Raw genomic sequence first — 72,089 nt, 5'->3', positions numbered from 1 at the left:
TAGCAGCAGCATAAAATGCATGCTTTGTCAGGTGTTACGAGGCTAAATATGAATTCTACACCCTTTATAAGTAAGTATCTGAGGTGGGTACTCCATACTGGCCTCTGTCAGGTCTACAGCCGGTTATGGTGGCCCCTAAAGTTAAGTGCCTGTGTCCTCGAAGACTGGGAGGCTGGGAGACTGCAGTGAAGTGGCCTGAGTCTGCTGTACCATGGAGGATCCCCTGGGGCTGATATCACTTTATATTACTATGGGGGTAGAAGGGGGGTGCTATCTCCCAGGAAGGCTATCTTCACCTAACAGATAAAAGGGTGCTGAGGCCCAGGATGGAGGCAGAGTGTCTGTCTACCCACATGAAGAAAATACTAGTTTACTATAGAATATACCAGTACTTACTATAGAATTCTCTAGTAATCTGTAGTATACTGTAGAATACTATACTACACATCACTCAAGCATGTGTAGTACTTACTATAGAATGTTGTAGTATACTGTAGAATACTATAGTAAACACTACAGTATTTTCCGCAAACAACACTGTAGTAAATGTCCGCAAAAACACTATAGTCTGCCAATTTTTTTTTTTAAACTATAGTAAATACTACAGAATTTCATTTGCATATACCCTACCCATTCCCCTCCCCATATCCCAATTTGCGCCACCCATAAGTGAGAAACCTACATGTATAGAGCATATTGTGTTCCATACAGATTATAGGGACCAATACTGGCGTCTGATGGCTTGAGTTTGAAGTGGAGGGAGTGCAGGGCTTAGCATGTCTCTCTCTCTAAGCTAAAAAGAGATTTTGGCTTGGAAAGTTGGGTAATTGGTTAAGGGAGGAGGATTGGAGGGAAAGAGAGAAGAGGTTAAGAAGACTGAGGAAGGCAAAGGATGGGTTTGAATCTGTTGAAGCTAGTAATAACAAGGGAGAGGGTATGTCAAGGAAGATTGGTATCAAGTTCAAACAGATTGAGCCTGATGCCAGTTCGAGTTCTGGGGTCAAATGGAAGGCTTTGTGAGGAGCTTGGAGCCCAAGCCATGCATTGATGGACATGGTTATGATAAAGATACGTTTGGTCCACTTGGAGTTAGATTTTTGAATAGGGTGGAACCAGGAATTTTGGCTGATCCATGGGTGGTTTCAGGTTGGGTGGAAAATATGTAACCCGACGTGGACTTGTGATGTTTGTGTTTCTTCAGGTCAGAGGGAGCATGAGCTCCGTGAGATGCAACTTTGGGAAAGACCTGCTTTGCGCATAGGTACAGGGCACCACTGAAGGGAGTGATTTCTGGACTAGTGTTTCTTAGGTACAGGGCACCATTGAAGGGAGTGATTTCTGGAGTAGTATTTCTTAGGTACAGGACACCATTGAAGGGAGTGATTTCTGGACTAGTGTTTCTCAGGTACAGGGCACCACTGAATGGGGTGATTTCTGGAGTAGTGTTTCTTAGGTACAGGGCACCACTGAAGGGAGTGATTTCTGGGGTAGTGTTTCTTAGGTACAGAGCACCACTGAAGGGAGTGATTTCTGGAGTAGTGTTAAGTGTGGAGGTGGAGCGATTTAAGTTGAATATTCCTGGTGTTTGAGACGTCCGTTGTTTGGTGCGACACAGATCTGGTGGGGAGCGTGGTGGCACAGTCTGTTTTTTTTTTAGGTTTGATTCAGAGTTTTTACCTGACAAAGTTATGTTAGGATATATGAGTTATGCTGTTAGTGCTTTTGTTCCAAATCCACTGCTGTGTGTCACGTTTATGGGCATGTTGCAGCAGTGTGTAGGAGTGAGAATTCAAGATGTGGGAAGTGTTCATGAGGACATGGGACAGAGGAATGTTTCGGTGGAAAATATTGTGTGTCAACTATAGCTCATGTTGCTGGGAATTGACATTTGTTTGGTAAAAACAGTAGGATAAATACACATGTAGGTAGAGTCCATTCTCCTTTTTTTCTCTTTTTCTTTTAAGAGCTTTGTCCCAAAGGACCAGTCAATCAATGCCCCCTCAGAGGTTATGGAGTATGCAGTGCTACTTAAAAATAGCATTCTAATAGAAAATGGTAGCTAGTAGCGATTGTACGTAAAGGAGTGCCATACATTCATACCCATAACCACCTCAACCTGCTTTATTTATCTTTTTCCACGTTTTGTTTGCGTTGCAGCCTTGTTCTAAAGTGGATAAAATGGCAGGTTGAGGTGGCCAGGGTCATAGTAGTGCAGAGTAGTTATTCACTGCTGAGGCAGTGCAGAAAGTAGATGGAGGGTGGATCAAGTCTGAGGGATTCATCCCTGTGAAGAGTAGATCTGTGCCAGAACAGAGGGACAGGCCAATGAGTGATATACAGGTACTGTATGTTTCAGTAAGTGTGGCTTCTTAGCGGTCATAGCAATGGTTATCAACTGTACCGCACAGATGGATCGTAACTCACAGAAAATAGAGGTTGTGGTGGCAGCTGCAGAGAGGTGTTATGGGGTACGAGACTTGACTTCAGAAGAGTTACAGGGTGTGTAGTGTTCCATCCGTTCAGGTTGTTGGCCTGATGCAGGATCAGATAGAATTGGAAGTGGAATAAGTTGGTGGGTATTAATGAGTTAGTGAGTTAGTATGTAGGGCAATTAAAATGTAACTAAATAGTAAGACATGTATTTATAACATAGTACTTGCATGTGATTACTATGTAAATACTATGTAATTACACTGTAATTAGGGTTTAGCGATATAGGTTAGTACATAAGTGGAACAAGGATATGTAATTACAAATCAATTTGCCGGAGGTTATTCCACATGTGTAATTACTAATTTATGTATATGTAATTACAAGATGTTTTGTTCCAAATGTTACTAATATGTTCTGTTATTACACTTTTGCAGTATCCTGTGTAGCACCATGTTAATAATGCATCCTATTATGTAACCTTGTAACATGTGACTACATAAGTCACTACCACCTAAATAAACTAGGCTAGGACTCCGTAAGCTGCTGTAACAATGCATCCTATTATGTAACCTTGTAACATGTGACTACATAAGTCACTACCACCTAAATAAACTAGGCTAGGACTCCATCAGCTGCTGTAATAATGCATCCTATTATGTAACCTTGTAACATGTGACTACATAAGTCACTACCACCTAAATAAGCTAGGCTAGGACTCCATCAGCTGCTGTAACAATGCACACCCTATCATTAACTACAGCTTCAGTTATCTTAGTTCCATATTATTTGGCTTAAAGAATGTACTGAATTAAATGTAAGAGCAGTGTATTTACAACAGATATGCATGTAACTATAATGTACCTACCCAGGAGCAAGCAACTTAATGTAAAGTGAAACATAATGGTATAACCTTTGTAAATACTGTGCCTTTGAAAAGGGATGTTGGGTTTGTTTCTCTGGCTTCGAAGGTGTAATGTAAGTGAAATGTTGTTCAAAATAATATAATGTATAATGTTAATGTAGGTACTCCTGAGCAAGCAGCTTCAAGTAAAGGAAAACACAGTAGGGTGAACCTTTTTATTACAATCATTGGGAAAATACACTTCAATGTAGATTAAATGTTGTTACAGCACCTATAAGTCTAATTACAATGTACTTTCAATGCAATTACATATCTCACAGAATATATCAAAATGTCAGTTACTATAATGTTGTTATGAAGAAAAGTATCATAACTACAATGTTTCTACACAGGAACAAGCAGCTAATGTAAAGTGAAACACATCATGAATTACTCATGTAATTACAGTACTATGTAACGATGACAAACACCCAGTACAGTACTTGCAGTTGTGATCAATGGGAATCCATCTCAATCTAGGAAGAATGTTGTTAGAGGACCTTAAAGTGTAATTGCAATGCACTTTCAATATTATTCAATATTTTGCAGGGTATATCAAAAGTTAAGTTATTACAATGTCATTATAAAGGAAAGTATTGTAAATACAATGCTTCTACACAGGAACAAGCAACTTAACGTAAAGGAAAACACATTTGTTACAACGTGTTTTTGATTATAGAAAGTGAAGTTTGGTAATACACTTTGAGAGTTGGTGCATAGCCTGTTGATCAGACATTTATATGTTTGGAAGCAAAGGAATCCAGAGTCTCCCGTTTCATGTAATATCAAACATATTTATGTGGTGTGACCCAAAAAACACTGTTAGCAACAAACATGCTTAAAACCCTGTCAAAAGAATGAAACACATTCATTTGCTGTGGGATCGTAGTTCCAAAGACATCGTATTGGTTGATATAAATGAAATGTTGAGATTCTGTTGTTTTCATCAAAATAGAGCCTGCAGGGGTTGCGTGTATTTAAAGGGCCGGTATGGACCGCTATTTAAATTGAGGCAGCAAAGTACCCGGCACCGGGTACTCCCGGCTCCATTTCCTCTAGGGGGTGCATGTTGAGAGTGAAAATCTCACAGCTACTATACTAATCGGATGTCTTTGAAGAGTGGAGAGTACTCCTTTTTTTTACCCAACCAGTACATCACTTAATAAAATGGAGATGCTTCTTTAAACTTTTTTTGGTCTGATTGCCCCTTAGCCTCCAGACCTGCCCCTTTATTGTCTGGCACCCTCTTTCAACATGTTGTGTGTGACATCCTGTGTGAGGATCCACAAAGTTGTTTGTGTGGTTGACTGTCTGGTGATTGTAACCCACCCTATTCATAGACCTGACATACGCTCTCCAGCAGTCACTTTGGGTGGTGGAACCTCTTCGCAAATGTCGTCTGATGATAGGGATTAAGGTTTCCTGTGAACGGTTTTCCACCATTTTAAGAACTGGGCACCGTCTGTTGTGTTTGACCTCCATCACCCCAAACACCCAACCCTGTCTTCTCCATGTTGGCACCATCCTTCGACGATTGTACTGAAAGATAGGAACAATTGCATATCGTTTTTTTGTGACATGCCTTGAAATGGCAGGGATCAACAAATCCATGGGAACTACAGTAATGTCACTTATGACACAAGCTAAGTTCTGATAGGTTAAGTTGTATAATGTTGAAAGACCAGAAACATGATCCTAGGAAACATCACTGATGATGTGTCCAAGAGCACAGAGATGTATTTATCAAATAATTCTGTATATGAAATGGGCAAGCCCTCTATTTTTTATCCAAATCAGTACATCTACTGAGGAGTACCTTAAAATGAAAATGATTACCATAAGTGAAATATATCAACAAATTATCTCTCAGTTCCCAAACCAAGATAATGAATGTTAGTACATCAAAATGGATAATGCTATACCTTTCTCTTGTGCGAGAACTTGGATTCATCTATCACCACCAATCTCCATAGAGAACTTGACCCAATTTGGAATCCCTTCCTCCTCTTTAGGGCTTTGTTGCAGACCTTCAATAACGAGAGGTAAGACAAATGTTAGTGATATGAGAAGACTTGAGTGTCCCAGGGAAGCATGACCATCAACTTCTATAGGAGGGACACCGAAATCAAATTTCACTTCGGGTCCCAAATCGTCTTGAGCTGACACTGCTCCTGTCTCATGTGGAAATACACTAATGGAAGTTCTCACAAAATAACTGACTTTGAGTTTGTCTGTTGTTGCTATTTGCACTGTAATGCACTGTACATGTCTGATTAAACGTTCAACCTATATTCAGTCAGCAAAACAGGCTTTTTAAATGTCAAACAAATTGAGTAATCAAAGTAATAACTGACAGATTGATTATCAAAATAGTTGTTAGTTGCAGCTCTAAAAACAGTACTCAAAACACATTTGTCACAGGTTTAATTTAATTTGCCTGAATAGTGTAGGCTCACAAGAATAATAAATTAGGTCAGTAGCAGCGGTGCAAGCCTCCCCAGTCACGCCATGCTGCTCTTCTCGGCATGCCACCATGACAAGTAACCCAAATGCCTGTGGGAAACACTGGTCGGGATGGGTGGCAAAGCAAGCTAAATGTTGTTGAAAATCTTGGAGAGCCCCTTTAAGCTGTCCAGTAAATAATGCATGAAATAGTTTGTAAGTGAACAAAAATGTCCTCAGAGTGAATATAGGTAATAATGTAATTACTTAGTAGAGAGCCCCACACTCACCAGTGCCTTGTGTATGGTTGTTATGCTTAATTTTATTGGGGGCTGAAAGAGCATGAACTTTCTGTGGGTGACAGCTATTAACAACCAACGTGGTCAAAATGATGTTTTTTTCTGACCTTTGCAGGTCTACCAATAGCCCAACTATTTAATCATCAATGAAGCATGCCATCCCAATGGAAAAACAAAACAAAAAAACGTGTTAGGGATTCTTGGAAGCCCTTTTGGGTAATTGTGAACCACTTTCTAAAGATGGAATTATCCCAAACATTCTTAGTGTATCAAATTCATTAACCAACCGATGAAGAAATGTTAACCAATCTGTAAGTGGAACCCGAGAATGGCTAAACATTGAATCCTTCCGGATGGAGCAGGAGGGAGTCTGATGGTGCCTCCACTTGTTTGGACAAATCCTGCAAGGGAACATGCACGTTTAACTCAGGCACAGGTGCGTGTTTTAGAGACTGACACTAAGTGATATTTGAAATGGAACGTAAGCTAAGTAATTCTATTACATTCAATTCCATTATACTATGATTATCAATGAACTTTTTCAGTAACAGTAGGAATACACACACATTGTTGGAAATAGGAGAGCAAAAGCTTTCCAGACAGATATGAAACATCTTGAGTGGTAGGCTGCAGGCCAAAGGTAGACTAGAAAAGAGGGTGTCTCTTAAGCTTTTCACTCACTCTACATGGGCTTGCAGTCCATAGTGTCCGGAGTTGGAATGCAGCCTGGACACAGAGGAGCTCGAGCCCTTGTAGAAAGACCAGAAATCAAATTTCTCAAGCAGCACAGACACAATTATGAAGGACACTGGCCACTGGAAAGCTTAGATTATTCTCTTCAATGCGTGTTCATAGCAACATTTAAAAAAATGTGTTCCGGCTGGTGAAATAATATATGGGTCAATGTCAGAGGAGGATGGTGGGAGGAGCTATAGGAGGATGGGTTAATTGTAACGGATCCAATGGAATTAATGGAACGGTATCAAACACATATAAATCTGTTCCATTTATTCCATTCCAGCCATTACAATGAGCCCATCCTCCTATAGCTCCTCCCACCAGCCTCCACTGGTCAATGTCAGCCCGGCCTGGCTGTGTACACGCTTAGAACCTATGAGACTAGGCTACATACCAGCTCAAGACTAAAGTTAGATTCACTGTACATTTATATCATCAAACATTTGTTACAGTACTCTTTTAAAACTTTCCCAAAGTTCTCTAGGCCAATCAATATCAGTTGTAACATTAACTTACCATATGTATCCATCTTTGCATGCATGCTGGATAATTTTCGTTTTTGTGGCAACAGATAGGCCACCTCACAGATTTCTTGAGCAGGCTTTTCTTCTGGAGGTTTTTGATAACCTTCTGTTTTGTTTTTCTGCTGTTTTTTTTTCCGACAATAAATCACTTAGCACACGAGCCACGTTCAATAAAAAATCCTTGTGTCAGGTAAAAACCATATTGGATTTGGATGTGCACTTTAAGAGTTTAAATTTGTATTTAGCTGGAAATTGTTGTCAATTACTCACGTTGAGTTCCACATCTTTATTAAAAGTGAAACTTCTCAACAAAAACAATAAACAAGCAACGAAACGTGAAGTAACGTAGTGCAACAAGCACATACACAAACAATATCCCACAAACGCAGGTGAGAAAAGGACCACATTAAATATGATCCCCAATTAGAGGCAACGATAATCATCTGCCTCCAATTGGGAACCATACTCACACCAACATAGAAATATAATACTAGAACGCCCCCTAGTCACGCTCTGACCTACTGCACCATAGAGAACCCCAAGGGCTCTCTATGGTCAGGGCATGACACATTAGCTAAGGACTAAGTGACACAGCTGGAATTTAGCTGGTTAACACAAACAGTAGCTAGCTACTTGTATTTTGAGAATGATACTATCGTCACTTGGTTTATTATCTAGCTTACAATGTAACAGACGCAAAAGGCATGTTAATTACCCATTCCAACACTGACTGTAACTCCTTGCCAAGAGTCTCAGGGAGCTCACTGGCTGTAGCTACTGATTTGTAGACTGTGCAATCATCAGCATACATAGTAATTTTAGCTTTTTGTAAGACAAGTGGCAAATCATTTGTAAAAATAGAGAAGAGTAACGGACCATGGCAACTGCCCTGATGGATACCACGCTGTACATATCTGATGTTATCCGATTCTTCCATTGAAGAATACTCTCAGAGTTCTATCGGACAAGTAACTCTCCAACAGTTATGGCAGGTGATGTAAAACCAACAAGTGAGTTTTTTGTTCAAACACAATCCTCTCCATCAGTTTACTAAGAACAGGCAGCAAACTGATTGGGCGGCTGTTAGAGCCAGCAAAGATTTGAACAAATATTTTTAGGGAGTGGAATTGCTTTTGCTTCCTTCAACGCCTGTCGACACACACACTCCTTTAGGCTTTGGTTAAAGACATGGCAAATAGAGGTGGCAATACAGTCTGCTACCATTCTCAATAGTTTCCCAACTAGCGTGTCTAAACCCGGTGGCTTAATAAAAAGCCTGTGCTAACGCACACCCAACAAAGTTTGTAGAGGTGCTGACTAACAGTGAGTAAACTGTAGGCTATAGAAATAAATATAAAGAGTTACACACTCTATATACAAGCTCCCAGTAATTTATTGGGTACATTACTAGAGAGTGCGACTCTTTTTATACCTGGTGGCTTATCATTGGTGATGGATAACAACCATTTTTCCACGTCTTCCACACATCCTTGACCAAATTCAAAACAGCAACCCTTCTCTTTCATTATTAGATCTCCAATACACAAATACAATATGATGCTTCGCTGTTCAATGTTGACATTTCACTTCTCAGTTTATCTACTTTACCGGTCAAATAGTCATTGAAATCAGCGGCCCCCAACCTTTTTTGGGCCACGGACCGGTTTAATGTCAGACAATATTTTCACGGACCAGCCTTTAAGGTGTGGCTGATAAATACACGAAATAAAATGATACGACCGGCATAAAAACTGTGGTATTTTTTTAATATAATAATAAACGTGAATCCACTGTGTACTCGTTACTTTATTAGCAGCGTCCTCGTAACATCGCACCAACAACATAACATGAGTAACATCCTCTCTGCCCCCTAACACTCTCTGGTCGCTATGGTAACGTTTAAACATGCCTTCAAAATAAGATACAACACAAAAACAAATATAAAGTGCATGAAAAATACAACTCACCATAACACTAAATCAGTGGGAGCCCTGAGCTTGTTTCTCTTCAACGAGACGGTCCCATCTAGGGGTAATGGGAGACAATGACACCCGAAGTGTGTTGCTTATGTCCAGTCTACTCTGTAATTTTGTTTTGGTTGCTGTCACTGCAGAAAATCCCGCTTCACACAAATAGGATGTCGGAAATGGCAACAATGTTTTCAGTGCTGTTGTGGCGATCTCAGGGTATTCTGCCGTGACTTTAATCCAGAACACCGGCAGAGTTGTTGTCTCGAACATACTTTTAAGGCTGCCGTCATTTGCGATCTCCAGCAGTTGATCTTCTTCTTGCATATACATGCTGGATTCACCTGGTTTGTTGACAAATGGGTCGCGGATCTATTCCTTGGCAGTTCGTGGGTCTTTTGTGGTTGGGAAGTAGCGCTCAAACTCTTTTAAAAGCAAAGACAGGTGATCGTGCATCAGCTGGGACAATGAAGGCTCAGGCTCAGTCTCTTCCAAAATCCCCGCGAATGTTTGAAACATGTCAAATATACCTCTGTTCACGCACCGTCCCCACAAATCCAGTTTGGCTTTAAATGCAGCTACTTTATCTGCCAACTTGAAGACAGTTGTCATTTTCCCCTGAAGTGACCGATTGAATTCATTGAGCAGGTTGAATATGTCGCACCAGTAAGCCAGTTTTGCGACCCATTCCTCGTCACTGAAATGTGCTGCCAGCGGTGACTTTTTTTCTGAGAGAAATCTCTGCAGCGGCTCTCGTAATTCAAACACTCTGGCCAGCGATCTCCCTCGGGATAACCATCTTATTTCTGTGTATAAGAGAAGCTGTCTGTGCTCAGCATTAATTTTTCAAAATAAAACATCGTTCAGACTCAGATAATAAATAAAACGGAAATAATGTAAGTTATTTATTCTTTCTCTGCGGCCCGGTACCAAATGACCCACGGACCGGTACCGGTCCACGGCCCGGGGGTTGGGGACCGCTGATTGAAATGATTGGCTATATCAAAAGGTTGTGTTATAAATGACTCATCAACTTCAATGAATGATGGATATGAATTGGGTTTTCTGCCCACAATATCATTTAAGGTGCTCCAAAGTCTTTTCCCATTGTCATTTGTCTTGTTTTGGTAATACAATTTATATTTTCTTTGTTAAGTTTAGTCACAAAATTTCTCAATTGACAGTATGTCATCCAATCAACTGAGTAGCCTGACATGTTCGCCACCTTTTTTGCATAATTTCTTTGACTCATACAATTGTTTAGTTCCGCATTGACCCAGTGGGCTCTAACAGTTATGACAGTTAGTTTCTGAACAGGTGCATGTTTGTAAACAACTGGCAAGTATAATTGTACAAATACTCCAGGTACTGCTTCTGGATTCACCTCCTTATACACATCAGACCAACATACATTTTTCTTATATATATATATATATATATATAAACTTTAGGCCCTACCTTTGGTACTTTGGCTTTCCTTGTTATTGTCACAATGTTATGGTCACTACAGCCAATGGGAACTGATAAGTGGATTTCACAAATCCAACACTATATTGGTATATATTCTAGTTGGTTGAGTGATAACCTGGGTCATGTTCCAGGCAATCAGGGCCGGCTCTAGCCTTTTGAGGGAGAGATTTGGTTGGGGGGCCCCCCAATTCGCGGCAAAACATTTTAGTGGCCCCTCTCTTGACATCGGAGAGAACATTTTGGGTTTTAAAGTTTATTTCCTACAATTCTACCCATTTTGCCATGGGGTGGAGAGACATTTGTGCAGTTTTAAACTCCCACAAGGAAGTTCTGTTTTTTCAGCTGAAAGACGATGCCCATGATGTTGCACAATGATTTAAGTCAATAAGTCATCGTTTTAGTCAAAGTATTATATATTTGGTGTTGAAGTGGGAAATCCGAAGTGGTAACTTTCCCCTATGATATGACATGCTAATACTTTGCAGTCTACGTTTTCTTGTCAGGGCTGGGTTTAATTTGAATGTTACCACCCACCAGCATGCCATTGTTTATTAATCAGAAACACCTGCAAAGTTATTCCTCGCGACTGAGCTGAGCAATATAATAGATCATCTTTGGCTACAAACAGATTTTCGCCGTAGCAATAAGGGGTGCAAACTTATGTTTTTGCACCTCCACTTTTTTAACGGCAAATTATCAGAATCCATTGGATAATTTATCAAGTGTCACTTATTTTTGAGTTAGTCTGTATTAAAAATATATCACCATTTTATAAATGGTAAATTTGCATATGATATGATTCCTTTTTTCTTTACCCAGCTCCCCCTTAGCCTCAAGATGAATGGTTTGGACCACGCTCCACTGCTTTGATTGGTGCAGCACCAGTGAAAGAAATTTCCACAAACTAGTTTGTTACGGAGTCTAGTTGATAGGTAATCGACTAGCCGGACTGTTCCCCGGACTCCGCGTGTAGGGATTTGTACAATGCATGAACAAGGCTATTGAACTAGACATTGGTGTCTGTCTTTATTACTTTATCCAATATATCATACTGAAACATGGCATCAGAAGTGGCTCGAAAACCACACGTTTGTTATTTTTGTAGCTAAGTACAGTATAGGCACAGTTACGTTCCATATGCGAACACACGCCGTTTCCTACTCCTAGTCACAACACTGATCAACTAGTTGTTAGCTGGTTAGCTAGCATCACTACCTACCTCGATGACTGAAGGCAAAGAAATCTCCTATTCCATCGCTATGGCAGCGAACATTCCGCCACCAAATCCAGGGGACTGGAATACTAATTGGGACAATTTCAGGGATGAATTCGAGGACTATGCGCTGGCGACCGGTCTACATGAGAAACCCAACGAGGTACAAGCGGCAACTCTGAGGAGTTTAATGGGCAGCGAATGCAGGCATATCTACCAGCACAATCTCACCCTCACAGCACGACAATAGTGTGATGCAAAGGCTATATTGGTGCATTGGAGAATTACTTCAAACCCGCCAGAAACGTCATTTACGAGCGGTTCGTTTTCGAAAGCTGCAAACAGGAAGAGGGTGAGTCAGTACACAACTTTGTAACCCGTTTGAGAGAAAAATCCGCCACTTGTGAATACGGGGGATTGAAAGATGAATTGATTCGTGACAAAATAGTACTGGGAATTGCAAATGAGGATACGCGCCGGCGTCTACTGAGAGAGAGGCTTAACATTAGTAACTGCCATCGAAATGTGCCGCACTGCCGAAGTCACTGACATGAGAATGAGAGCAATGGAAATCGATACCCCACGCTCCGACGTTGATACTGTTCACGCTGTTGCTAGGCAGACATTCAGGCAAAACCAATCGAGGCAGAGTAATTCACCACGAACGGTGAACACAGAGAGCCCCGTAGCATGTAAATACTGTGGGAATACACACACACGTGGTAAAGAGCACTGCCCTGCCTACGGAAAACCATGCAGAGCTTGTGGAACTAATAATCACTTTGCAAAAGTGTGTCTCAAAAGCAAAAGCAAACACAAGCTGGAGTTTGAGATTGTGAAAACCAGTCAACATCCTCTCCTCTCAGGCTGTACATGCGAACGCCTGGGACTGATGCAGTTCACTGTACCAAATGACCTGCACATTGTGGATCATGTCCAGCATGGACCCCTGTCCAAAGAACAACTACTCAGCGGATATGACGATGTATTCAACATGCCCGTTGAATCAGTGCCTGGGGAGGTACACTTTGAAGTGGATGAGAGCATCACTCCAGTCCAGTGTGCTCCTCGCAATGTGCCCATTGCAATGAAAGTGGCTGTGAAGGCCCAGCTGGACAAGTATGAGGCCCATGGCCACATGACATCTGTGACCAAACCAACTGACTGGATCAGCAATATGGTCATAGTGAAAAAAACAGAGAAGCTGAGGGTCTGCATCAACCCAAAGCATCTGAACCAAGCACTGAAACGATCCCACTACATCATGCCGACACTAGAGGATGTCCTCTACAAGCTTCCCAAGGCCAGGATTTTCACCTTGGTGGATGCCCGAGATGCATTCCTTCAATGCACGCTGGACGAAGAAAGCAGCTTCATGACTACCTTCTGGACCCCCTGGGGTCAGAAACGCTGGTTCAAGCTCCCGTTTGGTGTCTCAGTGGCACCTGAGGTATACCAACGCAAGCAGCACGAGTTACTGGCTGGGCTCAAGGGCATTGAACCCATCGCCGATGATGTCCTGATCGTAGGCTGTGGTGACAGACGAAGAAGTAGAACGCGACCACGATGTGAAGCTCCTGGCACTGATGGAGCGCTGTCGATCAGTTAAGCTTCATTTTGGCCTGAAGAAGCTACAGTTCAAGGTGAAAGACGTCCACTTCCATGGCCACATTCTCTCGGCAAAAGGCCTGAAGCCGGACCCAGACAAGGTCCGAGCGATCCTCGACATGCCAAACCCGTCTGATGCAAAAGGAGTACAGCATCTCATCGGTTTTGCAAACTATCTTGCAAAGTTCATGCCACACCTATCAGCAGTCTGTGAGCCTCTGCGCCGGTTGCTGGACAAAGACACACTATGGCACTGGCTACCCAAGCACGAGGCCGCGGTGCAGGAGATGAAATATCTGGCTTCATCCATGCCAGTGTTGCGCTACTACGACGTCACGAAGCCTGTCACAATCCAGAGTGACTCCAGCCAAAGGGAACTTGGATGCTGCCTTATGCAGAAAGGCCAGCCCGTTGCGTTTGCCTCGAGAGCGCTCACCCCCACCGAACAGAACTATGCACAAATTGAGAAAGAGTGCCTCAGCATTGTCTTCTCCTGCCAGCGATTCCATCACTACTTATATGGTCGAGAGCTGGTCACCGCTGAAACTGACCACAAACCACTCATTGCCATATTCAGTAAACCTCTCCATTTACAAGCCAGGACCAGAGATGTACAACAGCGACACACTGAGCAGGGCAACGGCACAATGTATAGGCAGAGGCACTGCCTATCAGCGGCAGGCCATCTGTTCGCTACAGCAGGAACAACAAGATGTTCAACAGATCAATCAGGCAGACTACTTAAACGTCACAGATCACCGCCTAGCCCAGATCAGGCAACACACTGACAAGGACGAACACCTACAATCACTGAAGTCCATGGCTCTCGCAGGTTGGCCATACCTGAAAGAGGAGACACCTTTCACAGTGAGAGAATACTGGACCTTTCGAGATGAGATCAGCTTGCAAAATGGCATCTTGTTCAGAGGTCAGAAGGTCATTATTCCCAAATCACTACATCCAGAGATGCTTACCCGCATACACTCCAGTCACGTTGGAGGTGACGCATGCTACCGCCAGGCTCGTGAAACATTATACTGGCCAAACATGCAAGCAGAAATTAAAGACTTTGTCAGCAACTGTACCACGTGCAATGAGTACGCTCATGAACAGCAAAAGGAAACCCTGATGTCACACGAACTGCCCACAAGGGCCTGGCAAATCGTCAGCATGGACTTATACAGCCACAGACAAAAGGACTATCTTCTCATTGTTGATCACTACTCTGACTTTTGGGAAATTGAACTGCTCCCTGACTTGTCTGCAGAGACGGTCATAAAGCGCTGCAAGGCGCAGTTTGCCAGGCAAGGTCAGCCTGACAAGGTAATCACGGACAATGGCCCACAATTTACTGCACAGTTCAAGCGTTTCGCCTCAGAATGGGAGTTTGACTACGTGACCTCCTCTCCAAGACACCCAAAAGCAAATGGCAAGGCAGAGTCAGCTGTCAAGATTGCAAAAAACCTGTTAAAACCTCTTACATCTAGACGTTCCGCTAGCGGAACACCTGCTCCAATATCCAATGATAGGCGTGGCGCGAATTACAAATTCCTCAAAAATCCAAAAACTTCAATTTTTCAAACATATGACTATTTTACACCATTTTAAAGACAAGACTCTCATTTATCTAACCACACTGTCTGATTTCAAAAAGGCTTTACAACGAAAGCAAAACATTAGATTATGTCAGCAGAGTACCCAGCCAGAAATAATCACACACCCATTTTTCAAGCTAGCATATAATGTCACAAAAACCAAAACCACAGCTAAATGCAGCACTAACCTTTGATGATCTTCATCAGATGACACGCCTAGAACATTATGTTATACAATACATGCATGTTTTGTTCAATCAAGTTCATATTTATATCAAAAAACAACTTTTTACATTAGCATGTAACGTTCAGAACTAGCATTCCCACCGAACACGTCCGGTGAATTTACTAAATTACTCACGATAAACGTTCATAAAAAACAAAATGATTTTAAGAATTATAGATACAGAACTCCTTTATGCAATCGAGGTGTCCGATTTTAAAATAGCTTTTCGGTGAAAGCACATTTTGCAATATTCTGAGTAGATAGCTCGTCATCACAGGCTAGCTATTTTGACACCCACCAAGTTTGACCCTCACCAAACTCAGATTTACTATAAGAAAAATTGGATTACCTTTCCTGTTCTTCGTCAGAATGCACTCCCAGGACTTCTACTTCAATAACAAATGTTGGTTTGGTTCCAAATAATCCATAGTTATATCCAAATAGCGGCGTTTTGTTCGTGCGTTCAAGACACTATCCAAGGGTGACGAAGGGTTACGCGCCCGACGCGTTTCGTGACAAAAAAAATTCTAAATATTCCATTACCGTACTTCGAAGCATGTCAACCGCTGTTTAAAATCAATTTTTATGCTATTTTTCTCGTAAAAAAGCGATAATATTCCGACCGGGAGTCGTTGTTTTCGTTCAAAGACGAAAAAATAAAAACATGGAGTCGGCTCGTGCACGCGCCTCCAGTCTCTGTTCTCTGATCGACCACTATCAAAATGCGCTAGTGTTTTTCAGCCAGGGCCTGCAAAGCCACGATTCAGCTTTTTGCCGCCTTCTGAGAGCCTATGGGAGCCGTAGGAAGTGTCACGTTACAGCAGAGATCCCCTGTTTTGGATAGAGAGGATCAAGAAGGCCAAGAAATGGTCAGACAGGGTACTTCCTGTACAGAATCTTCTCAGGTTTTGGCCTGCCAAATGAGTTCTGTTATAGTCATAGACACCATTCAAACAGTTTTAGAAACTTTGGAGTGTTTTATATCCAACGCTAATAATTATATGCATATTCTAGTTTCTGGGCAGGAGTAATAATCAGATTAAATCGGGTACGTTTTTTATCCGGCCGTGAAAATACTGCCCCCTATCCATAACAGGTTAAGCAGGGCCGTGCGCGACAGCAACGACTCATGGAAAGCGATCTTACAGTGGAGGAACACACCCACCCGAAAACATGGACAGCAGCCCAGCACAACGCCTTCTGTCCAGACGTCTGAAGACTACCATCCCCGTAGCTAACAAGCAACTTGAGCCCTTCGTCATGGTTGGCGTCACAGACAAACTGCGTCGCAGAAAGCAGCTTGCTAAGTGCTTCTACGACCGGACTGCTCGAGACCTACCAGAGCTGGAGGTGGGTGAAACGATAAGGATGAAACCGCTGCCGGGAGACCACACAGGACTTTGGAGGCTGGGCACGTGCCTACAGAGAGTTGCACCACGCTCTTACCTGGTTGATGTTGGTGGCTCCCTCTATCGTCGCAATCGGGTGGATTTGCGCGTAGCAGAGCAGACAAACCAGAACACGCCATACACTCACCTAGATGAGCTGGATCACAGTCCAGGCCTAAGGGTAAGAGGCGCAGAATTGAGACATGAGCCAACTGAAGGTGAGGCTTCTACCCCACCAAGCTCTCCAGCTCGTGGCCCTAATCCTACCCCTGTCAGAGCCCATATTTACTCACGGGTGGGTCGGCTGTGCAAGCCACTGGACAGGCTTACTCTGTAAGCAAGAGACTGTGTTAACTTGTCCTCCTGTTTATAAAAAAAAGAAAGGAAGATGACATCTGAAGTAAAAAGAAAATGTCATGCTTTTTCAATTGTTATGACTTGATTGTTAAGAATTGAATGTTATGCTGTTATGTTTGCACTTTCTATTGAAAGGATGATGTTACAGAGTCTAGTTGATAGGTAATCGACTAGCCGGACTGTTCCCCGGACTCCGCGTGTAGGGATTTGTACAATGCATGAACGGCTATTGAACTAGACATTGGTGTCTGTCTTTATTACTTTATCGAATATATCATACTGAAACATAGTTTGTCTGTATTGTGCTGTTGTTCCAAGCATTGGTGTTTCATTTCATGATGCACTTAGGATGTTGATACATATTATGTGCACAGTGCATCATGAGCAAAGTTGTTGTAGCCTATCATTTCACTTCCTCTAGCTGTGAGAACCATGGCATGAGCACAGCCTGACTTGGCATTGCTGTAGCATAGCCAAAAAGCCTGCCAGCAGCCTACCAAAGGTTGCACTGTGTCCATTACAATGTAGATAAACGCAGCTCTAGTCCTAACCAATAGTTAGGCTACCCATATTGCCAAAGCTAGGAAGCCTAGTGGTTAGGAGCATTGGGCCAGTAACCAAAGGTTGCTGGTCCAAATCCCCGAGCAGACTAGGTAAAAAATCTGTCCATGTGCCTTTGAGCAAGGCACTTAACCCTAATTGCTCCAGGGTTGCCATCAATAATGGCTGATCCCTGGCTCAGACCCCACTCTACAATTCACACATGCACTTGTACATAGGACAAATGTAAGCATCCAGCTGATTATTGTTTCTATAGAGCATTCACGGCCGCAATTTATGTAACATGCCAAAACTTTTGAGATAACAAAAGACATTGGTTTCCCCTATCCATCAGTAGCAAAGTTTTGCCTAAATGCTTATGACAAATCCAGAATAGAAATGAGAATTTCCGCTACAGGACAGGAATTACGTCAAAATAGGGGTGGCATTGCCTTCTGGTGGGGGCCTTTAAAGCTAAATTCATACAATTCTAAACATTTTGCCTTGACATGCCATGATAATATGATATTTGAGTGAGAATGACAAACAAAATCAATGGGTCCCTTGAGGACAGGGCCCATGCGTGCCCTGTCAGTATTTGAGTGATTACTACAAGATTAGATAGCTGGCTTGACAAACTACCAATCTAAAAATGTACATAGCAAATAGTCAGCTAATTGAGTGACCTACATAACAAGAGAAAAACTGCTGATGGACAACCAAATTTCGAAATTGAACCTGGTGTATTTTACTATTCTTACTCTCAATAATAAGTTGAGACCCCGACATATGCGGTTGCTTATGTCGCTTAGGCCTGGAGCCGGCCCTGCAGGCATTAGTCACCGTAAGAAGCTTGCAAGAAGCTTGAGAGGACACCAAGAAAAAACATTTCTCCATTAGCATTAGAAACCTTATCTAACATCACACACATATTCTTCAGATACTGACAGTTTGCACTTTGTGGCCTATAGCAGCATCCTAAAAGATGAGGCTTCAGAAGAAGTAGGTGAACCTGCAACCAAAGCACTTCTACTTCATTTGTCATGAGATCCTCTCTGAGCTTTACAGGAATATTACTCTGAATATATACAGCAACACCTCCCCTAGACATTCCTGTCTTTTCTATAGATGTTACATCCTTGTATTCCTACTGCTGTATCATCAAAGGTGCTGTCTAAGTGAGTCTCAGAAATGGCAAATATATAAATATTATCTAAGATTAGGAAATTACTAATCTCATGAATTTTGTTTCTGAGGCTTCATATATTTAAATGAGCTACCTTTAACCCTTTCCTGGATAGCTTATATAAAACTGAACTCATAATGATAATAGGTTGTATTTCTATTTTTAATATAACAAAGAAGGATTTAATGGATTTTTGAGCAGATTATGTTCAGCAGATGCCTTATCTGGTTTAGCTCGGCTGCAGCAGGGTGCTCTATTCTTCGTGCCACTTCTGCATAGCTGTCTTGCTGGAATGTTGGTCTCTTTTGATTGGGGTGTTGTCCTGTTAGCATGGGGGGTAGTGGGGTGCTGTCCACTCTGGAAGTGGCCTGAGGTTGCAGGGTGGAGCTGGCCTCTCTGGATGGGGCCTGATGGTGTAGAGTTGAGCTGGCCTCTCTGGAAGGGGCCCAATGGTGCAGAGTCATGTTGGCTGTTCTGGATGGGGCCCAATGTTGTAGGGTGGAGCTGGCCTCTCTGGCAGGAAACCGATGGTGTATGGTGGCGCTGGCCTCTCTGGATGGGGCCTAGTGGTGTAAGGTCTAGCTGGCCTCTCTGGAAGGGGCCCGATGGTGCAGGGTGGTGTTGGCTGTTCTGGATGGGGCCCAATGTTGTAAGGTGGAGCTGGCCTCTCTGGCAGGAAACCGATGGTGTATGGTTGAGCTGGCCACTCTTGAAGGGGCCCGATGGTACAGGGTGGTGTTGGCTGTTCTGGATGGGGCCCAATGTTGTATGGAGGAGCTGACCTCTCTGGCAGGAAACCAATGGTGTATGGTGGAGCTAGCCTCTCTTGATGGGGCCTGGTGGTGTAAGGTCTAGCTGGCCTCTCTGGTAGAGGCCCGATTGTGTATGGTGGAGCTGGCCTCTCTGGTAGGGGCCCGATGGTGCAGGGTCATGTTGGCTGTTCTGGATGGCGCCCAATGGTGTAGGGTGGAGCTTGCCTCTTTGGCTGGGGCCTCTTGGTGTAGGGTAGAGCTGTCCTCTCTAGAGGTGGCCTGGTGGTGTAGGGTGATACTGGTCTCTCTGGGTGGGGGCTGGTGGTCATGATCTTGCAGGATGTATGGCAGAGTTCCTCTTATTTTGTTTTTTTCCTTTGTCCCAGAGCAGTTTCTCTCCGTTTCCTAGCAAACACCTTGACAACCTGTTGGTTCAAGTGTACTACGTAGTACATCAGCTATGTGAATGGTGGTTTGCTAAGTAAACATTGTCCAAGAGAGCACAGCCTCTACACAGCTCAGTGTTGTTTCTCTGAATAATGTGGAAGGGAACATCTCCACATGGCAACAGAGTGGACATAGTGATTTTGGTGTTAGGAAATCTCTCTGCAGCTCTAGCTGCCACTTGCTGCATTGCAGGAGCTACATGTCCTCTCATTGCCATCAAATCATTAGTACCTGTGTGAATTATAGTTTGGTCCCATTTAATTTGTTGCTTGACAAACTTTTCAAGGCACTTGCTGTTGTTGGGCACCATAGCTTTCTGACTGACATGCCAGGGAATAGCAGTTTCTGTAATAAATTTCCCATTGGAGTCACATAAAATGAAGACCATAGGGTGCTCTGCCTGTGCGCTGCTCTTGTGGGCTGTGGTGTCTGGAGTTATGTTCTTTGGATAGAGTGGTGTGGGGACCACAGGTGACCTTTCTGTCTTCCTCTCTCCTGAGGGTCCCAGCAGAGCACTGGTGTGAGTATCTTGGGGAGGTTTGATCTTTAACTGACAAGGGGAATGTGCTGGTGTGGGAGGAGGAGTTGTTCTGGTTTTGATTACTTGTGCTGAGTCTGTGTTCCAGAGGTTCCCTATGAGAAGCAGTGGTATTGCCAATGAGGTGATGTGAGGGTGTGGTAGTGAGGGTTGTGGTAGGCTCCAGTTGTTCTCTTAGAGTGTGGATTCTGGTGTCTCTGTGTTGTAGTAATTCTATGACTGCTGACAAGTCCCTTTGTAGCTCCTCCCTGATGTCAGCTACCTCTCTCCTCATGATGCTCTCGACCATTGACAGTTTCTCTCTTAGCTCCTCCTTATCCTGCCTCAGAACCACAATGAAAATGTAAAGGTAGAGAACACACAGAAGGCTGTTGTATAAGAGAGGGAGAAGTGTCTATCCATGTATACGGGTAAGATAGTCTAGCTAGCTACATTTTAAGACATTATATGGTTCTAATTTTGTCAAAAAGTTACAGCATACTGTTAGCTAGCTAGCTAACGTTAGCTGGCTGGCTTGTTAGCTAACGTTACGTGTTTGATCTGTGTAGTAATATTATTCGTAGCTCAGAGTCATTTGCATTGCTAGTTATAGCCTAATGTTAGCTAGCTAGCTAACATTGAACCTGGTTGGTTAGCTACCTGCATATTCATATTCAGTAACGTAATAAGGTGGGATTATGGTTCATTGTTTAGCTAGCTAGCTACATGTCTAAACAAAAGACTTCACTAGGCAAAGTAACCATTTCCCTACACCTTCTGTACCTGTGCATGTGATTTTAGTTGATATAGTATGTGTTTAACAGAGACGGTAATGTGAAGAACATGACCTGCACCAAAGTCAAATTAGGATATAATGTTAGGCCATTGAGACAGTGTCCAAGTTCTAAAATTATCCAGTAGATTGCCATACTTTTATTTCATCATACTCACAACCATAAGCTATTTTCTGTAATTAGCTCGCCATTAACTTGTAAATAATGATCTTGTTGTGAGTTTTTCCTGTAATAATGAAGACAAATGAGCTAAAGTGAAGATGTTGTCAGCTACATGATGGGGTCATTATTTGAACTGGCTAGCCAGCTAACTTAACATTAGCTAGCTTGCTAACAAGCTAGAAACGAAACCAAAACGTTGTTTAGAAAGTTGCTTTTAGATGCCTGGTTTGATAGATTGACATATAATAACTTTATTGGTGTTAAAATACACTAGTTATGCTATTTTGGACCACCAGGCTGCTGATGTAATGCTGTTGTTTTTGTGTATATACTTATACTTATACTCAGTAGAATGTTCATGATGTCACTGTGACAACTGTTGATAGATGTAGTATAAACCTGCCTTTAGTCTGGAAACGTTTGTTGTTTAGTACATGGCCTCACATGTGAATCCTTAAAGAGATGGTTGGGGCTAAAGCTTAAGAGGGTGTGAACGATGCTGAATGGGTGTAGACACAGAAGAGCTCTCCAGTACGTTTACATTCAAGGCCATTTTCTCAAAAGTGAGGTTGGTTATAAGTTTGTCAACTTTCAAAGCAGAATTACTTTCCCATTGTACCTCAACTGTGGTGTATGATATACAATTTTTAGCTCTGTCTCTACTTTTATCCAATGTAAAAAACACAATTTCAAATTTGGCTACATAAGACCGAATCAAGCTGGTCGGTCACAATTTAACAAAAATAATAACATTTTAGGAGGAGCTCTCCCTAACTGCTGCTGCTCAGTTAAATGGTGCTGTCACAGAAAACCAGGCCCTCAAAATAAGGCCTTTTGAAATATGTATTGCATTGTCTTAAATAATGCACATTTAATGATAACATAGACACTAAGGAGCTCACTTGGTGAAGGCCACAGGACTGCAAATGAATGAATTTAACAACCATGTCTCTGTCACTAACCAATATTAGGGACGTAAAATGTTCAGCCTGCTGCACAGACCCTATGGACACTAGTCCAGAGGGCATGGTTACATTGTGCTTAGGATAACTTGTTTACTCTCTCCATGGTTAAAGTAGAACGAAATACAAGTCACTGTTGTAAAAATGTGTGACTGTGCTACATTTATTATCATTATATATAAAAATATTAAATTACTTTGAGATATTTAGTTATGTTATATTACACTAATTTCCCTACGGTGGACAGAACGTGTTTCCCAGCGTTTACAAAATACAGGAATACAGGAAATATACATCCTTTTTACCTCAGATTGGTGATGTTAGTATTACAGTTCATAGTCCTCACGATCTCACAAAAACGATTGCTTAAACCAAATCTTTGGTTTATTACCAGTGTTTTTGTCATACACAGCAGTCAGTAGTGGTACTTTAGAGCGCAGCTGTAATTTTTAGCCCATGGTGTCTTGAAGAAATTCAGGCACTCCTCCCATAAACTTCTCTGGCCTCACATGAATTCATGGATTTGAGCGTTAAGCCATCGTTGAAATGAAAGCCAACCCATGTTGCTATTAAAAGCCAATTTAGGCTTGATCCGGAATTATGGTTGGAGGCTTCGTATGGAGGGTGTGACTGAATTGCGGAGCCTCTAGAAGCATGCAGAGTCCAAATCAAGATCCGTACCGTATCATAGTGCGCCTCTCAAATTTTGTAACAATGCGGTGCGCTCGGCTATACTGTAGCTCTGCATTGACATGATTGGTTGATGGTAGGTGGGGCGGGAGGTCCTGAATAAACACAAACTCACTTCTTTGACAACTTCCTACACAACAGCTCTGCACTCCACAAAGCACAAAAAGTATGTTTACTCTGACTTCTGCGAGGCCGTATTGCATTAAATGCTGTACGGCCATTGCAGACGTCGGATTGACCATGAAGGGCCTTTTAGAAACCGATGTGAGATGGTGATTCGTTGAAGTTATCCAGTCAAAAAAGTGTTGTTTCCTTTTCCGTACTGGCCATCTACCAAAATAATTTTCTCACAGAGATATAAGTTGATAGTAAATGGCTACGACAGTTTGTCATCTGTCAACAGATATACAGTATGTAGTGTACCCAAGTTCATTCAGGTTTGTCTGTTAGAGAAGAGTGCAGACTGTATATGTCCTAGTTCCGTTGATTTCAATACAATATCGATGTGATTAATTTGCACGTACCATTGATTACAGTAGAACAAGCTAATCAATTCCAGCCTTGAGTGACCGCTTGGTAAATATTGGTCCATGTGCAGTTTATAAGGTGCCAATTTAGTAAAATACAAGTAATCTGAACAAGTGTGACACTAAATATCACAACCTATTTCAGCATATTGATTATGAATTTGGATATCTAAAACCAATGTTTTCACACACAACAGGAAGCAGCAATGGTATAATTTTCAAAGTATATTTTAGGAATACAAATTGTACTTTTAACATTGTTTTTCAACAGGATTCTACTTTATCAGGTAAAAACATTCTATGATTGATTTTGATGATATTAGTGAAATTGTGAATGTAATGTTTGTCCTGGCTACCAATACAGTCATGGGTGGTAACTCTACAATTCACTTGAAAGGCAAAGCAACCTGGGAAATATGCAAATAAGGATTTACACTAAGCAGTGTGTTAATTTAGCACTGAAAAGTGTGGACCCGTATAGACACTGGAACAGTGTTACATTTAACACTCTCAGTGCTTCGCAGCTGTCTACCTGCCTTCACCTTAAGAGACTATTTGCTATGACACACACACACACACACACACACACACACACACACACACACACACACACACACACACACACACACACACACACACACACACACACACACACACACACACACACTGCATTGTTGAGGAGAGTTAGCAAATAAGCATTTTACTGTACCGTTTACACCTGTATCCTGTGCATTTGACCAATAAACTTTGATTTGATTTTGATTTTAGCTGCCCCACGATGAGGACAACGAAACCGGGCTCAAGGAATGAACAGTTAAGCCCATGTCCTGGATCTCCCATCATAATAACCAAGGAGCAACATTTTGGAGCAAACTTTATTAGTCAAGGAAGAAGCACACAAACGGTATGAAAGTAAACTTTTGTTTATTATGTTTTAGTATTTAGTATCAATATTATTTATGAGTTCTGGAACGGCCTTATTGACAGTTGAAAATCACTTCAACTTGTGTGTCATACCCCTCAAGCCTAAAATGCATCTGTAGAGGTGAGATCTGTGTCCGAAAGTGCACCCCCATCACACAAGACAGAGGGAGGGCTCTTTGATTGGGCACAAACTAACCTTGAGTCAGCCAACCAGTTGACCTCTGTAATGGGACAGCAGCTGCCCAAATATTTCAGTGGTTTGTTACAACCTAGGTTCATCCGTTATGATCCCTTTTCAGGGAAGCCGTGTCACTAGGTTCAAAATTAAGTTCAGGCTCCCTTATCCTGTACAATAACAATCAACTTGAGCCATGTGCCATGAACAAAGACAATGGAGCTCCTATATGCATTAATGAAGGCCTGTCATAATAGGCCGTGATAGAGGCAAAGGGCAGTCCTCTACCACGTGATTCCATTTGCAGGTGTGTATGTGTGCTCACTTCTGGGATGGTCATTTGACTTTGAAAGGAACATGTGTTCTGCATGGCATGGCATGGTGTGACAGTGTGTGGTTAATCTGGTCCAACGGAGTGAAAGTCGCTGATTGCATGTCTCGCAGCCAACCGTGCACCTGCTTCAGCTGTAGTGCCCAAACAATAACCTCTCATAAGCACACCTGTCTGTCTGTCTGTCTGTGTGTGTGTGTGTGTGTGTGTGTGTGCGTGCGTGCGTGCGTGCGTGCGTGCGTCCATGTGTGCGAGCGTGTGTGTATTAGACACCCAGGTAAAATAGAGTTGTTTGTTAACCTGTTGGGGATAGGGGGCAGTATTTGCACGGCCGGATAAAAAACGTACCCAATTTAATCTGATTATTACTCCTGCCCAGAAACTAGAATATGCATATAATTATTAGCTTTGGATAGAAAACACTCCAAAGTTTCTAAAACTGTTTGAATGGTGTCTGTGAGTATAACAGAACTCATTTGGCAGGCCAAAACCTGAGAGATTCCAAACAGGAAGCGCTCTCTCTGACCATTTCATGGCCTTCTAAGTCATCTCTAACCAAAACAGGGGATCTCTGGCATGACGTGACATTTTCTAACGCTCCCATAGGCTCTCAGAAGGCGCCGGAAATTTGAATCGTGGCTTTGGAGCCCCAGGCTGAAACACATTAGCGCCTTCACTAAGTGGTCTATCAAAGGACAATGAGAATGGATGGGCGCGCACGGGCGTGCACGGGCCGAGTCCATGTTGACTTTCTTTCGTTTTGAACGTATACAGGTTATTCCCGGTCTGAATATTATCGCTTTTTTACGAGATAAATTGATTTTAAACAGCGGTTGACATGCTTCGAAGTACGGTAATGGAATATTTAGAATTTTTTTGTCACGAAATGCGCCATGCTCGTGACCCTTATTTACCATTTCGGATAGTGTCGTGAACGCACGAACAAAACGCCGCTGTTTGGATATAACGATGGATTATTTGGGACCAAACCAACATTTGTTATTGAAGTAGAAGTCCTGGGAGTGCATTCTGACGAAGAACAGCAAAGGTAATAACATTTTTGTTATAGTAAATCTGATTTTGGTGAAGGCTAAACTTGCTGGGTGTCTAAATAGCTAGCCTGTGATGGCTGGGCTATGTACTTAGAATATTGCAAAATGTGCTTTCACCAAAAAGCTGTTTTAAAATCGGACATATCGAGTGCATAGAGGAGTTCTGTATCTATAATTCTTAAAATAATTGTTATGCTTTTTGTGAACGTTTATCGTGAGTAATTTACTAAATTGTTAATAGATTCATCGGAAGTTTGCGGGGGGTATGCTAGTTCTGAACGTCACATGCTAATGTAAAAAGCTGGTTTTTGATATAAATATGAACTTGATTGAACAAAACATGCATGTATTGTATAACATAATGTCCTAGGGTTGTCATCTGATGAAGATCATCAAAGGTTAGTGCTGCATTTAGCTGTGGTTTGGGTTTATGTGACATTATATGCTAGCTTGAAAAATGGGTGTCTGATTATTTCTGGCTGGGTACTCTGCTGACATAATCTAATGTTTTGCTTTCGTTGTAAAGCCTTTTTGAAATCGGACAGTGTGGTTAGATTAACGAGAGTCTTGTCTTTAAAATGGTGTAAAATAGTCATATGTTTGAGAAATTGAAGTAATAGCATTTCTAAGGTATTTAAATTTCGCGCCATGGGTTTACACTGGCTGTTGCGTAGGTGGGACGATTTCGTCCCACATACCCTAGAGAGGTTAATATGTATTTTGGTGTGTATGAAAACTTTGTGTACTCTATCAGGCAGTATTTCCCATCTTATATAGTTTGGTTGTGGATTTATTTAGCACTTTTCCAGTGCTTGTGCCACTCATCACTCACACACTAACTGAATCACTTTTACAGCCAGTGCTTGTGCCCTCCCGCTAAAAAAACACACACTTACAACCCAGTTGGCCATCTCTCAGAGCCTCTTCACACTTACTACACTTTTCGTAAAAATACAGTCAGCTACACATATTACTCAAATGTAAACTTGCATACTTGCTACGTCTCGACAGCTACCTCCAGAGGTAGCACATGACAGTGGCCTGACAGTTGCCCCCCTCTAAGCAGGGCAGTGTAAACTAAATTGTCTCGTTGAGCCAACACGCCTACAGTATAAATGGTAATAGCAGAGAAATGTTTTAGAAACAGGTGAGATGTATAGACATTTTCATAATATTTGAGAATTGTTTTATAGAGTTTTTACCTGAAATTTCACTAATAGCCCTGTTACATTCTGAAATGATGGCCGTAGCTTCCGGCTGCACTGAGCCATGTAAACTATGGAAGCCCATCCCCACCACCAAAACATGTTAAATATAGATCATACAAACAGGATATGTTTTTTTTTTCTTCATTTGTAACATTATGTGGTGATTTCAGAGGAGGCACCACATGTTCCCAGAGTGGTAGGGGGGGGGGGGTGTAATGATGGGACCAGATTAGTTTTCTAATCAGGTTATATGGTATATAAAAAAAAAAAAAAAATAGGGATGCATCATGTAGGCCTTTGAGTTTGTAATAAATAAAGATACTTACACATTATGTCATCACCTACCAGGTGACGTGACGTGTGTCTGCACCAAATACTCTCACTACTGGTGTCCCCCAGGGCTCAGTTCTAGGCCCTCTTCTCTCTATACACCAAGTCACATGGCTCCGTCATATCCTCCAAAGGCCTACCCACTCAAATACCTCTCCGTTACAATTGACCTCTCCACAATGTTGCCCTCCGAGAGTGTAAAGAACCTTGGCGTGACCCAGGACAACCCCCTGTCGTTCTCTGCAAACATCAAGGCAGTGACCTGACCCTACCTCACACAGGAAACAGCGCAGGTCCTAATCTAGGCACTTGTCCTTTCCCATCTGGACTACTGCAACTCACTATTGGCGGGCTCCCCGCTTGTGCCATCAAACCCCTGCAACTTCTCGTGAACGCTTCAGCCCGCCTGGTTTTCAACCTTCCCAAGTACTCTAATGTCACACCTGCTCCTCCGCACACTCCACTGGCTACCAGTCAAAGCACGCATCCACTAAAAGACCATGGTGCATACCTATGGAACAGAAAGAGAAACTGCCCCTCCCTACCTTCAGGTTCAAACCCAACCGGAGCACTCCGTTCTGCCACCTCAGGTCTCTTTGCCCTCCCTACCCTACGGGAGGGCAGCTCCCGCTCAGCCCAGTCCAAGCTCTTCTCTGTCCTGACACCCCAATGGTGGAACCAGCTTCCCCATGAAGCTAGGACAGCAGAGTCTCTGCCCATCTTCCCAAAACATCTGAAGCCCTACCTCTTCAAACAGTATCTTAAATAATCCCCCTCCCCAAACTCTCCTTCTAGTTCTGACTCTACTGATACGTTATTGAGAAAATATGTACTTTCTATGCCTGTGATATGTGGTCGTCCCACCTAGCTATCTGAAGAAGAATGCACGGACTGTAAATTGCTCTGTATAAGAGCGTCTGCTAAATGAATAAAATGTAAAAAATGTAAATTAATTATTCCAGTCAATAATTTTGTATTAAAAAGGCCCGAAGTGTGAATATAAACCAAATTTGATCACATTCCCATTGTCTCAGAACACAAATAAATAGGCCTATTTTAGGCTATAAATACATAGCTTGGGCTATAAAACGTGACGTTAGGTTTACACTGGCCAGGCCCAGATGGGATCATAGGCTTCTCTAGGCTACCTGCAACTGTTGCACTGAATTCACACATACACACGTTTTCCATTGCAATTTGCTTTTACATGTAATAATTTGCATGATATGGATAAAAATTAAGCCTGGTTTGTTGTAATGTTGTAAGGTCGGCCTACTGTACTTTTATATTCATGTGAGAGGGTGAATCATTCGTTTTTGATAGGCTAACGTTACTCGATGAAGGCATGCTATTTGAAACTCTGTGCTTTTGTCTTGAAGCTAAAATGTAACGAGTGTTAACAGACGTGAAAATAAACCCTTTGCCAACCACAACGAAAGGTAAGGCAAGGATATAATATAAAATTAAAAAGTAGAATTCTCTTTCACCACCCGCTCCTCAGACACTCCTTCATATCTCGTAGTGGGAATAGGACCTCAGTCTCACGACCCCTTTGCCTCTCTGCCTCTCTGTCTTCTCCTCCCCCTAAAGGTGTCAGTGTGTGCTCCAGTCATCCAAAACGTTAAGGCCTTTGGCTGGAGTCCAAGTGCTCTAACCCCCCCCCAGTGCAGTGTTCTAGCTGGCAGCTCTAGCTAGCTCTCCTCCCTCCCTAGTCCACTACTCACTGCCTGCTGCACTCCCGGACTCCAGATAGTATCTACTGTATGGAGAGAGGAGGGGGGAATGAGAGGGGGTAAAGGAAGATAGAGCGTTAAGCGGGAGAAGAGAGATACAGTATATGAAGTGAAGTTGGGGAATGAGAGGGGGTAAAGGAAGATAGAGCGTTAAGCGGGAGAAGAGAGATACAGTATATCAAGTGCATTTGGGGAATGAGAGGGGGTAAAGAAAGATGGATAGAGAGAGGGAGACAGGGTAGGTAGTTTGAGAAGGGAGACAGGAGTTAGAACAGTGTGTGTCTATACATGTGTGTGCTTGTGTGTATGCGCATGTGTATGTACAGCATGTGTATGTAAATATCACCTGTCCCTTCCCCACACACACTCAACCATGGCCTACAACACAGTACGTCAGAAGGCAGATAGCAACTTCTTTACCCAGCATACTTAAAGTGGAGTGTGTACGATAGTCGCGCCTGCTATCGTTTTTATTAATAACCTGACCTTGAATCAGGAGGAGGCCTCAATAGCTCTCTCCTTTTAAAAGCACCCCACTGTAGTACAAAATAATAGGAGGAAAGGTCAGTAGGCTACAACTGTACAACACATAATAAGGAAATAAAGAGTGCACTCCCTTTGAGGTACATACAACTCCAAGAAAGAGATGAAAGTTGCACAATTATTACCATAGTCATAAACCCAGTTGCAATTGAAGACATAGAAGTAGACAAAGGTGGCTCATGGAAAGTGTAACCAAGTGTAAACAAAGTGACTTGCCAAGGGGAAGGTTTCCTTGACACAGATTAAGCCTAGTCTAGGACTAAAAAAGCACTTTCAATTCAGAATCTGCATTGAACATGCTTTTTGGTGAAGGACTATGCTTAATCTCAGTCCAGGAAACCAGCTTGAGTACCAGCCGAGTCTAACACAGTCTAGTCTATCAGTTGAGAGTACCAACCGATGCAGCCGGGTGAGAGTGGGCGAGGGTTCGGAGGGTTATGATATGAGTAGGTATAGGAGTCTGCAATGTCTCCAGCTGGCCATGGAGGGGAGGGAGAGGAGGGGAGCCCCCCCTAATTTATCTGAGAGGCTTTTCATTAGCTGGAGACCCAGAGATGCATTTAAACCTTGCCATGACTGCTGCGGCTACACAGCTATATGTTTGCCTCAGCAAACATCACAGGGTTCCCATAATAGCTCAGAAACACTGGTAGGATTGTCAAACATTTGCCTGCCGACAGTGCTTAGCACCTCTGAACAGAGTGTTGGCAGTCAATCTGTTTTGTGTTCACACAGCAAAGGCCTTGCTTTGAAATCATCAGCCACTCAGTCTTAGTAAAATACTCCAAACCACAAGGTGGCAGTAGCGTTGTTTTGCAATGCATGTCCGTGCGTGGAGCTTTATGGTCTAGTCAATGTTAGCTAGTTAGCTGCGCTAATATTGCTATTGGTGAAGAAAGCCTTCGTTGATACTAACCAGATGGCCACAACTAGATAATTAACTAGCAAGATGACAAAGAAATAATTTTATTCACTCTCCATAACCACATACAGACCATAGATACATTTTTAGGTAGCTGGCTAACGTTAGTTAAACGATTAGCATGATTCGCTAGCTAGCTGTTGTGCTAGCTAGGTAAAGTAAAGACACTGCATTCACTCTCGGCAGCCAGCTACAGGCAGCTGCTTCGTGGAAACAGATCCATTGTGAATGAATTATAATGTTACTAGAGTGGCCAGATAGTTAGCTTGGTAAAGCATTTGGTGTTGTGTGCATTGTGCTGCATTTAGCTACCACCTCATTTGTTTCATATGAAGAAAGTGTGTGACTGCCTTGCTCAGTCAGCAATCTAATGTTAGTTAGCTAGCTAGTGCACATTTATAAAATCAAACCAAAAAAAAAACATTCTTCAAGCACAAAACTCCTTAGCTAGACTAAAAGATGTAAACAAATATGTATTAGGCAGCTTTATCGTTTTAGTTAGAACAATTCTCCTGAAAAGAGTGGATTAGACCAGACCACCTCTTTTTTCCTTTCTCTTGTCACTCCTGTCGGCTCTCTCTGATTGGCTCAAAGTCAAGTTTTCGGCCACTGCCGAGCATTGCAATTCTACAAGTAGAAACGGCAGTACCAGGTCGGTACACAGCAGGTACGTCTTTTGTTCTATAGCAAGAGAATGAATGGCCTCCTACAGTGATAAGTACCTATCGGCAGTCTATTGGCAGTCAGATTCTCGGTGTGTTTCATGTTTAACTCTTATAATTACACAAACACACAGACATGCATGCACGCACACACACACACACACACGAGCGCCGCATGCACACACACACTGGTGGGCGGACAGGGCATGGGAGCTTCTGCTAAAACAATCCCACACAATGGCCCACGTAAAATATCCATGTCCTGCGGACGTCGGGAAATGCCTTCAAAACCATCCACTATTAGCAACAGTGAGTGCTATTACCATCAAGTAGGCTTGAGTTTTCCGAGGGCGTTGTGGACAGGGGTGGCGGATGTGTGTAATCCCCTGACTCTGGATCAGAAGGTTGAGTGTTTATTTTTTTTGCTTTAACCCTATCCCAAACTTTAACCCTTACCTTCACCATTCGGAATGAGTGCCTAAACTTCATGTTTTAACCCTATCCAAAACCTTAACCCTTACATTTCTAAATTTGCCATTTGGAACAACTTCAAAATTTGACATTTGGAGAAACGGAACAATACTGAGCAGGAGGAGTCAACCCAAGTTGTCAGAAACACTTCGAAATTGGACGTTAGGAGCAATGTGGATAAACGTCTAATTCTGCAGTGAGACTACGAGAGCTTGTTGAAAATAGGACCTAATTGCACAATGAGCAAGGTTTCATCTCCAGACTGGCTCTGGAACCTGTAGACCTGGGGTTAATCAGTCTGCCTGCCTCCAACCACTAAATGGGACAAGGGTAGAATTACAAGGGGACTGATCAGACAAGCATATGAAGGGTCCCCATCTAAGGCTAGACCAGTGGAGCCTGAATGGAGCCCCTGCCAGACACAGTTGCCCTTAGGGGCGACCGTCTTTTATGTTCCACCAGACAACACTTTTGCGTCTAGGAAGGTTCTTACTGTGAAATTGTTGTTTGGAATCAAGCTGTCGTTAAAACAGAAGCCTCAGAATGCCTGCCTAGCCCTTTCATTATAATCATTTGCAGAATTTCTGGCAATAAAAGCAAATGGATGCAGTTGGCTTCAACTAGCGCTATGGCTGGAGGTGTGGGCTGTGTTTTGGCTCTCCGGGTTGGTTGTGTGTTTGTTTATTATGTTTGACTTGTCCAATCTTGAATGTTTGTTTGTGATGATGATGATATCATAAGCTAAACATGGCACTGACACACACTATACAACGATTAATAATGACAATAGGCATTACAGTATGCCATAAGGTAAAACATCTGTGCATATAGGAATCTGCTCCAAGCCATTTTTCTCATTTGCAATCTGTTATCACAAAACTCACAGTTTGGCTTCCTAATCAGTATGTACATTCAAATGAACTTGCGGTGTGAACACAGGATAACTAAGCGTGATTTGGCATAGCCCACACTTTCTTAATTAGAAAATATCATTTTCCTGTCGTTTCAATATGCCCTGACTTGCACCGTCAAGACTTCGGGCATGCGCTGAATTATAATAAGGTCATACAAAAGTAATGCAGCAGTATCAGCTTACACACAGTGTGCCGACAGGCATTCATAGATACGCATGCTATTCAGATATATTTATGCATGTCTATGTCTATGCACACGAATACGCTGTAAGCACAGGCACAAAAACAGACACACAGCTACAGTAGATATAAGTATTGCCTGTTACAACAGGACAGAGATTTCACTTTCATGTCGACTATCCTTGAAAAACAGAGTAGAAAGAGGAAACGAGAGCTAGATGAGTAAAGAGTGGAGTGAGTCAGAGAAAGAGAAGTAAAGATTCTAATACTGTGTGTTACTTATTTCTCTACTTATTTCTCTATGGGCCCTGGTCAAAAGTAGGGCACAATAAAGGGAATAGGGTGCAATTTGGTCCAAGACACAACATCTAGTCCTTTCTCTCAGAAGTTTGTAGATACAAATCAACTGGATAAGTTTAAGCAATATCCAGCACAGTATCAAAGCTGGAGAAATCTATCAGGTTGACATGTCTAGTCATATTGCTCAGGTCTTCCCAGTTAGCAATAAGCACTCAGAAGGTCAGCGTCCCTCCAGAGGTGCCGGGCGCCATGCAACAGCTTTTTTTGCACAGCCCTCTCTCCCTTCTCCCGACTGGTGACAGCTGCCAGTCGGAGGCGGGATGCTTTTTTCAGCGTCAAGCCGACGGCATGATTACTCCCTGTCGCCTCTTATTTGTATATATTTATGGATTTTTATTATTTGATACATCGGTTGCCATTTGAAAACGGTTTGTTGAAAGTACTGTAATTGATTATGTGTTTGCAAAATATATCAGATAACGAGGGACAGTCCTGGTCACCTGGATCCACCGGTGACAACAAATCAAATCCAATGAAATCAAATGTTATTGTCAATGGCAACAAAAGTGACATAGTATTCAAATAAGTAACATAGGACGCAATCAAATAAGTGACAACGTAAATATATAACGTACTAGTAAAAGACAAAGTTAACTAAATCAAGCACAAGAGGCGTGTGATAAAAGAAAAGAATCTATAAATGAAAATAAGATTAAAAAAAAAAATAGCCTATATAGTAAGGACATTGTTTGCCCGTGTGCATAGTGAGTGGAATAAGGTACATTGCATTAGCAGCATATAATTCTATGAAAGTATATACATTAGTAGTGCAGTAAGATGACAAACATTTCAGTGTGTACTAGAGTGCGAACCACACCATGACATTCAGGGGTCTCTATTGAGTGCAAGCGCCTAATAACTGTAACGCCCTGGCCATAGAGAGGGGTTTTTTGTTCTTTATTTTGGTTTGGCCAGGGTGTTACATTGGGTGGGCGTTCTATGTTCTTTTTCTATGTTTTTTGTATTTCTTTGTTTTGGGCCGTGTGTGACTCCCAATCAGGCACAGCTGAAGTTCGTTGTTGATTGGGAGTCACACATAAGGAGCAGGTTTTTCCTTTGGGTTTTGTGGGGGATTGTTTTCTGTTTTGTTCAGTTGGGACCAGACAGGACTGTTTGCTGTCATTGCTATCAAGTGTTTTGTTTGTAGTGGTTCATTTTTATTAAATTATCAAGATGAACACACAACCTCCGCTGCATCTTGGTTTTCTTGCGATGACAGCCGTTACAATAACGGTAAAAATGATTTACCTTTTAATGTTACATGAACACAACCATTCATGATATTTTCATCCGATTATCAAACAAATCACTTCAAAAAGTAGGCTACATGTTCGTCCACTCCAAAAGAATTCCAGCATCCTATACTCATGCCATTGATGAATGGAAATAGACATCTGTTACATTACACCAAAAAGTGTTTCTAATGACATTCCATCGATTAGGCCTGCATTAATTGATGTGTATTGCTGACAAATGTACCTTTTTCTTAGCCTGAAAAGTTGGGACATCTGAACTGGGTTTGAAACTGTCCCAGGAAGAAAGTGATGGTCACCCTAACAGACACCTTTAACTTACTAGACTAGGCTACAATGTGTATTACCCTGAACTGGTATCCAGTGATGTAGTGGTAAAAAAAAGAAAGTGGGTAAACTCTGATTGCCGGTCGCGGTAAAAGAAAATAACGCTCCCTCAATGCATTTTTCTGAAGAAGATGGGTAAGGACTAGGCCTACACCACTGCCAGTACCCTACCCTCTCAGCCGAGGCAATTTTACACACATGAACACACGCAGAACAGGTAGCCTACATTTAATATAATACATGAGTTTAATCAAAACATTCTTTACACCCAAGTTCATGAGTTGTCCATAAACACGAGTTAATGTTTGTAGTCTTCACAGATAATATGACATAAAATACAACCTTTCTTTACTTACATTAGTGACATTTATGACAGTGTTATTTGTCATTATTAAGCATTTATTGAATTAGAACATTGAACTTAAACCCTGACCTCAGAAATTGCACTGTAAGTCTAGCTATGCCTACGTAACATTTCATTATGTTTTGCCCTGAAAACAGTTCGCATGTGCACACAAATCCAAAATAATGTAGGCCTATTCCATATAGACCTATGCCTATGTCAGCCACATCCATTGCTGACGGGTGTATAAAATCAAGCACACAGCCATAAAATCTCCATAGACAAACATTGGTAGTTGAATGGCCTTACTGAAGAGCTCAGTGACTTTCAACGTGGCACCGTCATAGGATGACACCTTTCCAACAAGTCAGTGTGTCAAATTACTGCCCTGCTAGAGCGGCCCCAGTCAACTGTAAGTGCTGTTATTGTGAAGTGGAAATGTCTAGGAGCAGCAACGGCTCAGGCTTGAAGTGGTAGGCCACACAATCTCACAGAACGGGAGCGCCGAGTGCTGAAGCACGTAGAGCGTAAAAATCGTCTGTCCTCGGTTGCAACACTCACTACCGAATTCCAAATTGCCTCTGGAAGCAACGTCAGCACAAGAACTGTTCCTCGGGAGCTTCATGAAATTAGTTTCCATGGCCGAGCAGCCTAAGATCACCATTGGACTCTGGAGCAGCAGAAACGCAATCACTGGAGGGATGAATCAGGCTTTACCATCTGGAAGTCCAACGGACGAATCTGGGTTTGGCGGATGCCAGGAGAATGCTACCTGCCCCAATGCATAGTGACAACTGTAAAGTTTGGTGGAGGAGCAATAATGGTCTGGGGCTGTTTTTCATGGTTCGGGCTAGGCCCCTTAGTTCCAGTGAAGGGAAATCTTAATGCTACAGCATACAATGACATTCTAGACAATTCTGTGCTTCCAACTTTGTGGCAACAGTTTGGGGAAGGCCTTCTCCTGTTTCAGCATGGCAATGTCCCTGTGCACAATGCGAGGTCCATACAGAAATGGTTTGACGAGATCGTTGTGGAATATCTTGACTAGCTTGCACAGAGCAATGACCTCAACCCCATCGAACACCTTTGGAATGAGTAGGAACACCGACCACGAGCCAGGCCTAATTGCCCAATATCAGTGCCCAAAGTTGGGCTTTTGTTGCATTTAGGAGAGCTAACTTCTCATTCAGGGGAGCTGAGTCACCTTGGTGTGTACAGAATATGAATAAATGTTAAGTGTATGATAGGGTGCAGTAGTCAGCCCAGAGTTCAGCTGTTGGAACAGTCTTGTGGCTTGGGTGTCGAGGCTAGCTTTGAGACAAGTGGTCCGAGACTTTATGTTGACCCTCATTTCAGCGGATCCCTCTCCCATGTGCGCTGCCTCCTCCCGCCTTCAAAATTGGAGGCCCCTTTCAGGTAACGGGGGACCTGAATCTGGACCCCCTCATCTGTGGCATCCCGGGTTGCAGGGTTCTTCCGAATGGCTCCTATACACAAAGAAAGAACATTGAGTTACATTTGAATCGCACATGAGTTTAAGAATTTACTTTGTAACAAAACGAAGATTGGTCTTCAGAAACAAGTCCCTGAAAAAGGCCTTATGCCCTGCCCCAGTCCAGGTTGTTGCGATGGCAAGACGGTTTGACAGAATGCAAGGCACCCATTACAGCCAGAAACCTAAGCTACAAAATGTAAGAGAGGTATTAGAAATGACACAATATGTTAACATATTTCCCTCCACTACCCCTATATTTTATATACATTTATTGTGACAGTCTGTAAAGACAGATGGCAGATATGTCCGATAAGTATTTACATTTCAGTTATGTTCTTACCTTCATGTCTGCGGCCCAAACTTGGCATCGTTGCCCCGTAGTAATGTCTCACTCATGGCCCTGTTTGTCACAGGCGTCGTATAGAAATAGTTTAGAAATACGGTGAGCTCCAAAAGTATTGGGACAGTGTCCATTTGTTTTGGCTCTGTACTCCAGCACTTTGAATTTGAAACGACTGACTTTTTGTACATGGTCCCCTAAAATGGGGGAACTAAAAGTATTGGAACAAATTCACCAATGTATTTGGTCCGATATTCCTAACACAAATTGGGCACAAAATAATCTGAAACACAAACAAAACAGCAAATGAATCCAATGCTTGATGTAATCATTGTGTGCTAAGAATATGGGACCAAATAAACTTTTGATAACTTTGATACACACAAGTGAACTTGTCACAATACTTTTGGGCCCCTAAAATGGGGGGGGAGAAAGAGTCCATGTACAAAAAGTACTTTCATTTCTAAACGGCTCATATGGATGAAAATACCTTCAAATTAAAGCTGACCGTCTGCATCGAAGGTGCTGGAGTACATAGCCAAAACAAAACACACTGTCCCAATACTTTGAGCTCACTGTATCTCTGCTAGAGCTGACCTTATCTGCTATTGTCCCTTCTCAGTGTACAGGGCTTGAGAGGGATGCCTAAGGTAAAGCCAAACATGTTTAATGTTAAAATCTGCTACTCTTTTGGAACGCAGTATTGTCAAGATAACTACTTTTTACCGTGTGTAAAATTGCTTGTTTCATTTGAAAGCTTTTTATAAAAATACAAAAAATGCATGAAATGAAATGTATGCATTCACTACTGTAAGTCGCTCTGGATAAGAGCGTCTGCTAAATGAGAAATGTAAATGTAAATGTATAGAGGAGACCAAGGCGCAGCGTGTAGAGTGCTTATTCTTACTTTATTTCACGAGAACACTTAAACAAAATAACAGAACGACAGCCAACAGTTCCGTAAGGTACTCAGACAAAAACGGAAAACAACTACCCACAACCCCAAAGGAAAAACAGGCTGCCTAAGTATGGCTTCCAATCAGAGACAACGAAAGACACCTGCCTCTGATTGGAAACCATACCCGGCCGAACATGAAAACCAACACATAGAAAATGATAACTAAGAATAAACCCACATAGAAACAGAAAACCCCAAATACCTACAAAACAAACCCCCTTGCCACGCCCTGACCACTCTACTATGGCAAATGACCTCTTACAAGTGTCAGGAAGTGACACTGTTTGAAACAATAATGTTACATTGACATTAAGTAAATACTGTGCAAGAAAGAACAGATAGGCAAAGTCTCATCTAGGCTAAGTGAATGTAACATTACATACCTCCATGGCTATCACATCCGTATGATGCTGTGGTGAATACGATGCTGGGGCTGGCCATTGCCCTAATTGAAGACACAACCGATTAGCAACATGAATAGAGGGGCTTTTTTCTCCTCTGAATGTACATATAAATTTAGTCAATGTTGTTCGCTAGCTAGCTAACTTAAGTTAGCAAACCATCTAACATAGCAAGCTAGCTAGCCAAGTAACTGGGCTAGCAAGGACACAATCAGATAGCAAACTAGTGAACTTAACAGCATTTACCATCATTTAGCTAGCTAGCAACGTCCAAGTACATGTTTCTAGCTAGCTAGCTACTGTTAGCAAGACATCTAATGCTAGCAAGCTAGCCAAGTAAAGTTAAGTAGCTAGGCTCACTAGCTAGCTTGCGTTATTGGCCTTGTTGACGATAATGTTCTTGTCCTGCTAAGCATTCAAAATGTAACCAGTACTTTTAGGTGTCAGGGAATGTATTGAAGTAAAAGTAAAAGTTGTCAAAAATATAAATAGTAAGGTAAGGTACAAAAACTACTTTAGTAGTACTTTCAAGTACTTTTACTTAATTACTTTACACCAATGTAGGTGACCAATAACCCAATGACCACTCTGACAGAATAACACAGTTCCTTGGCTGAGATGGGAGAACCTGCCAGAAGAACAACAGTCTCTACAGCACTTCACCAATCTGGGCTTTATGGGAGAGTGGCCAGACGGAGGCCACTCCTGAGAAAAAGGCACATAACATCATGCCTGGAGTTGGCAAAAATTGCACATGAATGACTCTGAGAGCATAAGGCAAAACATTTGGAGACTCTCACAAACACGATCGATGAAGAACACCATCGTAATCGTGAGAGTCTCCCCTTTCCATAGAATGGTCAAAAGATTTTGTACGTCAAACCGTTCGGGAGCTACAGAAGTTTGTGTGAGAAGATTTTCAGGATGTCTCATGGTTTGTCAAACATCGCTCTAGCTCTGCCACCTTTCACCACAGATGCAGAGGTGTGACATCAGTGGTTATGGAGGAATGAGAAGCATCCAGTGGAATAAAAATGTTATCTCTAGTTTAAAACTGACGGATTTTAATTGGGATTTTTGTTTTTATTTTACTTCGATTCACGTACTGGTGTGTCATAAATGAGTTCCAATTAATTTTGATGACTTCTTTTTTCATTTTCTCTTTGAAAATCTTAATTTATCTCATTTTGCTCTTTCTTCATTTGTCTACACTCTCATCATTCATTTTTTGCTGTTATGGGTAATGAAGCTTGAATCTGAAAGACGCAGCAGATGAATTACAGAGGATTTGAACAAAAATTGAACTCTTTGGCCTGAATGCAAAGCGCTATGTCTGGAGAAAAATCAGGCATAGCTCATCACCCCTCTAACACCATTCCTACCGTGAAGCATGGTGGTGGCAGCATCATGCTTTTCAGCGGCAGGGACTGGGAGACTGGTAAGGATAGAGGGAACATTAAATGGAGCCAAATACAGGCAAATCCTTGATGAGAGCCTGCTTCAGAGTCCAAACGACCTTAGACTGGTGAAGATTTACCTTCCTACAGGACAATGACCCCAAGCACATACTGAATACAACTCAAGCACATAAACACATATACTATACTATCCACATATTCTTCAGATATACTATATATTCTATCCACATACTGTCCATAATGGCTATACATGTCATCGCTAGGGTTGCAAAGGCTCGGAAATGTTCCGGTACATTTCCGGAAATTTTCCATGAGAAGTTAAGCCCTGGAATCAAAAATATTAGCTTATAACAGAGAACCTTTTTTGTGGGATACACAAAAGGCAATTCTATGTCTTGTGGCATATTTTGGTTAAACTATCCCCAATTCAATGGAATTGCAACCCTCTGCATGCACAGTGCATTCTTCCATCACATGTGCAGTGCACTCCTCCATTACATGTACAGCTGATTCTCAAGATCTTGCACACTAATGATATGCTATTGAGACCACACTACTACACTGTCTGAGCCAAGGACTACATGCTTTCTGGTAAGTTTTGATTACAATACTGGGTGGGGTGATTATATTTTATATGACATACATGCTTTTTTGTTAACTAGTAAATAGTACAGCAAAGTGTGTTTAAATAATTTCTAACTAATCATTTCTAATAATTTCTGCTAGTTAGTTTTTGCTACCATGTGGGTTTTAGCTTGCTTGAGCCTGCTAATTGAGGAGTGTTAATTCACCTATTTCCATACATGTTTCATTTTAAAACAGTTATCTTACAAAGGAGTTGTTTAATCCAACTGCTTAACTATTTATCTGTACATGGAATTGTATTTGTTTTTTTACTCATTTTTTATAATCTTTACAGGAAAATGCCACAGGCACTCTCTGATATGTGGAGACATTTCACTGCAGCTAATGTAGAAGGAAAAGCTGTGTACATTTGCAAATACTGTGCCAAATAAAATGTGAAAAATGCAACAAAGATGCAGAATCATCATCCAAGTGCATAAATTTCCCTCAGCGCTCACAACAAGCAACCTCTGACAAAAGTCCTTCTACTTCTATTTGAGGTGAAAATTATGAATCAGACACATAATCGATAGCAACAGCTCATGGTCCTCCTGGAATCAGAAGTTTGTTTGACTCAATGGAGGAACGTAGTCAGAGAAATGCTGATGAATGTCTTGCTCGAGCCGTGTATGCAACTGGTTTACCTCTGATCCTCACAGGTAATGTGTATTGGAAGAGATTTCTGATTGGTCTTCACCCAGCATATACCCCTCCAACCAGACATGCTTTATCTACTCATTTGCTGAATGCAGAGTTCAACAGAGTTCAAGTGAAGGTCAAGCAAATCATAGAGAAAGCAGACTGTACTGCAATCATCTCTGATGGGTGGTCGAATGTTCGTGGGCAAGGAATAATGAACTACATCATCTCCACCCCTCAACCAGTATTCTACAAGAGCACAGACACAAGGGACAACAGACACACCGGTCTCTACATTGCAGATGAGCATAAGGCAGTCATCAATGACCTTGGACCACAGAAGGCATTTGCACTGGTGACAGACAATGCTGCGAACATGAAGGCTGCTTGGTCGAAAGTGGAGGAGTCCTACCCTCACGTCACACCCATTGGCTGTGCTGCTCATGCATTGAATTGGTTAGGTATGTGAAGAGTCTACAAGTTATAACAGCAATCTACCTCACCAAGTAAAATGAGAAGAATAAGAGCACCACATTAAAGCTGCCCAGCAACACCCGTTGGGGTGGTGTTGTCATCATGTTTGACAGTCTCCTGGAGGGGAAGGAGTCTCTCCAAGAAATGGCCATATCACAGTCTGCCAATATTTACAGCTCCATCAAGAGGATCCTCCTGGATGATGTATTTTGGGAGAGAGTGGTAAGTAGCCTGAAACCTATAGCAGTAGCCATTGCACGGATTGAGGGAGACAATGCCATCCTGTCTGATGTTCAGACTCTGCTTGCAGATCTAAGAGAAGAAATCCGTACTGCCCTGCCCACTTCACTGTTGCTCCAAGCAGAGGAAACTGCAGTTTTGGAAGCCTGAGAGGAAGACAACCAAAGCTTTAGTTTCTTGTCTATCATTTTACAGATGTATGTTGAAAACGTTTTTGGGAGATGCGATCGATCATTGGGGATCATTCAATATTCCCTTTCTTTTGTTGTTCATTGAAATCATCCCATGGGAAGAGTCAACTCATTTAACTAAAGTAAATTCATAACTAAATTGTTTTTAAAAATGTATATTGGAAAGATTTGATCATTATCAATTACACTGCTGTTCAAAAGTTTGGGGTCACTTAGAAATGTACTTGTTTTTGAAAGAAAATCACTTTTTTTGTCCATTAAAATAACATCAAATTCATCTGAAATACAGTGTAGACATTGTTAATGTTGTAAATGACTATTGTAGCTGGAAACGGTTGATTTTTTCATGGAATATCTACATAGGCGTACAGAGGCCCCTTATCAGCAACCATCACTCCTGTTTTAAGGGTTAAGGTTTCTGTTTCTGTCTCTCTATGATATGGTAAATATATCCAATGCAAAAAAGATCTACATATAAAATGGTATTAACATTAATTTGCTAATATTTCCGTTAATTCCCATATCTTTCCATTAATTCCCATTTATTCCCGTTAATCCCACAGAAAGTTTCCACCTCTGAATATTCCCCAAAATGTGCAGCCCTAGCCATCACACACACACATATATATATATACACTGTATATGCAGTGCATTCAGAAAGTATTCAGACCCCTTGACTTTTTCCACATTTTGTTACGTTACAGCTTTATTGTAAAACGGATTCAATACTGTCATAATCTTCGTCGTCTGAAGAGGAGAAATCATCGGACCAATATGCAGCGGGTATATTGCTCATCTTCGTATTTATTGAAGGTAAATACACTTAAACAAAATAACGATATTAACAGTCCAGTAAGGTGCACAGACTAAACCGGAAACAACCACCCACAAACACAAGTGAAAACGAACACACTAAATATGGTCTCCAATTAGAGACAACAACCACCAGCTGCCTCTAATTTGAGGTAATTGAAAAACACAACATAGAAAGAGAAACCTAGAATAAACATAGAAATAGAAATATAGAACATACATCAAAACCCCGAAACACACAAAACAAACACCCCCTGCAATACCCTGACCAAACTATAATAACAAATAACCCCTTTTACTGGTCAGGATGTGACAAATACCCCATAATGACAAAGTAAAAACTGTTTTTTATACATTTTTGCAATTTTATCAAAATTAAAAACTGTCAGAGTGGACATCATGTTCTTGGTCACCTCCCTCACCAAGGCCCTTCCCTCCCAATTGCTCAGTTTGGCCGGGCGGCCAGCTCTAGGAAGAGCAACAAATTATTTTCTGTCACAGCAGGGTTCTTTTACATAAATAGGATGTGATGTTGTTCTGTAACCAGTGTAATATGGGTCATGCTAGTGTCACTATCCTATTACTTGATGGCCCATAGTCCACCAATATGTAATGCAGATGAGCCAGCCATTCTTTACTTGACTGACCATTCTGGTCGGTAGTTCACACTAGGTAGAAATCAATGATGTACTGTGTATAGGCAGACAATGTGCTGAACTGGCAGGCAAACAATGTAGCTAGCTATTTTGATTTATTACCAACAAAGTAATTATTGAATCACAAAGTATAACAAAAAATGCATACAGCATTTCTTACCTCTCTTTCAGTGTTGGGGTTTGCACAACCACAACTTGTACCACCTCAGGTTCCTGTCGAACTTGCTAACATTATCATCTACAAACCAAAGACACTAATATTATCATGTAAAAAATCTGCATATCTGACATTAGCTAGTTGAAATAAAGGCATTGGGCATCTTGTGGGGTTTATTGCAGTGTAGCTACATGATGCTATCAAATCAAATTTTATTGGTCACATACACATGGTTAGCAGATGTTAATGCAAGTGTAGCGAAATGCTTGTGCTTCTAGTTCTGACAGTGCAGTAATATCTAACAAGCATTCTAATTTCACAACAACTACCTAATACACACAAGTGTAAAGGGATGAATAAGAATATGTACATATAAATATATGAATATGGATTGCGAGATTGCTTTGAGTACAAAACAGTCCGAATACATAAAATCTTATCTCGCTAGTTAAGTGGTTGGGTTAGCTAGCTTGAACATCGAACACATTAAGGTTAGCAGCTAACGTGGTTAGTAGGTAATGTAGCTAGCAAACTAAAAATGCAACCAAACAGTTACCTAGCTACCAGTCCATGAGAATGGTGGATATTTATGCATCCCTCTTCCACCTTTCAAAATTAATTCCAATGTTCATCTGGTTTCTGGATTGGTCATGATAAGGTAAAGGAGGAATTGGCTTTGGGGGTGGTAGGGACCTTATCTCAGCTCACTGGTCACCATAGCAGCACCCACCCATAGCACGTGCTCCAGCAGGTATATTTCATTGGTCACCCCCAAAGCCAATTCCTCCTTTGGCCGCCTTTCCTTCCAGTTCTCTGCTGCCAATGACTGGAACAAATTGCAAAAATCACTGAAGCTGGAGACTCATATCTCCCTCACTAACTTTAAGCATCAGCTGTCAGAGCAGCTTACAGATCATTGCACCTGTACATAGCCCACCTGTAAATAGCCCATCCAACTACCTCATCCGCATATTGTTATTTATTTTTTTGCTCCCTCTCACCCCAGTATCTCTACTTGCACATTCATCTTCAAATTAAACACTCCAGTGTTTAATTTGCTAAATTGTAATTACTTCGCCACTATGGCCAATTTATTGCCTTACCTCCCTAATCTTACCTCATTTGCACACACTGTATATAGACTTTTCTATTGTGTTATTGACTGTATGTTTGTTTATTCCATGTGTAACTCTGTGTTGTTGTTTTGTGGAACTGCTTTGCTTTATCTTAGCCAGGTCGCAGTTGTAAATGAGAAGTTGTTCTCAACTGGCCTACCTGGTTAAATAAAGGTCAAATTGATTCAGATCCAAGAACCAGGAATTATGCTTGTTTCTTTTGTCCCTGATACAAGGACAGTTTATTTGCAAACAAGTTAGCTAGCTTGTTGACTTCGTCTGCTCTGTGTTTGTTTCTGACGTCTGTAAAGTTAGATTGAAATTGACTTTCACTTTTGCTCCGGGGCCATGGCAGCAGGGTCATTCGAGTAGGCAGGATTTCATGCAAAGACACCCTGCCAAGAAGGCCAGCCCAAGGCGTCTCAGGGCTCAACCTCTTTGTTTTCGTTCAATGTGAAAACACTACACAAGAAGTGGGGCAGCATAGGGTCGCCCCGACCTACGGATTCCTGCTTTAAACTGTAAATTATTACTTTTTGTGTCATCCTCAATGATTTTAAATGCATTATGTTCACATATGTGGTTGTATTTTAAATTGGCAAATACATCAAATGAAAATCAGAACAAATGTAAGGCATTCATAGAAACAATAAAAAAAGCTTGCAGCCTCTGGCTGGCTGTGGTTAGCTTGAAGATGGCAGGCCGAATTTGACATGAGAGAAATTCCTTGCTGTTTTCTTTCAAATTAACTCATGGCTAGATGGCTCGCCTAGGGGTTATAGCTATCCTCTGAGTGGAGGCAAATCGCCAGAGATGCAAAAGTGGCCTGCCAAGGGCTTATAGCGGTCCTATGAGTGGGGGCTACCCGCCAGAGATGCAAATCAAGTCTTGAATGGCAAACTCCACTCGACTGCTGGCGGTAGGAATTTATAGCCTTGGGCATAGGAAAAGCGGAAAATAGCAAGTGTTTTTGCGTACTGGGTTCTTCCATTGAAAATGACTGACTTTTTGACGTTTCAGCTACATGCAAACATAATACCACTATTCAGGTTTGGTACCTATCTTGAGTAGGGATGCACATTTTCGGTCAATTTTGCTGTAGACTAACTGACCCTCATTAATCGGTTAACAAACAGTTACATTGTTTATAGGGAAAATACAAGCAGAAGAGTGAATGTAAATGTCACAAAAAGAGCCGTGTTGAATAGACCAAACTGCAGCGGGAATATGGATGCTCATGTTTTAATTCAAAAAAAGGAGTAACGCATCCACTGGAAAACAATATACACGACAGGAACAGTTTTGCAGGCACACAACACGCAGTGCAAAAACAAATACCCACGAAAACCAAACAAACACACACCTACTTATGGGACTCCCAATCAGAGGCAACTAGAAACACCTGCCTCCAATTGAGAGTCCAGCACCCAAAACTACACATAGAAAAACAAACCTAGAACCTATACCAAACTAATACACCCCACTACACCACACACAAAACCCCATAATACAAAACAAATATACCTCTGCCACGTCCTGACCAAATATAATAGAAATAATACCTAAATATTGGTCAGGACGTGACAGTAAACCAGGGAAAAAAATACATTACCCTCCTCTGTGCACACCAAAAAACACACAACCCTCCCCAAAGCAAAAAAAAGTTGAATAACCTTACCCTATTTTGAACCACTCCTCCCCTTGTAAATTTCGATCTGTCCCTAAGTACATCCCTAACCTTGAGTGTGTCAAGTTAAATGCCTGAAATCTAACATAAATTATTATGACTGCTAATTATGACAGAGTAAAATTTGTATCATGACTGAGGAGTCCAGTAACAATACCAAGGAATCAACCCCTACAATTCTTAATAGGAAGAAACCACAAGTAGCGTATATGACCTGCGGGCCTGAAGAAACGGGTAAAGACTGATTCACCTGTGACTTGAGGTTGTTGGCAAACTTCAAGGCACCGACTGGAGTAGTAGGAGGAAGAGAAAGAGAAGTCGAGGCTAGAAATATAAAAAGCTGATTTTGATGGGGCAGGCTGTTTTCTGTAAGCTATACATTGGATTGGTTGAAAGCCGGGGCGTCTTAAACCTACCTTGAGAAGATTATTTGGCAATCACCCCCCCCCCTTTCCTTGCTCTTTTGTTGGAGCTCAGTGCTAAGCACATCCCTTCATACTAAGGGAAAGGACTGTTTGATTCCTGGAAAGGCTGAGCAGGTAGGAGGAGCTGGCAGAGAGTTCATCCACAGGACAGAGAGGGAGAGGGGGGAGGGAAGAGAGAGGGGGAGAAGAAAAAAATAGGTGGAGAGAGAGAGAGCGAGAGAGAGAGAGAGAGAGAGAGAGAGAGGTGAAGGGGAAGACATAGAGCCCATGGGGAAGAGAAGGAAACTAGGAAGGAAAATTATTATGAGGAATAAGGAGAGCAAATGTGTGAGAAAAGCCTGACATGACAGCACATGAGCTTGAGGTTAGAAGGGGGGAAAACCCGACAATAGTTCAACTTGTTTCCTTGAGCCTGACATTCACATGGTTATAGTTACTTCTGGTATGAGTCAAGAGCTAGAAATAAAAGGTATTAACGCAACATTGCACAACAGATAGATGGTGTCCTAAATGGCACTATATATTCTACTAGTCAATAGCCTCAGTAAGGGAGTGGCTGTTTTGGGAAGCAGCCATAGCTTAGAATGCTGTTAGTGAATCATCCAAGTCCTACAGTTGTAGGATCTTAATTTGAGCCAGTTTTCTACAGCAAGAAAATGAACCTGCAGCAACAAGAAATGTGAATTATTATGTGGATTATGATTAATGGACATGTTTTGTATGTGTTGATACATTTTTCATTAGGGCAAATCAAGTCTGATATTTTAAAGTGGAAATTACAAACTTTAGAAGGACAGGGTAGGGCAGGGCAGGTAAGCTTTAAAACAATGAATACAAACATGTGCATTTCCTGCTATGCAGGAACATTCTCAGCAACAAAAGAGTGATCAAATTAAGATCCCACATCTGTATGTCAGGCTTTTCCACACCCCTTATTGGTAACATCCAGGTGCTAGGGGTTGTGAAACCACTAAAGAAAAAAGACTGTGGTAATATTATTGACTGTGACTGTAGAAGACCAGTTCTTTGGTCGAAACATGTTGCAGTAAATGCTGCAGATATCATCTCAAATGGAAAATACCTTCAATGTCAAGCGTGGTACAACATGGACTCAGATTATTTTCCCTTTTGTACTTTAACCATTTGTACGTTGTTACAACACTGTATATATACAAAATATGACATTTGTAATGTCTTTATTCTTTTGGAACTTCTGTGAGTTTAATGTTTACTATTCATTTTTAATGTTTATTTCACTTTTGTATATTATGTACTTCACTTGCTTTGGCAACATTAACATATGTTTCCCATGCCAATAAAGCCCCTTGAATTGAACTGAATCACGGCCATAGTCATTTTATGATCTGCCTTTTAACTATTGTAAGAAAGAATGTGTAGTTTAGTCATTATTTGAAGGGGCTGTGGTCTGTCACATTTGTCAAGTAGTTTGCTGTTGTTTATCTCTGAAATCTGATCTACATTGAACTAACCATTAGCATTATTTATGACCAGAATGTCTGGATCTATGCTAGCTAATTAGCAAAATATTGTGCTACTTTACACAGACAAAGGTGAAGCAGATTGAGTGGTTACAGATCAGGTAACAAAGGAGAGAGGGGAACACCACGAGATCCAAATACTAATCAATCCAAATACTAATCAATGCTAATGCTAACCAAAGTTAGGCTATGAGTCAACAAAAGATGTTACATTGGAAGCGACAGACAGACATTCAGTGGCATCCTGAGAGCCGTTATACTCAAGTTAAATCATCAAGCAATTAGCCTTGTAAAGCAATCCAAAATGAACATGTTTAATTACCATGTCATGATAAGGTTATAGGTAGCAGTTTGGCCACAGTAAATAAGTAGGCAATATTTCTAGACCGAAAGGGAATGCAACATAGGGATTGACATGTTATTTAGTATTTACATACTTTAAGAGGGAGCACTAATCAGATAAGGATTTAAACATAAATATACATCCATTGTAGCCTACACTGAATTTCGTTTTTGGGAAAAATATCTACTCAAAACCTAATCAGCTGCAATCCCTCCAACAACAAACCCCTACACACAAGCGTCCGCAAGTCTGTCTCGCTGGCAACTCAATGTCCTGTGGAAGAAGGACATAGGCCCCACTGGGGTTTCCATAGTGGGGTCAACATGGTAAAGAACAGCACACTCTGACACAATACAAGGTTAGGAGGAGGGAACAGGACGAGCTGAGACTCAAGGAACACTGTGCTCTAAGGTCAACCCATAACTGTATGCCTTAAAAGTCAATGATCCACTATACCACTATACCACACACAATCTTCTTCCCATCATTCCTTATAGGTACCAGACACCGTGTGGACGGCACGTTTTTGGTTTTTGTCCCAATGATGTCACCTCCTTCAGGTGAAAACCACACTGTTGTTTTGACTGAGCCTCTACTCTCAACTCTTGTCTCTTACAACATTACGTAATCCCCACCACATAAATCCCCACCACATAAAAGAGGATTGTGGATATCCGTTCCCAACTGTATTCTTCATGCACGTGGCCTCATATCCCTTACTTTTGACCAAATGGGACTTTGTGCAATGGTCCTATTGTGCTAGCGGACAGAGAAGGAGGCCCAGGGCCCCGCATCTCGGTTTTCTTCTCGGGAGTCCCTGGTGTCTTTCAGCCTCAGCGTCAGAGCTGTGTGTGATTATGACGCTTCCTGTGTCTGTACACCACAATGGGGCCCAGAGATGTAACCGGAGTTCCCCCCCCCCCCGTGGGACACAATGACAGTGTCCCCATGCAGGCTTGAAAAGGCTTTGTGCAGGTGCAGGGACTCTGTTTCAATGGTGCTTACCTGCCCTGCCCTACCCTGTCCTTCCTTTCTCTTTCTCTTGCCTCCTGTATCTCTCTATTTCTATTCCCCTATTTACCTCCCTGCATGCCTACAACCTCATATTTGTATCTTTGTTCATATTTTGGGGGTGGGTCATTCTTCAGTATTTTATCACATGCAGTTCTCAATCCCTTCCTAGTGGAACCCCAGGGGGACGGCACATTATGTTCTAGCCCAGCACTAAAACACTCAATTGATTCAGCAACAATCAAATGTGGTAGTACTGGGCAAGAACAAAATGTGCACCCCACTGTCTACTTAATAGACGACCACATAGAACAATCATTGCAAGTTAAACCTTAAAAATGTTAAGTAGCAGTCACAGTGCTCTCCATGAGTCTCACCAATTAACTCTCTCTCTATATACAGTATATCCTCCCGCTTTCCAGATAATGTGCTTTTTCTGTATAGTATTGTAAGTGGTACATTATTATTGAGAACATTTAATGTGACTCTGTGTAATTTGAGAAGAGCTTTAGTTAATATAAATAGGTTAATGCATCCTCCTAATGCATTATCTGGAGCAAGGGAGAGGGAGTGAGACAAATACATTCCCACAGGTAGAGGTCACCTCCCATGGGAGAGATAGCCCTCCTTCTCTCCATGGAGGTTGTGCTTTGAAAGAAACTGGATTTTGTTTACCGGTAGCAGGAGAGAAAAGACAGGTAGGCCCAAAACCATACTCAACATTTTTCAGTCTTTTTCTCACACCGACACATCGACACACACACACACACACACACACACACACACACACACACACACACACACACACACACACACACACACACACACACACACACACACACACACACACACACACACACACACACACACACACACACACACACACACACACACACACACATCTCAGTGCATTAACCTGCTAATGGATTGACCCCACCGCCCTCTCTCTTTGTGTCCCGGCCGGATCACTTTCCTCCAATTAGACCAGTGAACAGCAGGTGAGCTGAATTCCCTTACACACCCAAAGGAAGTCAGCGAGCAGGAAAACAAGTCTTCCAATACATTGACCTATATGTATGAAAGGCATTATTCCCAGTGTTTCCCAATCCATTCCTCGGGGACCCCCAGCCGCTGTTCTATTCAAGCCTCTACCACACCTGATTCAACTAATCAAGGGCGTGATGGTTCGATGGGTATGTGAATCCGGTGTGCTGGGACCTGAATGTAACACCATATTTGGGTTTGATTCCAACATGGTCTAATGTTTTGCTATGGATACAAATCTTCTGCCAAACTATTAACATTTGTACAACAGACGTTTAAAAACGCCAAGACCTTAAAGGCCCATTCTTTAAAAAAATATAACGGTAGCGGAGGCTCCGCCACTTGGTTTGCTATAAAGTACCATAGTGCAAGGACATGCGCACCACCGCAGGAGCAGAGACACAACACAAACACTGACCTCAGGGGAAGCTCTAACTGTAACCCATTTTGGGGATGAAAAGAATACCTGGTCCTCTATCAGTGGTTAGAGAATAGTACTACCTACTCTATCAGAGAAATGGGGATAGAGAGTTGGGGGTGGGGGTTAAAAGAGGGATAAATACGGTGATACCACTAGTTTTCTCAAACATGACACCTGACATTCACATGGGACTTCCGGTTCCGCTTTAAACAAAGTGCATCTTATGACTAAAGGCTTCATAAGCACTACATAAACGTGTCACAAATCATCTATAACCGTATGTCATGCTCTATAAAGGGTTCATAAATGTGGCATAACTGTGTGACATAACCACTAATGTAAAATGTGACATAACCCACTATGTCAAATATACTATGTCAAATATAACACCTGTGCTATTTAAAGGGTGGCATAAGCACAGCAAACCTCTTAAGCCACAGAAAAAGTGGGCAACCTTCCCACTAGCCATGATTGGCTGATATAATGAGTGGGCTGGACATGGCGAGAGAGGAGTTCGGATTGGTCTGCCATATTGAAGGTGTCTGTCTATTTGAGATTGTCAGTCTGTGATGGTAATCCTGTCAAACACAGCTTTTTTAAAATGTATTGTGTAGTGCAGCTGCATAAGTGTTGCACTCCACTTTCTGGAGGATCAAGTTTTGAAGTCAGTGGAATTAGAGTATGATAGCTAAAGAGATGGAGAAAACACATGTCTCCGGATTACATATTCAAACTAAGGGCAACCGTGGTATGGCATTCGTGACAGGGAGACGCGTCCATGATTCATGTTGATGCATACAGGTAAGATAAGTCTAGCGTTAGCTAGCTACATGTTCAGATATTGCACGTTTCTAATTTTGACAAAGTGCTTTCATTTCAAGCTAAAGTGTACTGTTGGCACTATGTTCATTGCTGTTTAACTAGTTAATGTTAGCTGGCTGGCTCGTTAGCTAACGTTACATGACGTGTGTGGTCTTAAACGTTGTTTACCTAGCTAGGTTCATTGTTTACCTAGCTAGCTAGCTAGCTAGCTATATGTCTTAAGCTAAAGTGTACTGTTAGCTAGCTAGCTAACGATAGCTGGCTGGCTTTCTAGCAGACATTATTATTCGTTTCCCAGAGCTGTTTGCTTTTCTAGTTAGAGTCTAATATTAGACAGTGTTTAACTAGCTAACGTTAGCTGGCTGGCTTATTAGCTAACGTTACATGACTTGCATACAACACTCATTGAATATGGCCGGTGTCAGTAAACGTCTGCAAAAAAGCGTAATGAAATTGTTGCCAGCAGAGCTGGTTAGGCTGTTCTCATGTTATCCAGAGGTAAACAAATCATCGACCAGAGCGTCAAGTGTGCGCTCTGAGAGCAAAATGAGATGGGTGGGGCTAAAGCTTAAGAGGGTGTGTACAATGCTGAATGGGTGGAGACAAAGAAGAGCTCTTCACCAGATACCAAAACATTCAAAGGCCATTTTCTCAAAAGTGAGTTTACAAGTTGATCAACGTTCAAAGCAGAATTACTTTCCCATTGTTCCTCAAATGCAGTGTATGATATACCATTTTGTAGCTCTGAGTCTCTACTTTTATCCAATGTAAAAAACACCATTTCACATTTTGCTACATAAGACCGAATCCAGGTGGTGAGTCACATATGATCAACTATTACTAGTGATCCTCAGCAACAATCACACGGACGTACCAGCGTGTAAAGAAGATGCAAATAAAGGTAAACAAAACAATGGAATGATAAGAAATGTAGGCTACCAATTGAAGGGAACTAAAACTAAATTGTAACTTGTATGTGTGGTTATTACTGACAGTCGCTACTGAAGTGGCTAGTATTTATCATTATCCAAATCGGGAGCTTGGAACTAAAAGGTCCTATCTGCAAAATCATGACTCTGATGTTTGGCTTTAAAGTTTCGAACTCTGTCAGAAATGTTGATCTTGTATTCTTTTTTACATATAGGTAGAGAACATTGAACAGAACAAGGCTATGTAAATAACTCAATTTTGACACAAATGGAGATAAAACTATAGTCCTAAACTCTCAAAATAGTAGGACACAGAGAAAGTTGTGGCATATCATAAAAACATTTGAGAAGATTACATTTGGCGCGACTGTCATTGTGCAATGCTTTGCATCGCCAACACATGTTCCAGGCTGCAGTACCCATTTGGCTTGCGTCTACAAGTTTAATCCCTGCAAGTTAAAAGGCCATACGATTGCTGCTACTTGCTGTTTATTATCTATACATAGTCACTTTACCCATACATACAGTTGTGGCCAAAAGTTTTGAGAATGACACAAATATACATTTTCACAAAGTCTACTGCCTCAGTTTGTATGATGACAATTTGCATATACTCCAGAATGTTATGAAGAGTGATCAAATGAATTGTAATTAATTGCAAAGTCCCTCTTTGCCATGCAAATGAACTGAATCCCCCAAAAACATTTCCACTGCATTTCAGCCCTGCCACAAAAGGACCAGCTGACATCATGTCAGTGTGTAACGGCTGTCGAAGAGATGAGACAAAGGTGCAGCGGGTACCTGAATACTCATACTTTAATATTATTATTTAAAGTGAGTAACGGGAAAAAACAAGAAACAGAACGACAGCTAACAGATTTGCTGGCTAAACAAACAGCAGTGCAAATACAACTACCCACAAAAACCCAAACCAAACACACACCTATATATAGGACTCTCAATCAGAGGCAACTAGAAACACCTGCCTCCAATTGAGAGTCCAACACCCAAACCTAAACATAGAAAAACTAAACTAGACAGAACGTAGAAATACATACAAAACACAAACCCTCTGCCACGTCCTGACCAAAACGAATACAATTACTCCCTCTGCTGGTCAGGACGTGACAGTACCCCCCCTAAAGGTGCAGACCCCGAATGCACCTAAAAGAAAAGACAAAAACCCCCAAACAACAAAAATATCCCCCTAAACTAAAGGGAGGGAAGGGAGGGTGGCTGCCGTCAACGACGGCACTGTGCTACACCCCCCCTCCCCAACCCACCTATATCGGAGGCGGCTTAGGTGCAGGACGTGGACCCCGCTCCACCCTCGGCGTCGCCCACTTAGGTGGTGCCCCTGGCCGCTCCGGAGGACTGGTGGGCGACCCTGACTTCGCCCGGCTGGCGGGCGACCCTGGCTGCGCCCGGCTGGTTGATGACCCTGGCGGCTCCAGCCTGGCTGGCGGCTCTGGCGGCTCCAGACTGGCTGGCGGCTCTGGCGGCTCCAGACTGGCTGGCGGCTCCAGACTGGCTGGCGGCTCTGGCGGCTCCAGACTGGCTGGCGGCTCCAGACTGGCTGGCGGCTCTGGCGGCTCCAGACTGGCTGGCGGCTCTGGCGGCTCCAGACTGGTGAGGCTGGGCTGATGCACTAGAAGCCTGATGCGTGGGGCTGGTACTGGACGTGCCAGCCTGGAGACACGCACCTCAAGGCTAGTGCGTGTAGCAGGAAACACTGGACCGTAGAGGCGCACTGGCGGTCTCGAGCGCAGGGCTGGCATCACCCCTACTGGCTGGATGCCTACTTTCCCCTGGCACATGCGGGGCGCTGGTACTGCGCGTATCGGCCTGAAAATACCCGGCCTCGCCACAGCACCCATCACCCCAAAGCACGGGACCTGTCCAGTATGTCTCTGCCCAAAAATGGTACGGGGAGCTGGCCTGGGGCTCCATCCTTGCCCCACCAAACTGCCCTTGTACCCCCCCCCCCCCCCCCCCCAAAAAAAATGGGGCTGCTTGGTCCTGTTGTGGTGGGTAGTTCTGTAATGGCTGTCGAAGAGATGAGACCAAGGCGCAGCGGGTACCTGAATACTCATACTTTAATATTATTATTTAAAGTGAGTAACGGGAAAAAACAAGAAACAGAACGACAGCTAACAGATTTGCAGGCTAAACAAAGAGCAGTGCAAATACAACTACCCACAAAAACCCAAACCAAACACAGACCTATATATAGGACTCTCAATCAGAGGCAACTAGAAACACCTGCCTCCAATTGAGAGTCCAACACCCAAACCTAAACATAGAAAAACTAAACTAGACAGAAGGTAGAAATACATACAAAACACAAACCTTCTGCCACGTCCTGACCAAAATGAATACAATTACTCCCTCTGCTGGTCAGGACGTGACACAGTGATTTTCTCGTTAACACAGGTGTGAGTGTTGACGAGGACAAGGCTGGAGATCACTCTGTCATGCTGATTGAGTTCGAATAACAGACTGGAAGCTTCAAAAGGAGGGTGGTGGTTGGAATCACTGTTTTTCCTCTGTCAATCATGGTTACCTGCAAGGAAACACGTGCCGTCACCATTGCTTTGCACAAAAAGGGCTTCACAGGCAAGGATATTGCTGCCAGTAAGATTGCACCTAAATCAACCATTTATCGGATCATCAAGAACTTCAAGGAGAGCGGTTCAATTGTTGTGAATAAGTTCTTCAGGGCGCCCAACAAAGTCCAGCAAGCCCCAGGACCGTTTCCTAAAGTTGATTCAGCTGCGGGATCGGGGCACCACCAGTACAGAGCTTGCTCAGGAATGGCAGCAGGCAGGTGTGAGTGTATCTGCATGCACAGTGAGGCGAAGACTTTTGGAGGATGGCCTGGTGTCAAGAAGGGCAGCAAAGAAGCCACTTGTCTCCAGGAAAAACATCAGGGACAGACTGATATTCTGCAATAGGTACAGTGATTGGACTGCTGAGGACTGGGGTAAAGGCATTTTCTCTGATGAATCCCCTTTCCCATTGTTTGGGGCATCCGGAAAAAATGCTTGTCCGGAGAAGACAAGGTGAGCGCTACCATCAATCCTGTGTCATGCCAACAGTAAAGCATCCTGAGCCCATTCATGTGTGGGGTTGCTTCTCAGCCAAGGGAGTGGGCTCACTCACAATTTTGCCTAAGAACACAGCCATGAATAAAGAATGGTACCAGCACATCCTCCGAGAGCAACTTCTCCCAACCATCCAGGAACAGTTTGGTGACGAACAATGCCTTTTCCAGCATGATGGAGCACCTTGCCATAAGGCAAAAGTGATAACTAAGTGGCTCGGGGAACAATACATTGATATTTTGGGTCCATGGCCAGGAAACTCCCCAGACCTTAATCTCATTGAGAACTTGTGGTCAATCCTCAAGAGGCGGGTGGACAAACAAAAACCAACAAATTCTGACAAACTCCAAGCATTGATTATGCAAGAATGGGCTGCCATCAGTCAGGATGTGGCCCAGAAGTTAATTGACATCATGCCAGGGCGGATTGCAGAGGTCTTGAAAAACACTGCAAATATTGACACTCTGCATCAACTTCATATTATTGTCAATAAAAGCCTTTGACACTTGTGAAATGCTTGTAATTATACTTCAGTATTCCATAATAACATCTGACAAAAAATATCTAAAGACACTGAAGCAGCAAACTGTGAAAATTTATATTTGTGTCATTCTCAAAACTTTTGGGCACGACTGTACATGTACATATTACTTCAATTACCTTGACTAACCTGTATCCCCGCACATTGACTCGGTACCGGTACCCCCTTTATATAGCATCATTATTGTTATTTTATTGGGTTATTTTTTTACTTTAGTTTATTTAGCAAACATTTTCTTAACTTTTATTTTCTTAAAACTGCCTTGTTGGTTAAGGGCTTGTAAGTAAGCATTTCACAGTAAGGTCTACACTTGTATTGTATTGTATTGTATTGTATTGTATTGTATTGTATTGTATTGTATTGTATTGTATGTGACAAATCACATTTTATTTGCTTTTCAGTTTGCTGCCATATGACTGGTTTCACATCTCCAGCGATCATAAGATAAAATGTATCTAAAACTATTATCATTTACATTTACAATCCCCTTATCCAAACGGATTACTCATTTACCTAGCTCTTATCAATAGCTCTTATCCATTTGTAAATTACAGTGCATTAGGGAATTAAGTCAAGGTCAGAATATGTGTATCTTTTGACACACCTCTCCCACACCTCCATTTCTGTGATCGGCACACCATACGTGTAGCTGGCTGGCACGTGTTTCCCCAAGCTTTAATTCAGGGTCAGAATATGCACAGAGAGGAAAGTGTGTTAAAAAGGAATTAAGGAATCCATTTACGTGTCTGTATCCTGGGTCTGAATTCCCCCCACGGTGAAACAGTGCCACTGTTCACTCCGTTGCATTCTTTTTTGTTTGGTTTTTGTTGAAGAAACAGAGGAGAATCCAGCATCATGGTAAAAAAAATAAAAACGTTTTGTTCATACTCTTCTGTTCTATCGCGCATGCCATTATGTGCAATGATGTCAGAGAGAAAAAAAAACAGTGATCGTTGTTTGAAGTAACTTCTTTGTTGTTGTAATACACTATGAAAGTCCCACCTACTTCCTGGTTTGATTATATAATCTTGAAGCTTATTCAAAAGCTGTATGGGACATGATCCAGGAAGTAGGCGGGACTTTCATAGCATATATGACACGTTAATATTCACGCAACAGCATGTTGGCTCTGTCATATATGCTTGTTTACATACAGTACAAGCAAACTTCAAATAAAGTACAAACAAAATAAAATGAAATGTATGTTTTAAATTTGTTTTTAATGTTTATTTGTTTTAACTGTTGTTAGTGATAATTCCTTAAGTTTCAATACATGTTTGCGTCACTAAGCCTTTATGTATTTGTTATGAATGACTAGAGGTGTCTGACTTTAAAGTATGTACACTGTCATGTGTTATGAATGAGCGATGGAGTCTCACTTCAAACAAAGTATTACAGGACACTATATAAAGTGTCAATGAGTAGGTTATAAACGGTTCTCTCATGATTCACAGGTTATTGTAGGGTGTGAGAGTATTTAGATGGATTGATGGACCAGCAAGGCTTGCATGTATGTGTGTGTGAGAGAGCAAAGATGATTTGGAGTAGTCCTACCTGAGACATCTCTCTCATATTCCTCTTCTGTCTCCATGCTAGAGACCAGGGCTTGATTACAACCAATGCCGCCAACCTTCTGGCTGATCTTTCAGTGGAGAAAGTGTGAATGTGTCAAAGACCTGACTGGGTCCAGCACCACACGGTATGGCTCATTGTGTTGTTGTGTTTGTGTACTGTGGAAGATAGAAGAAAGAAAGACGCTTTCCATTTCCTTATGTTGGGGGCTGTCATCAAGGTAAGCGGTGCCTGGTGTAATGAGAGTGTCCGACAGCACAGCATTTTGGGGAAGGTTCAGGTCAGGTCCAATATTCGCTATGCACCCAAGAGGGAAAGAGGTTGGGCTGTCCTAGAAGATTTTTAGAGGGTTATAGATGCTTTATGAAACTGCAATTTAACAAGCATATGTTTGTCATATTTGACATAGTGGATTATGTCCATTTGACATTGTTGGTTGTTATGACACATTTATGAACCTTTTATAAAGCATGACATACAGTTATAGATGATTTGTGGCACATTTAGCCCACGTTTTTTCCCCCATAGATTTTGTTGTGATGTTTGAGTCACTCAAATATCACATGAATACACATTAGACATGGCAAAATGTATAGAATTGCAAGAAAATTAGCTTTAAAACTGCAACATTTTCTCTGCACCCCATGACAAAACAATGGAATTGTAGGAAATAAGCTTCAAACCTACAAACGTTTCTCTCCACCAACAAGAGGGATGTGAACAGTTTGTGTCATGAACAGTGCTTATGCCAATAGAAATAGGCATGGCGCGAGCATGCACCAAATGTTCCCCAGTACTGGAAGGGAGGCCTAGACCTCTCAGTAAAGGCTTCAGTCATTCAAAAGTTATATTTAAATCCGAAATGGTTCTCTAGCTGATGAGTAAGAATGGCTCACCCCATGTTCAAGAACTGCCTTTTTCCCTTTATTCAGATTACATCTCACTTTCGGTTATTTGAAAATTAAATCCTCTCCAAAATATCACTATTTTTAAAACAAGCCATAGAAAGTTGTTTGCAATTTTAATCCACCAGAAAAGACAGAACAAATATTACAACAAACATTATGGTTAAACTCAAATATAAAGTGGCAATAAAAAGTATGTGAACCCTTTGGAAATACATGGATTTCTGCATAAATTGGTCATACAATTTGATCTGATCTTCATCTAGGTCATAACAATAGACAAACACAGTCTGCTCAAACTAATAACACCAAAAACATGATATGTTTCCATGTCTTTATTGAACAAACCGTGAAAACATTCACAGTGCAGGGCGGAAAAAGTATGTGAACCCTTGGATTTAATAACTGGTTGACCCTCCTTTGGCAGCAATAACCTCAACTAAACGTTTTCTGTAGTTGCGGATCAGACCTGCACAATGGTCAGGAGGAATTTGGACCATTCCTCTTTACAAAATTGTTTCAGTTCAGCAATATTCTTGGGATGTCCAATATGAACTGTTCTTTTGAGGTCATGCCACAGCATCTCAATCGGGTTGAGGTCAAGACTCTGACTGGGCCACTCCAGAAGGTGTATTTTCTGCTGTTGAAGCCATTTTGTTGTTGATTTACTTCTGTGTTTTGAGTCGTTGTCCTGTTGCATCACCCAAATTCTGTTGAGCTTAAATTGGCGGACAGATAGCCTAGCATTCTCCTGCAAAATGTCTTGATAAACTTGGGAATTCATTTTTCTGTCAATGATAGCATGCTGTCCAGGCCCTGAGGCAGCAAAGAAGCTCCAAACCATGATGCTCCAGCCACCATACTTTACAATTGGGATGAGGTTTTGATGTTGGTTTGCAGTGCCTTTTTTTCTCCACACATAGTGTTGTGTGCAAGGCAGCTCTAACCAACATCTCCAATCTCGTCTCATTGATGGGACTCCGGGTTAGCTGACTCCTGACTCCAATTAGCTTTTGGAGAAGTCATTAGCCTAGGGGTTCACATACTTTTTCCAATCAACACTGTGACTGTTTAAAATATAGACAATGAATATGGACAAGAACAATACAATAATTTGTGTGTTATTAGTTTAAGCACACTACGTTTGTCTATTGTTGTGACCAATTTATGCTGAAAAACAGGTAATTCCAAAGGGTTTACATTATTTTTCTTGTCACTGTACTAATTGATAAAAAAACAATATACACTGCTCAAAAAAATAAAGGGAACACTTAAACAACACAATGTAACTCCAAGTCAATCACACTTCGGTGAAATCAAACTGTCCACTTAGGAAGCAACACTGATTGACAATACATTTCACATGCTGTTGTGCAAATGGAATAGACAACAGGTGGAAATTATAGGCAATTAGCAAGACACCCCCAATAAAGGAGTGGTTCTGCAGGTGGGGACCACAGACCACTTCTCAGTTCTAATGCTTCCTGGCTGATGTTTTGGTCACTTTTGAATGCTGGCGGTGCTTTCACTCTAGTGGTAGCATGAGACGGAGTCTACAACCCACACAAGTGGCTCAGGTAGTGCAGCTCATCCAGGATGGCACATCAATGCGAGCTGTGGCAAGAAGGTTTGCTGTGTCTGTCAGCGTAGAGTCCAGAGCATGGAGGCGCTACCAGGAGACAGGCCAGTACATCAGGAGACGTGGAGGCGGCCGTAGGAGGGCAACAACCCAGCAGCAGGACCGCTACCTCCGCCTTTGTGCAAGGAGGAGCAGGAGAAGCACTGCCAGAGCCCTGCAAAATGACCTCCAGCAGGCCACAAATGTGCATGTGTCTGCTCAAACGGTCAGAAACAGACTCCATGAGAGTGGTATGAGGGCCCGACGTCCACAGGTGGGGGTTGTGATTACATGTGTGTTTGCATTTGCCAGAGAACACCAATATTGGCAAATTCGCTACTGGCTCTCCCTGTGCTCTTCACAGATAAAAGCAGGTTCACACTGAGCACATGACAGACGTGACAGAGTCTGGAGACGCCGTGGAGAACGTTCTGCTGCCTGCAACATTCTCCAGCATGACCGGTTTGGCGGTGGGTCAGTCATGGTGTGGGGTGGCATTTCTTTGGGGGGCCGCACAGCCCTCCATGTGCTTGCCAGAGGTAGCCTGACTGCCATTAGGTACCAAGATGAGATCCTCAGACACCTTGTGAGACCATATGCTGGTGCGGTTGGCCCTGGGTTCCTCCTAATGCAAGACAATGCTAGACCTCATGTGGCTGGAGTGTGTCAGCAGTTCCTGCAAGAGGAAGGCATTGATGCTATGGACCTGAATCCAATTGAGCACATCTGGTACATCATGTCTCGCTCCATCCACCAACGCCACGTTGCACCACAGACTGTCCAGGAGTTGGCGGATGCTTTAGTCCAGGTCTGGGAGGAGATCCCTCAGGAGACCATCCGCCACCTCATCAGGAGCATGCCCAGGCGTTGTAGGGAGGTCATACAGGCACGTGGAGGCCACACACACTACTGAGCCTCATTTTGACTTCTTTTAAGGACATTACATCAAAGTTGGATCAGCCTGTAGTGTGGTTTTCCACTTTCCACGTGACTCCAAATCCAGACCTCCATGGGTTGATAAATTGGATTTCCATTGATTATTTTTGTGTAATTTTGTTGTCAGCACATTCAACTATGTAAAGAAAAAAGTATTTAATAAGATTATTTCTTTCATTCAGATCTAGAATGTGTTGTTTAAGTGTTCCCTTTATTTTTTAGAGCAGTATACATATATATATATATATACAGTGCCTTGCGAAAGTATTCGGCCCCCTTGAACTTTTCGACCTTTTGCCACATTTCAGGCTTCAAACATAAAGATATAAAACTAATTTTTTGTGAAGAATCAACAACAAGTGCGACACAATCATGAAGTGGAACGAAATTTATTGGATATTTCAAACTTTTTTAACAAATAAAAAACTGAAAAATTGGGCGTGCAAAATTATTCTGCCGGTGAATTTACTAAATTACTCACGATAAACGTTCACAAAAAGCATAACAATTATTTTAAGAATTATAGATACAGAACTCCTCTATGCACTCGATATGTCCGATTTTAAAATAGCTTTTCGGTGAAAGCACATTTTGCAATATTCTCAGTAGATAGCCCGGCATCACAGGGCTAGCTATTTAGACACCCAGCAAGTTTAGCACTCACCAAAGTCAGATTTACTATAAGAAAAATGTTATTACCTTTGCTGTCTTCGTCAGAATGCACTCCCAGGACTTCTACTTCAATAACAAATGTTGGTTTGGTCCCAAATAATCCATTGTTATATCCAAATAGCGGCGTTTTGTTTGTGCGTTCAAGACACTATCCGAAAAGGTAAATAAGGGTGACGAGCATGGCGCAATTCGTGACAAAAAAATTCTAAATATTCCATTACCGTACTTCGAAGCATGTCAACCGCTGTTTAAAATCAATTTTTATGCCATTTTTCTCATAAAAAAGCGATAATATTCTGACCGGGAATCTGCGTTTAGGTAAACAGACGAAAGAAAATAAAAACATGGGGTCGACTCGGGCACGCGCCTAAGCCCATAGTACTCTGATCGGCCACTTGCCAAAAGCGATACTTTGTTTCAGCCAGAGGCTGCCTCGATATCGTTCAGCTTTTTCCCGGGCTCTGAGAGCCTATGGGAGCCGTAGGAAGTGTCACGTTATAGCAAAGATCCTCAGTCTTCAATAAAAAGAGCCAAGATGAAACACAACTTGTCAGACAGGCCACTTCCTGCATGGAATCTTCTCAGGTTTTGGCCTGCCATATGAGTTCTGTTATACTCACAGACACCATTCAAACAGTTTTAGAAACTTTAGGGTGTTTTCTATCCAAAGCCAATAATTATATGCATATTCTAGTTACTGGGCAGGAGTAGTAACCAGATTAAATCGGGTACGTTTTTTATCCGGCCGTGTCAATACTGCCCCCTAGCCCTAACAGGTTAAGGAGAAGTGTATCTTTAAAATGGTGTAAAATAGTCGTATGTTTGAGAAATTGAAATTATTCGATTTTTGAGGTTTTGTATTTCGCGCCCTGCTGTTCCATTGGATGTTGGCTAGGCGTTCCGCTAGCGGAACGTCTGTCCTCAATAGGTTTTAACTAATGAACTTATCCTCTGCAGCAGAGGTAACTCTGGGTCTTCCTTTCCTGTGGCGGTCCTCATGAGAGCCAGTTTCATCATTGCGCTTGATGGTTATTGCAACTGCACTTGAAGAAACTTTCAAAGTTCCTGACATTTTCCGTATTGACTGACCTTCATGTCTTCAAGTAAAGACAGACTGTTGTTTCTCTTTGCTTATTTGAGCTGTTCTTGCCATAATATGGACTTGGTCTTTTACCAAATAGGGCTATCATCAAGTCAAAAGGTGGCTACTTTGAAGAATTTCAAATATATTTTGATGTGTTTAACACTTTTTTGGTTACTACATGATTCCATATGTGTTATTTCATAGTTTTGATGTCTTCACTATTATTCTACAATGTAGAAAATAGTAAAAGTGAAGAAAAAGCCTGGAATGAGTAGGTGTGTCCAAACATTTGACTGGTACTGTATGTGTGTGTGTGTGTGTGTGTGTTTGTGTGTGTACATGTGTGCATGCTGTGTGTGATGGTGTGCCAGGCTCAGAGCAATGGGGCAGTAGGCTGGGTACACATTGACCAGTAACCAATGCCCAGTGAACAGACCTTCCAGTGTGTGAGCCCACAGGAAAAGTGTTTGTGCGTGCTTGTGCATGTGTGTGGTGAAGAGGTTGAGAGACAGGACGTTGGCCTGGGAGTTTGCACAGGTGTGTGTGGGGTGTGTTTGAGAGCTGTCGAGAAGGGAAAAGGTTAGCCTCTCAATTTCACATATATGGGCACTTTTCCTCTTTGGGTTACTTATTGCTTACTTACTGCTGACAGTACGTTTAATAATACAAAAATATGGGACCTTATTCAATCTAAGTGCTATGAAGCTTCAGATTCAAAGGTAATGTCAATGTAAGGGTGAACATAGCGTTGTACTAATGAGCCATTGTGACTCAACTTTCCGATAGTGAAACCTGTGTGTTTCCAAGGTAACTATTTTCTCCTCTTACACAGTGGGGATTGTTGTTCTAACAATCCAAATAGAAATCTGGAGTGTGTAGATAACACTGAACACAATGCCAGTCCACTGCCTGCATGCACACAAAGTGCACGCACACACACACAGAGATGCAACAACTGTGTGGTCTTCCTGGAGACACAAGGGTTAATGTGTGGTGTTTCAGGTTATCGGCTCCACTTGGAGACACACACACACACACATACACAAAAACACTGTCTGTATCAGTGGCCGTTCAGTCAGCGTCTCTCTCTGGCTGATATGACCGGTGTCCTGTTGGTCCATGACTGGTTGGCTGGTCAGCGGATCCAGTGTTCACTTAGCTACCACGCTTGAATGCAGAAGTAAGGTTCAATTGCACTTTCTTACCCTGTAACATACCTACCCACCCAGTATCATCAACATATGCCATTTCCACAATCAAATAAACCAGTTCCCAATTTTGGTCCTGGGTATACAAGTGGGTGCAAAAAAATGCACACACCTGATTCTACTAATCAAAGGCTTGATGATGAGTTGATTTGTTGAGTCAGGTGTTACTGTTAGGGAAAAATAAGTGCACCCCAGAAACAGAATTGGGAAACACTGAAATAAACCATTGCTCAATGGTTTGGGACACTGAATAAATAGCAGGTAGACTCCTTTCATGGGTAGATGTTTCCAATTTTCCATTATATGTGAGGACAGGTTGTTTGTGACAGGTGAGTCTTTATTTAGTTTTTATCTTTACATCTTAATTTTTTCTAAATTAGGCTGAGATTCAATCCAATCCGTGCTAGATTCGCGTTATAGCAAGCTTGACATTTAAAGGGGGCTGAACTTATTGATTTAGCCTCAGTTAAATGTTTCCTCATTAGGAAATGCGACTGAGAATTAGATTTTGGGTTCTGGAGGCGTGCTTTGATGTGAATGTCTCTTGTGTGTTTGAATGTGGGAAGCCTTTGTACTTTCACTCTGCCAAAACAGTACACAGTTACTCACCCTTCTAGATAACTTGAAACAGTCTAACCAGGTATTGTGTCTGGAAGTAGCCTAGACTAGCTAGCAAGCTAGCCAACTTCTTTCGACAAATAGATACAGCCGGTGTGCGACCGTGGCAAAGTTGGTCTGACTTTGGATAGCCTATCTGTGGAGCTAGTTAGGGACTGTCAATAAATTATACATTGTAAATGGGACAATATTTTGTTGTTGCACACCTTTTTTTTGTCACATACACCAGAGAGGTGCATTGAAATGTGTTTTTTTTACAGGGTCAACCATAGTAGTACAGAGCAACTTAGGGTTATTGCCTTACTTAAGGGCACATCAATATATTTTTCACCTTGTTGGCTCGGGTATTCGAACCAGCAACCTTTCAGTTGGCCTAACCCTCTAACCGCTAGGCTACCTGCTGCCCTATTTTAGTTCTCATTAAACGCTTTCAATATTTGTATATTCATTTCTGCAATTTGTAGTTGGGTTTAGGTTTTTAAGTCATTGAAATTTGGAGCTATTGACATTTTAAAATATTGTCCCGTGTACATTGTGTAATGATGGTCCCTAGCTAGCCCCATAGGGATATCGAATGTGAAACCAAATTAGCCATGGGCATTATGATCGGGTCGCGTTGGCAGAATTGAAATAAACTCAACCCAAGGAAGGAAAACCTTCCATGACATTTAATTTTTTCAAGAGTTTCTCACAAATCTCCGTTTTGGATGAGACAGATTTTATGACCAAAATTAGCCAACACTTTGTAGTCCATTTTGACACTAGAATGCATTTTTCTGGCTCATGTCAATGCCAAATAGTCCATTTTCAAAAGGAGAAGTTGCTTATTATGTTCAATTGCTTTTAAAGGTAATTTCCGATTGAGCCGACATGCGATCTCTGTGTGTAACGGCTCTCGTTGGTGGTAGGAAGAGTCGACCAAAGCGCAGCGTGGAAAGTGTTCATGATTCTTTTATTCACAAAACACTCAAACAAAATGGCGAAAGTGCACAGTTCTGTCAGGCACGGACACTAAACAGAAAACAAGATCCCACAAAACCCAAAAGGAAAATGACAACTTATATATGATCCCCAATCAGAGACAACGATAGACAGCTGCCTCTGATTGGGAACCACACTCGCCAAAACCAAAGAAATAGAAAACATAGACTTTCCCACCCGAGTCACACCCTGACCTAAAATAGAGAATAACAAGGATCTCTAAGGTCAGGGCGTGACACTGTGATCATCAACGAACATGCCTGTGAAAGCTGCATTGTCAGTGCTATGAATTGAATCCTGGTTAAACATATCTTTATTTTGTTATATTCTGTAATTCAGCTTAGTGATACAAAAGCAATGTTTAGACTGTGTTTTGATACACATAATGAATAAAACATCACTTGTGGGAGAAAAAAAGTTTGCCAACATTACCTTTTTTTAAGTTGTTCCTTTTTCTGTTCAGTTTCTCTGCCAAAAATTGAGATGCGTGAACACTGTTCACAGAGAGAAAATGTATCACTCATGCTGTCCATTTGACTGTGACTCACACATGCACTAGTCAGCTGGCTTACAAACATCTGGTTGTCATTTTGTGCAGGAGTGTGGAGGGAGGAGGGAGGAATAGACTGAGTAAGTGAGGGTTGGTTCACAAGAAGAGACAGAGATGTCCCTTTTCAGAGCGATCCTTTTAACTTGTGTGTGTTTAGCCATATGTGCATGTGTGAAACATCACATTACAAGTATAAACTATGGTTACAATGACCTTTATTTCATTTGGGCTTGTGCTTTATGCTAGAGCTCAACTCTTGACTAGGGGTGTCTTCAGTGAGGTAAAACATTGAAGAACACAGGATAAGACAAAGGCAGGAAAATAGGCTGTGTGCCAGCCTTTAGAAACAGCTGTTGGGTTTGTGGCAGATAAGGACCCCTGCTCCTTGTGTATCCAAGGAAACCCCTACCGTCAAACCTACACCACCCACTCTTCCCAAAACAACGACAGGCCATGGCTGTTTGTACCCACAGAAGTACACACATAAACAGTTGTACCATCTTCTCTTACCTCTCAAGTCGAACACAGTCAGACACATATTATCTCACTCGTACATGCACACAAAAACACACATTGCAGAAACTCAGATTCCAACACACAAAACGAAACAATATCACCCGCACGCACACCAAACAACCAACAGGCGTGCTTTTTCTCTCTCTCATACAAGCACACGCGCAAGCTCCCCCCCCACATGAAGTGTGAGACTGAGAGGATGTAGGGGAGTACTCTTGCACGGCGGGGCAGTGCAGTGGAGCGTAGTGCTGGACCAGGTTTCATGCCAGCACGGAGCAGATGGTGACCCAGCAGGTTCATGGGACCCTGGTCCCCACCGTGTACTAGACGTCCCCACAAGGCACACTGCAAGGTCCCAGAGAGGCTGAGACACAGGCCTATAGAGGTCAAGGCAAGCAAATGTGACTTGTTTCAGGAAACTAGGCGTATGTTGCGCACCAATACTTCACAGCAGAGCCATTGGAACGTATTACTTTTTTTTAACCTTTATTTAATTAGGCAAGTCAGTTAAGAACAAATTCTTATTTACAATGATGGCATAACATAAACATACATGTTTTGTTAAAATGCATTTTCTGGCAGAAATGCCTTCTGGAGCATGTGAACTTTCATGTGCCTTAATAACAAACGTATATGACATTTGTAAATACATTAAATTATGAGCCCAGTTGGTTTAGCCACAGAAAAAGACAGGAACCTTTCCGCTAGCCATGATTGGCTGAGATAATGGATGGGCTGGACATGCCGAGAGATGAGTTCGGATTGGTCTGTCATGCAGCGGGCTTCTGTCTATAACATGAGCTGCTCAATGTGTGTAGGTGATCCTTTTTAATGCAGCTTTTTTTTAAGATATCACGAAGAACTGCAAAAGTGTTGCTAATTCTCTCCACTTTCTGGAGGACCGAGTTTTGAAATCAATGGAATGCCCGGTGGATTATGATAGCTAAGAAGACGGAGAAAATTCTGGGGTTTGATTGCAAATATGCGGAGGGTGTCGAAAAGAGAACACACAGAAAGAAGGCTGTTGTATAAAACATCTGTCTCCGGATTACATCTTCAAACTAAGGGCAACCATGGTATCCGTGACAGAGAGGGAGAAGCGTTCAACCATGTATATGGGTAAGAAAGTCTAGCTAGCTACATATTCAGATATTATACGTTTCTAATTTTGTCAAAAAGTTGTTTTTATTGCAAGTTATAGCGTACTGTTAGCTAGCTAGGTAATGTTAGCTGGCTGGCTCGCTAGCTAACATTACATGTATGATCTGTGTAGGAATATTATTACTATTATTCTGTGTAGTAATATTTGCATTGCTAGTGTAGCGGTCTTTATATGTACCACAGGAGAACCAAGAAATGAAGAGCGACACCACGGCTGTCTTTTTGGCTTTTATATCGATCTGCAATAGTATTATGAAATGACAGGACAGGAACATATCAGTCTCCAATGCACCATCTGACAAGTTGTTCTATACAGGAGCATGAAGAAACGTAAAACACATATCCTGTCTCACACCCCCAATACATTGCTAGGTGCTTTCAGTGTTGACAGTATTAAAATACAACAACTCATGTACAAAAACACTGTAATACAAGCTACAACGTGAAATCGCCTTTATCCCATTCAGACCTTAGAGGGCTAAAACTACATCTCCCATAATGCAATGCTAGCATCAGTCGGCAGCTCAGCTAACCGTTTGCGTCACAGAAAGGCATGCTAGCTAGCAACAGCAATACTTTTTAGCACTCTGTAAATTATATTAATAACAACAATAAAACTCTGAAAGTTACATGTTTCAATAGTCTCACACTCCCTTATAACAATATCTACAGCATTAACCTTGGGATGTTTTATTTATTTCACGTTATGGACTTCTACAAAGGAGTAATCTGCAACACATACCTTTCTCTCTCAGTGTTTTCTCGGACTGAGGAGAACGGGAGCTACGGGTTGTACCAGGGTGTTAGTAGGTGACGTAAGCGCCCAGATTAAATAAAATACATTTAATGAAATAAAACCTGAAGATGTTAACATCATTCAGCTACTGTATCTGCCTACTTAACCTGTTGGGGGTAGGGGGCAGTATTTACACGGCCGGATAAAAAACGTACCCGATTTAATCTGGTTATTACTACTGCCCAGAAACTAGAATATGCATATAATTATTGGCTTTGGATAGAAAACACCCTAAAGTTTCTAAAACTGTTTGAATGGTGTCTGTGAGTATAACATAACTCATATGGCAGGCAAAAACCTGTGAAGATTCCTTACAGGAAGTGGCCTGTCTGACCATTCCTTGAGCTTCTTGCCTCTGTTTATTGAAGACTGAGGATCTTTGCTGTAACGTGACACTTCCTACGGCTCCCATAGGCTCTCGGAAGGCGGGGAAAAGCTGAATGATGTAATTCCAGCCCCAGGCTGAAACACATTTGCGCTTTTGGCAAGTGGCCGATCAGAGGACAATGGCCTGAGTGCTAAACTTGCTGGGTGTCTAAATAGCTAGCCCTGTGATGCCGGGCTATCTACTTAGAATATTGCAAAATGTGCTTTCACCGAAAAGCTATTTTAAAATCGGACATATCGAGTGCATAGAGGAGTTCTGTATCTATAATTCTTAAAATAATTGTTATGCTTTTTGTGAACGTTTATCGTGAGTAATTTAGTACATTTTTAGTAAATTCATCTGAACGTCACATGCTAATGTAAAAAGCTGGTTTTTGATATAAATATGAACTTGATTGAACAAAACATGCATGTATTGTATAACATAATGTCCTAGGTGTGTCATCTGATGAAGATCATCAAAGGTTAGTGCTGCATTTAGCTGTCTTCTGGGTTTTTGTGACATTATATGCTAGCTTGAAAAATGGGTGTCCGATTATTTCTGGCTGGGTACTCTGCTGACATAATCTAATGTTTTGCTTTCGTTGTAAAGCCTTTTTGAAATCGGACAGTGTGGTTAGATTAACGAGAGTCTTGTCTTTAAAATGCTGTAAAATAGTCATATGTTTGAGAAATTGAAGTAATAGCATTTCTAAGGTATTTGAAAATCGCGCCACTGGATTACACGGCTGTTGCGTAGGTGGGACGAATTCGTCCCGCCTAGCCCAGAGAGGTTAACACTTTTTTGGTTACAACATGATTCCATATGTGTTATTTCATAGTTTTGATGTCTTCACTATTATTCTACAGTATAGAAAATAGTTTACAAAAAGAAAACCCTTGAATGAGTACGTGTGTCCAAACTTTTGACTGGTACTGTATGTGCATGAACTCACAAGCTCACACACAGATACGCACACACATAAATATGTGCGCATGCACACACACACAGTGGGAGGCAGCTTGTCTTCACAGATGTGTTGTAATAGATATTTAACAAACCAACAAACTCTCTGAGTTGATCACACCCCAGCTAGCACAGTGGAGTTGGGGCACTCGGCTGAGAGTCAAACTCGGCCGATGTCATGTAGCCCGAGTCTGGGCCGCCTTCGGCAGTATTACTTATGGCTAGGATGCAGGTTTTGAGCTCGGGCCGATTTCTATGTGAGTTATCTGGCTCAAATGTATTACTTGGGTCTCAGGCCGATTGACCTACTCTCTGGCAGATGATTATACGGGCTGCTTTATATAATTAGTATTTCATTATTTATTTGGCCATATTTTCTCTTTGTTTCTGTGATCCAAAAATGAATGTAACATTTAAATGAAATTCTTTAGGAGTCCTGTGTAGTATTTTAGTATTTTGATACTTTGTGCAAGGTAATTGATAAGCATTAAAAACTTGGTGGATGGAGCCTCCAGAATGGCGCAGCGGTCTTAGGCACTGCATTGCAGTGCAAACTGAGTTGCTACAGATGCTAGTTCGATGCCGGCCGTGACCGAGAGACCCATGAGGCGACGCACGTCCGAGTTAGGGGAGGGTTTGGTCAGTCAGGATGTCCTTGTCCCATCGCGCTGTAGTGACTCCTGTGGCGGGCCATGCACATGCACGCTGACACAGTCACCAGGTCTACAGTGTTTCCAACATACATTTTTTGGGGGTGGATGGGTATAATTTGTATGCATAAAATGTATAATAGAGTATTTAAAATTACTAAATCGGTAATTTTGTATAGATTTATTTAAATTTGCATCGGGCCACTTCTGGGGGGATTCTGGTAAAATGCCGGGCAAAGTCGGCTGTATTCTGGTAGACGGAAACGAGCCGATGTACTTGGGCCGATTCTGGGCAGTCATTCATTTTGATTCCGGCCGGATTCAATTAGCTCCGGGCCCCGAAAGAGGGCCGCTTCTGGGCCAATTCCTCATTGCTAGCTGGGACACTGCCTGAGCAAACAGCCTGAAAACACCAAACAGTGACGCCACACCTAAACCATACCACCTAATGTAGTCAACATCACACTCAACACAAAGATAAAAATCATACTCAACCACAGACCTCACTATAGTGTTAACATCATGGTCTATACGTTTATTTCCCGCTCTCCATTCCTCTTCGTATAATTGTATCTGTCGCTCCCTCTCTAAACCAGTCTCTTATTGGTTCCTATGTCCCGTTTCCCTTTGTCAGTGTCTGTGGTTTAAGACATGTGCTTTAGTATGGAGATATGGA

General features: G+C 42.0%; 1 long non-coding RNA gene across 2 annotated transcripts; it reads right to left on the bottom strand.

Moving 5' to 3' along the window:
• Window positions 1-35,346: 35,346 nt before the first annotated feature.
• LOC123724435 (uncharacterized) lies at window positions 35,347-57,826 on the bottom strand. Of its 2 annotated transcripts, XR_006756987.1 has the most exons (3): window positions 57,556-57,826; window positions 38,643-38,704; window positions 35,347-37,361 (listed from the first exon to the last, which is right to left on the bottom strand). It is a non-coding gene; the product is annotated as an uncharacterized lncRNA (long non-coding RNA). The 2 variants fall into 2 exon arrangements; XR_006756986.1 differs by having other exon boundaries at window positions 35,347-38,704.
• Window positions 57,827-72,089: the final 14,263 nt, after the last annotated feature.

Source organism: Salmo salar, chromosome ssa10, assembly GCF_905237065.1.
Source record: "Salmo salar chromosome ssa10, Ssal_v3.1, whole genome shotgun sequence".
NCBI lineage: Eukaryota > Metazoa > Chordata > Actinopteri > Salmoniformes > Salmonidae > Salmo > Salmo salar.
This window is presented reverse-complemented; position numbering and strand designations above follow the sequence as displayed.